The 60,686-nt window shown below is 38.5% G+C and overlaps 7 protein-coding genes across 15 annotated transcripts; 4 read left to right on the forward strand and 3 right to left on the reverse strand.

Moving 5' to 3' along the window:
• Positions 1-7,397: 7,397 nt before the first annotated feature.
• Positions 7,398-10,805, reverse strand: LOC141595337 (laccase-4-like). The gene is made up of 6 exons (XM_074415301.1): positions 10,622-10,805; positions 10,363-10,514; positions 9,218-9,462; positions 8,966-9,094; positions 7,938-8,873; positions 7,398-7,784 (listed from the first exon to the last, which is right to left on the reverse strand). The coding sequence occupies exons 1-6, from the start codon at positions 10,709-10,711 to the stop codon at positions 7,654-7,656; spliced, it is 1,683 nt and encodes a 560-aa protein (XP_074271402.1). The 5' UTR covers positions 10,712-10,805; the 3' UTR covers positions 7,398-7,653.
• A 675-nt stretch (positions 10,806-11,480) lies between these two features.
• Positions 11,481-14,606, forward strand: LOC141595401 (protein NRT1/ PTR FAMILY 8.1-like). Of its 2 annotated transcripts, XM_074415372.1 has the most exons (5): positions 11,481-11,567; positions 11,729-11,891; positions 11,978-12,195; positions 12,717-13,267; positions 13,576-14,606. In XM_074415372.1, exons 2-5 carry the CDS (start codon positions 11,771-11,773, stop codon positions 14,405-14,407), a joined length of 1,722 nt encoding a protein of 573 aa, XP_074271473.1. In that variant the 5' UTR covers positions 11,481-11,567; positions 11,729-11,770; the 3' UTR covers positions 14,408-14,606. The 2 variants fall into 2 exon arrangements, with proteins under 2 accessions (XP_074271473.1, XP_074271468.1); XM_074415367.1 differs by lacking the exon at positions 11,481-11,567 and having other exon boundaries at positions 11,609-11,891.
• A 2,461-nt stretch (positions 14,607-17,067) lies between these two features.
• Positions 17,068-22,230, forward strand: LOC141595413 (protein NRT1/ PTR FAMILY 8.1-like). 2 transcript variants are annotated; one of them, XM_074415383.1, is made up of 5 exons: positions 17,068-17,400; positions 19,607-19,746; positions 19,987-20,204; positions 20,285-20,835; positions 21,031-22,230. In XM_074415383.1, the coding sequence occupies exons 2-5, from the start codon at positions 19,629-19,631 to the stop codon at positions 21,860-21,862; spliced, it is 1,719 nt and encodes a 572-aa protein (XP_074271484.1). In that variant the 5' UTR covers positions 17,068-17,400; positions 19,607-19,628; the 3' UTR covers positions 21,863-22,230. The 2 variants fall into 2 exon arrangements, with proteins under 2 accessions (XP_074271484.1, XP_074271481.1); XM_074415380.1 differs by having other exon boundaries at positions 17,172-17,400; positions 19,587-19,746.
• Positions 22,231-22,928: 698 nt separating this feature from the next.
• On the reverse strand, positions 22,929-30,485 carry LOC141595422 (uncharacterized). 7 transcript variants are annotated; one of them, XM_074415412.1, is made up of 7 exons: positions 27,934-30,485; positions 27,747-27,821; positions 27,276-27,342; positions 26,171-26,242; positions 25,241-25,669; positions 23,922-24,040; positions 22,929-23,469 (listed from the first exon to the last, which is right to left on the reverse strand). In XM_074415412.1, exon 1 carries the CDS (start codon positions 30,372-30,374, stop codon positions 28,299-28,301), a length of 2,076 nt encoding a protein of 691 aa, XP_074271513.1. In that variant the 5' UTR covers positions 30,375-30,485; the 3' UTR covers positions 22,929-23,469; positions 23,922-24,040; positions 25,241-25,669; positions 26,171-26,242; positions 27,276-27,342; positions 27,747-27,821; positions 27,934-28,298. The 7 variants fall into 7 exon arrangements, with proteins under 7 accessions (XP_074271513.1, XP_074271507.1, XP_074271505.1 ...); XM_074415406.1 differs by having other exon boundaries at positions 27,276-27,351; XM_074415404.1 differs by lacking the exon at positions 26,171-26,242.
• LOC141595447 (uncharacterized) lies at positions 23,126-24,330 on the forward strand. The gene is made up of 2 exons (XM_074415417.1): positions 23,126-23,467; positions 23,664-24,330. Exons 1-2 carry the CDS (start codon positions 23,126-23,128, stop codon positions 24,105-24,107), a joined length of 786 nt encoding a protein of 261 aa, XP_074271518.1. The 3' UTR covers positions 24,108-24,330.
• Positions 30,486-35,292: 4,807 nt separating the features above from the next.
• Positions 35,293-37,673, forward strand: LOC141595453 (protein OCTOPUS-like). Its single transcript, XM_074415422.1, has one exon. The coding sequence runs from the start codon at positions 35,519-35,521 to the stop codon at positions 37,559-37,561; it is 2,043 nt and encodes a 680-aa protein (XP_074271523.1). The 5' UTR covers positions 35,293-35,518; the 3' UTR covers positions 37,562-37,673.
• Positions 37,674-42,216: 4,543 nt separating this feature from the next.
• Positions 42,217-52,008, reverse strand: LOC141595459 (protein DEFECTIVE IN EXINE FORMATION 1). Its single transcript, XM_074415429.1, has 13 exons — positions 51,560-52,008; positions 51,367-51,477; positions 50,239-50,321; positions 49,852-49,969; positions 49,171-49,331; positions 48,005-48,651; positions 47,846-47,916; positions 46,847-47,103; positions 44,806-44,987; positions 43,960-44,243; positions 43,757-43,874; positions 43,480-43,662; positions 42,217-43,028 (listed from the first exon to the last, which is right to left on the reverse strand). Exons 1-13 carry the CDS (start codon positions 51,709-51,711, stop codon positions 42,711-42,713), a joined length of 2,685 nt encoding a protein of 894 aa, XP_074271530.1. The 5' UTR covers positions 51,712-52,008; the 3' UTR covers positions 42,217-42,710.
• Positions 52,009-60,686: the final 8,678 nt, after the last annotated feature.

Below are 60,686 nucleotides of genomic sequence, written 5' to 3' on the forward strand. Positions count from 1 at the left end.
CCGGCCAAGCCGAGGCGGAAACAAAAGGGGCGCTCAATTAGGAATACAGGAAGACAACTCTGGCAAAGATGAGATAAAGACCTCGGCCAGGCCGAAGGCGAAAGAAACGAACTATTATTAGAAGATAAGTTACAAGTAAGATTACAAGTGAAAAGAATACAGACGACGGCCGTCCCCACAGGGATAAGCCGAAACACAACCTACCAGAGTTGTACAAAAAAAAAAAGCAAAAGCTACAATTATGTTCATGTACCAAGAGATAGCGGGGAGGAAGGGCTGAGTAATTGGCCTCCGAACAGTGAAGGGATCTCGTGTAAACTTGTTCTCATCAAAAGACATGGTAGTATGTGAGGAGCTGAAAAGATCTGTCAAACTTGCTCTCCTAAGCCTGTTCTGTCTTTGCCATCGATGTCGGTAGCCGCATCTTCTTCGATGGGCGACCCAAAGAAACTTTTCTAGCAACCTCGGCCTTGGCCTCGGCCTCGGCGCCTCACCGCCCTCATCCTTCGGCTTCTTCCTTAGCCACCCTAGCCTTCTCGGCCAGAAGAGCGCTTTCTCCACGGCCGCCTCCCTCTCCATCTTCGCCTTCACCGCCTCCTTGGCCTTCTCCACCGCGGCTTTCTCCTTAGCCTCGAGCTTGTCATCAAGCGAGACGTCGAACCCGCCCCACACGGAAGGAACCATCAAGAGGGAAAAGCTCCCGATAACTTCCCTAGCAGCGTCTTGGCCAAATCCCTAACTCGGCGCACGTTTGGGAGCATGACGGTTTGGAGCATCTCGATGTCCACCTCCTTTTGCTTGATGATGGCCTCTTTGCCCCGAACCACCTCCGCCCGAGCCTTAAACAGGCCCTCGGACTCGTTCCTCTGCTGGAGATAGAGGTCGGCACGCCCCCTCGAACAAGGTCACATTTCCTCGGCGGCTTCGCGGCTTCACCGCCGCACCCTCGGCCTTAGCCCTCTCGTGAAGGACCTCCTTTTCAGCGTCCTCCCTAAGTTTTCTCTCGGCCAAGAGCGCCTTCTCGGCTTCTCCCCTAAGCCTCTGCTCATTGAGGAGATCCAGACCGCCGACCGACGCACCACTGCTTGGTGGCGTTACGCTCATGAACAGCCCGAGCCACGGCCTTCTCTTGCTCCATGAGACGAGCACCGGTAACCACGTTCCACCTCGCCAGCTCCCTAATTAGCTTCGTGCCCTCCTCTATAAGCTCGGAGACGGAAGCCTTCTGGGATGAAGGGACGGTGGTGACAATTTGACCACTAGCCCGCGGCTGAGGGACGAAAGCCTTCTGGGATGAAGGGTTGACGGTGGCACCTTGACCACCAACCTGCGCAGAGGACCCCACCGCCTGCTGCCCAACGTGAGCAATAGCCGACTGCGGCTGGTCTGCAGAAATTCAATTAAAACATCAGTATCAACATTGACTTATCAGAAACACCTAATGGCACGGCTAAATTTAAGCCACAAGCTAGATAGGTACCATGTTTGGCCTTTTTGACCGGAGGAGGCACTTCCTTGCCAGCGGTAGAAGCTGTCCCTTTCCTCTTACGGATAAGGGGAGATCCCTCTGCGTCAGAGTCCCCCTCATCGGGAATATCAACAATCTCCACCTTCTTAGGGGAGGGGATGGGAGTTGGAACCGGTGTCGACGCCGATGCCGCTGAAAGCTTTGTTTTCCGCGTCCGACGCACTACGCCGCTAACAACCCTCGCCTGCGCCTCCTCCTTGCTCAAGACCTTCAGCCGCTGTTCCATAAGATCATTCGGCGACGTCCTCCGGTCATGGGTTAGAGCCTGGGGATGCAAGTTAGCAACGGTTTTATCTTTGTGCAGCCCCATTCTCCGAAGAAGATCCTCAGATAGGTCCGGTCCAAAGTGGTCTGCAAAAGAAACAAAGCAAGAGTCAAGTAGAGGAAATAAATCGAAGTTCGAAAAGCAGGAACATTGAGAGCGGCGATGGGCCTCACACCGACCCCACTCACCCCGTGCTAGGGCCGGTATGAGGCCGACATAGCAAAGCGGCTCATCCTGAAGAATGATCTGCGTCGGGGGAATCCATTTTTTCGGCATCCCACTCTTGTCCACCTCAAAGAGCCTCATTGTCAGCCTCTCATCCTCCTTGAGAACGACCCTGCTGGCATCCATTTTAAGATGTTTCCGAGTGACCCATCTGTCATGCTCCGCCCTAGTCTCACACCGCAAATTAACCTGGTGCTGGAAGGAGGGCAGCGGATAGTCATCCAACACTTTAACGTACACCCACCGACCTTGCCAGTCCTTGCAAGAAGAAAGTTTGTCAACAGAGATATAACCCTGCTCCGTTTGCACACTGTACCATCCAACGCGGCCAGGGATTGACGGTTTAAGATGATGAAGTCGGCGGAATAAATTCACCGTCGGAGCCTCTCCCTTAAAGAGACAAAGCCAGACAAAACCGATTATGGTTCTCATAGCTAGCGGGTGCAGTTGGGCAACGGCAACGTTCATGGCTCTAATTATGGCCATAACGTAGCCATTCAGCGGAAACCGGAGCCCGTACTCCAAATGCCGCATGTATACGCCAGTATAGCCCGGCGGAGGACAACATACGGCCTGACCCTCCTCAGGGATAACAATTTCGTATCCCCTACCAAAGAAAAAATGATCCTCGAAAAGTTTCCCGCCGGAACAACGGGCAAGCTTACGGGACCAAGCACGGTCAAGACGGATCTTACAGACATAGCCGTGATCCATGACGTACTGTCTCCCCTCACTAGGACGAGACCTTTCCGCATCATCACCAAAATCATCACCAAGATCACCAAAAGAGTCAGAATCCTCCCATTCCTCCAGAATTTGAGGATCAACTTCAGGAGAAGGGGACCTAGGGCCCCCCGACGCAGGTTTACTAGGTCCAGCATCAGCAGAAGACATGGTTCACAACAAATCACTAGCAAGAAAAATAAAGAGTTTGCTTGTTTACCTTAAAGAAAAAACACTCGCCGGATCAAATACTCCAAAGATTAAGAAGATGAAGACAACCCTTGAAAGTTTGGAAAGATGAAGATTTTGGAGAAAATTTTCGAAAATAAAATGGAGGCCAAAATCACGGAATAACTGCCCTATTTATAGAGAGAAGCCCATGAAGAAAGACCAATCAGGGCACAGCCCATGAAGCGTCAACCAATCAGCAAACATACACGTGTCAGACATGCAACCGCGGGATGTCAATCGTTGCAACAGTTGAATGTCAATCAATGCAAACAGTGACCAAGCGTCTTCAACACGCCCATTCACATCTCTTCGACTGTTCATCTCCCTCAAACAAATTCCTAGGTATCTAGTCTCCGCCGGCCACCCGATCAACCAAGCTAGGAAGCACCGGCCGGGGGCAATCAAAATCAACCGGCACTCTCAGCCCTGGTCTCGGCCAGCGTCATGTTCTTTTCCACATCGGATACCCTTTACGCATCCATGTGGAGGGGGGATATGATATATGGTACGGCCTAACAAGAGCCACGCCGATACAGAAGAATTTGCGAAATTTACTTAGTGCAGAATATATGCTCAGCATACATCGGAGCCCATACCACGGCATAGACTACGCTGGGGGCAAATTGATGGGGCATATTCTGCACCGCTGACCAAGTCAACACACTGAGCAAGGTCAAAGATATCCACAAAGAAAGTCAACGACTCGAGACAACCTAGCCGATCTGACCCGTCGGTAGGTTAGCCAGGTCTCGGCGCGACAACCCGCCAAAAATGGACACATACCCGCGTACTCATATCCAAGACCCGTCGTAGGCCCGCCATAGGTCCATCGGCCGAGGGTAGAACGGTATTTCCACCGATAGCCACTTGGCCACTTGGCCACTACGTGACAAAAGGTGAAAGCCTATAAATACTCCTCAACCTTCTTTGAGGAAAGGATCCCACAACTTAACCTAAATACACTATTCATCTGGTAATATCTCCCTTATCTCTCTACAATACATATCTAGCCAAGTAACACAGCTTAATCCTTTAAGTTTACTGACTTGAGCGTCGGAGTGAGTACGCTTGGCACAAAGCCAAGCCCTCAGTTCGTTCATTGTTGCAGGAGAGGCCGAGAGGGACGATAGAAGCACGAAGGGTTCAACTCAAGACATTATTCTACAAGCCACGGGTGGTAACGATACTTGTTCTGAAATTACACCCGGAACAATTGTGAATCGAGCATGAATTAGATCACCTATGATTAGACCTGTTAAAACCTAATCCGACCGTAACTTGACTCGTAAATAACCCACAAATAACCTGGTTTTTTCAACCCATACCCAGAAAATACCTGAACCAATTTTGACCTGTAAATAGGGGGTCGGAACCCGACCCGTAAGGGGTTGACCGTTGCTTAAAATTGATAATGTCAAATGGTATTAACTTGTAAAATTTTAAGGAAAAATATTTATATATGGGGTATGCCACGTCATCACCCTGGTCTATATGCCACATCAACACATCAAGTGTGTGCCATGCCGTCACTTTCACATATTACGTCAATCCGTATTCCAAATCAGCATTGCCACGTCATCACTTCGGGCCACATGCCACATCATCACGTTAAAGTGTGAGTCACGTCATTACTTTCACCGTATTACATCGAATCGCATTCCACGTCGGCACTGCCACATCATCACCTCGACACATGTCACGTCATCACCTCGAAATGTGTGCCACACCGTCACTTTCATCGTATTATGTGGAATCGCACTCCACGTCAGCACTGCCACCTTATCACCTCGGATCGCATGCCGCGTCATTATTGTTATCTTATTTGAGTCCCACTGTCGTACTTAGCGAGTTAGTGAGGGTAATGATAATGGTGATGAGGTGATGATGGCGAGAATGATGACAATTAAGTTGACTAATACAAGTAAGAGGAGACAAAACATATAAATGGTAGGAATTACGATATAAAAGAAGTTTTAAAAAATGCAGGAAAAAGTTATTGATCGACCTGTTTATTTATCCTAACCCGACCCGAAAACCGTATCGACTTGACATGTATTTTACGCGACCCGAAATACACTCGACCCATGTTTTTCCCGAAACTACCCGGCCCATAACCCGCTTGTTCGACCCATTTGACAGGTCTACGTGTGATTAGGAAGAGGTATAATGGATCGAGGTATAAAATCCAAAGTTTTGGATATGAACTCGATTTTGATGATAGGTCCAATAAGTAATTGGATAGATTGATCTCGCAAAACTTGATCAATTCCTAACCCTGAGCACGGATGGCAATTTGGGCCGAAAACCAAAACAAAATTGACTTGAAAGAAAAAATCCGATCTAAACGACCTTTTAAAATCCATACCCAATACATTATTTTACGGGGTTTTAAAACCATATCCAAATCACTACGGAGTATTTGAAAACCCAAACAAAATTCGAACTAAACCAATCAATTTCTTTTTATTTAACTTGAAATTTCGATTTTTGTCATAAGATGATTTTTTTATATAGTCAAATCAAATTTCGATTCGAGTTTTGTATTATATTGTGTATCGCCATTAATTTAGATGGATATGGTTTTAGAAAAAGTATAATGGTCGGGTATGAATATTAATGTTTCGGATATGGACTGGTTATCCAATTAGGGGGCGATTGGTTCGAAGGGAAGGAATGAAATGGATTGGAATTTCATACCATTGTGGTATGGATTCTAAACCCAATACTTGGTTTATATTGTTTGGTTGAACCTTGGAATGGAATGAAATGTTAAACATTATGAAATGGAGTTGGAATCTTGGGTTAAAGGTTGGGTATGAGATTAGAGGGGGTTGGAATGGATTTAGAATCCATTCGGATTCCTAACTCCATTCCAAAATGACTCAACCAAACACTAAAATTGTTATGAAAAATTATTATTATATGGATGTCCATATCTTATAGGATTATAAAATATATTATCTTATGGAAACTCTACCATTGTAAGTGTATATATACCCCTCATAATGGAATAAAAATACAGTTTTGTCTCTCTTTTCTCCTCTCTACAGTTCTCTCTTCTCTTTATTTCACAAAAAAGAATGGATTAAATATTTAGGGTGCTGATTTTCGCAGTACACATTTTACTCATATCAGTACACTATTGACAATTATACCCCTCACATTTCCCCCTTTATTTTCTCTCTCTAGTTTATTTATAATTTTACACATCCATTTTCCTACAATTTTACGCATCCATTGTCCTTTTACCAGCCTAGTATGTTCGTCAATCGTCGCCCTAGTGATTTGCCGACAATACTACACATCTATTTTCCTGTAATTGGTTTACTTATTTTTTATTTTTTTTAAAATGTATAGTACATGAACTGATGAACAATAGTCAACGTAGTACACACAGTACTTGTTGAGTTGTTAAATTGCCGCTAGCGCCGTATGTATAACAAACACCATCCCACAGTACCACTGCCACAATGATGATCTCATGTCGATGGCAGATCACCGTCGAACCGCACCGACACCATTGTCGTCATATGCTGCACCACCACCAACCGTATAATCCACCATACCCCATTAATGATTAGCCCTTAATTAATTTAGACATAAATTCCAATTAAAAATAATATGTAGTCAATTTAATTATTAATATGGGATTATCGAGTTAAATACCTCATCTTCATTCGAATAATCGGTTATAGTTGAAGAATTTTGAGGAGGTTATGATTAAGGTTTTAATAAGAGAGAAGGTAGAGAAAATTAGGTTTGATTTTTGAGTAAGGGTAGATAAATGGAAAATTTAGTGTAAAAAGTACTGTAATGAGTAAAAATCGTACTGCGAAAATAAATTACGAATATTTAAATCCATTCCATTCCAACCTCCCCAACCAAACACCCCTTAGTAGTGAAATGAGTTTGGGCCTCCCCTTAGTAGTAAAATGAGTTTGGGCCTTGCAACACCCAATGCAATTCGATCCATTGTCATCAACTCACCCGTAGCTCCTTTCTAGCATTTTTTTTTTTTTTTTTTTTTTGAGAAACCCAAAGCGGGTTAAATCATATCAGTCCGTCTTCCAAGTTTCCCTGCTCTTATTTCCTTTGTTCTAGTTATCTTTAGTGCTTTCAGTTTAAGTTTTAAAACGTAATACCCTTTATTAGTCCGAAATGGTTGCACTCGAACCCTTCTTCCAAACTTTTCAACTAGTACATTTCAAAATTATATATTAGGAGTAATTGAGTATTCTTATGCGCACTAAAAAAAGTAATTGAGTATTCATGTAAATCATAATGGTTGAGCTTTTCTTATAATTTACATTTTTTTGTTATTATAAACAAAAAAAATTAATTGCAGAAATTTTTTTCCACGAAAAAGATCCAAAAAAAAAAAAAAAAGTATTCTCAGTATTAGTGAACCGATATATTATGTAAATATTCGGTGAATAGTAGATATTGTATTTATTATATATTTTGTATTATGTTCACATTGTAACGGACACCGTATATATCGGTTCACTAATACTCAGCTCTTGTTGCCCTGTCCCATTTGCTTACTCAAACAACATAGCACACTCAACCTTGATCTTAATTTTCCATTTTATTCACCTTTTCGGGTATCCTCCGTCGTCTCGCGACTCTTGTATATAAAACCTTCATGTTTACCAGCATCCATTTGACGGACTAAAACGTATTAGCATTTGGGAAGATCCTTCGGCGGAGGTAATATCGACTCGTTCGGACCTTTTCCATTGTCTACTAGAAATGCCATCTTTAGTCCCCATGTTGTGTGCACTTCTAAATGACAATGCATGAACCAAACACCTAAAATATCATTCCAAAAATTAGCAAGATTATACCCAGGCATGCGCACCACGTCTCATGATTTTACCAGCTACGCTATTTAACATCTGCATCACTTCATTCATATAAATCTGTACGAAAGTACTTATAAATATTAAAATTAAATTAATTTACCTGGATTATCAGCTCGGAATCTAATTGCAATCCAACCACCAGAAGGGACACCAATTGTATTCCTCTCGACGGGATCAACAAGATTAAACTTCTTAGGGTCCTTATTCGGGTTATAATTCCCTAGACCTCTACCAACCGCGAAGAAATTAAACCCGTGAAGATGGATAGGATGGTTTTCAGGAGATATTATTCCAGTATCTTGCAAAACCAGTTGTACAGTTGCATTGTATGTTAACCTATAAACCTTAGTACCATTATTTGTTTGCAAGTTTTTCGGTCCTGACCCCGTGAAATTATAAACATGTGGCGGGTTCTTTGGGAAATCGTCAGTATAAACTCCGCTAATGTTGAAATAATGTGCTTGAAGTAACGCGATTTTAGGCATAACAAAGGTGACATTGTTAATACTAGCCACAACCCGACTCCCATTTCCTTGTTTACAACTCGGACAAGGATTAACCCCTAGACCAACGGTAAAAAGTAAATGATGGTCGATTTTCAAAGGGACCCTAGCAGGGTAATTTTCCGAGTTAAGTGCACGAAGCGAGTCAAGGAAAGTATTAGCAACAGGGGTGGCATTTTTAGGAGGAATGCTAGTGAAAGTCGTTGAAATAGAGTTAGACTCTTCAAGGGTATTATTGTAATTTATTGTCGCTGTGGCGGTATTATTATCGACTGCAATTGGTGCGTCCATGAACGGTGATGCAGCGACTAAGTATTTTCCAATGTTTTTGTTAGCTTTAACTAGAACATTTGTAGTTTGACCCGGTGCAACGACAATGGTGTTTGTTTGAAACGGTTTGACGTATGTAGCGTCTACTTCGACGACTGTTAGATTGTGTCCTGCTACTTTGAAGAAGAGTTCTTCGTTGAGTGCAGCGTTGATGATTCGTAACATGTATGTCTTCCCACATTCGACTTTTAGGTTGAATCCCCCTGCAGTGATTAATAATGTTTGTGTAAAATGGTTTTATTTATATTTATTGTCGAAACAGTTCACTTACTAGACGACATAAGTCATCGCGTACCTTTACCAGGGCAATTGGAGAGGGGACCGGGGTGGCCATTTATAGTATGTGAATCCGAGACATTTGGTGCTAAACCCGACTTCAAGGCTTCGTTAATTACGGCTTCTACATCCGATTTCCACCATTCAGCTGCCAGGACAAACATTAGACGTCTCAAAACATAACTTTTCATAATAGTATTATTTCTAACGCGCTTATGCAAAAAAAAAAAAAAAAAAAAAAAAAAAAAAGGGACAGAGTGACGTTGCTTACCTAGTATGACGACGGCCTCTTTGTGGGGTTTCGGAAAAGGGTAGGGGACGCCGAGTTTGGGCAAGATGACAATGGCACCATGGGCAGTAGCCCTTAGCCATAAAATGTGTGCATGGTAGAAAAGGGTACCTCTTTGCCCTGTTATGGTAAAATTGTACAAGTAACTTTGTCCAGGCTGAATTGGACATTGTGTTACAAATGCTGGCCCATCAGCCCATCCTGTTCTTAGCTGTCTTATTCCGTGCCTGTATAAATATCGCAGTTCAGTTTAGTTTAGTTCAGATTAAGGCGTTGTTTTGTAAACGACATATTGACCAATTTTTAGCATATTAAAGGGTTTTAGTATGTTTGATCAATCAATATGCTAATTTTAGTGTTTGTAAACATCATATTGAAACAACGTATTTGGGGTCAATATCTTGCTTACCCTAGCATATTGATTAGCATATTGTAAAATAAGAAATTTTTCTCCATTTTACAAAGAAAACTAAGGCCTTGTTTGGTTGCTCTTTCAATTCATGGGAAAATAAAAATCCCATGAATTGTAAAAAAGGGAAGATGTTTGGTTGCCAATATTTTGGCAAAATGTAGGCATTCAATTTTCCAAAGAGTTTTGAATGCCTACATAATGGTGGAATTGAACGACCTAGCCCCCCTTAGGTAGTTCACAACTCCTGTGGAATTCAACTCCCGCATGCGTAACCAAACGACTTTTCCGAATTCATGTGAATTCGTATACAGGAAAATAATTCACATGAATTGGATATTCCGGTGTCAATTAAATTCTAACAATCTACTAATCGTATTCTGCCAATTACTAAACACTCAAATTAATTCTGCTAATTATAATATGCTAGTCAAACCTTCTGATAAAATCTGTCATTTATAATCTATTTTTACAATCTGTTTGTGTTGAAATTAATCCGTTGTTTACCAAACAGGGCCTAAGACTTTTATTTAACCGACAGAATAATACAGGAGCTATACACTTGTAATTGATATGACTAACAAATGGACTAGTCACAATAAATTGGGATATTATCTTATCACGTAATTTTAAGGTATTACCATGACATTATTGCTAATTTAACTAGGACAGATATCATACCAGTCAGCTGCCAAAAAAAAAAAAAAAGATATCATACCAGTGGATAGAGACATTGTACTTGACATGGTTGACGACCCGCACCAAGACGTTATCACCTTCCCTCGCATAGAGAGTGGGGCCCGGAAATCGACCATTCACGGTAACTATAGGCTTGCTATGGCACAACCGGGTGTAGTTCTTCGTTACAATCTGTTTTCGATAAATTATTTATTAAGATACTTAACCCGTTTTAAACTTAAATATAATAAATTCAAAAACCTAATTAACAAGCAACTAATTTTGATGCATGAACTTACATCAAATTTGTAATGGCGAACCCGTGATTCCACTAAAGTTACACCAACACATGCAAAGAAGACCAAAATCATTAAACCCTTTAATCCCATTTTTTCTAAGCTTAATTTCTCTCTAATTAATTTTCTTAACAATGTATTTGAGCTAATTATGGCTCTTAAGTAAGGTAAATGTTATAGTAATTACTAAGGTGACATGCGAACGCAAGCTTATAAAGGGTATGTTAATGGCGGATTGAATGTCATTGCTGGACAGTCGTTTTACCTTATTAGGTGATTGAAAGGGGAGCGTTCATGTCTTAGTTTTTAAGATAATATTACCAACGGAAAATGTACACCAACTTTGTTCAGGAATGTTTCATTTTTGAAGTTGACTTCAAGATTTTGGTTTATCCAACAACAATATTGTAAATTATTTGTATTATTTTGTAAAGATCAAGCTCTCCAACCAAATAATAATAATAATCCGTAACTGATAAGATAGTTGATTATATTAAAAGACTGACAAATTCACAAATTCTCATTTAAAACGGAAGTAACTGTGACATGTCGAATAACATACCACTTGTATGGATAAGAGAAACACAAGATGCTTAGATATTAGCAAAAAAACTTGTTTTATCTATACAAGTGGTATGCTATTTGACCTGTTTTATAGGTGTTGGACACGCCTAAATAAAAGAAGAAAGTTAGGCACAACTTTATAGATGTCGGACATATTTAAGGTGATATCTTTCCTCCATACAAGTGAGAACTTTCGCGTTTGAGTCCGTTTAAGTTGGGCTAATATCTTTCCTCCATTAAATCAAGTTCATGTCGGGACTATTATCGGGTCAGTCAATATCGCGAGAGTAGTACTTCCATTATATGGAACATACTTGTCCAAAGTGTGTGTTTGTGTTTGTGTGAGGACTGAGGACCACATAACCTTTGGAGCCTAGTCAACCAAGTAAGATTATATTTTTCTTTTTTTGTAACTTTGGAGCGTACTAGTCCAAAAGTGTGTTTGTGTGATCACAATTCACGAATGTCTAATCCCCCATGAGTCTTATTATTACCGTATAAGCGTGTTTGTGTGATCACGAATATATGTTTTATGAATGGCCTAAGGTTTCGACTCTAAGTGGTGGAACTGGAGAAAAGCATTGCAGAATGGAAACGACTCAAATATCAGATGACGCTGTCGCTGTGATGTACGGAACTGTGGATATTCATGGGAATCCGGCTGACAGGAAAAAAACCGGAAACTGGAAGGCTTGCCTATTTATCCTTGGTATGCCTTATGCCTTTGTTGTTGTTGTTGGTTGATTGTTTGTTTGTTAGGTAAATTCTTGAGTGTGACATGCATTGTTGTATCAGGAAGTGAATTATTTGAGAGCTTGGCAAACTGTGGAATGAGTACGAATCTGGTGAACTATTTTGTTGATCGTCTGCATGAAGGCAATGCTACTGCATCTACCAACATAAACAACTGGTCAGGGACATGCTTTATCTTGCCTTTACTTGGAGCCTTTTTAGCTGATGCTTATTGGGGTAAATTCCGGGTTATTGCCATTTTCTCAATGCTTTATCTCCTCGTGAGTTTCCTAATCACTTTTTCAACTTCATGTTTCCTGATTTGTTAATGTTAAATAAATCACAGTTTTATATAATACTCCCTCTGTCCCGGTCATTTGTTGTCCTTTTCCATATTGGGTGTCTCACTGAGTTGTTGTCCTTTCTATTTTAAGAATGAACTTGATGAACAATTTGATCATTCACGTTTAATTTGTTCCACTTGCATTTAGTAATTGACTCTTTCCTTTTTCCTTGGTCTTTGTGCCAAAACCAAAGGACAACAATTGACCGGGACAGAGTGAGTAATAGTTGGCCTCAATTATCACCTTAAGCATGGTATCGAAGCCAATGTGACCAAGAGGTCACGTCACGGGTCCAAATTCTAGCAGCCTCCAATAACTCACGAAAAGTAGAAATTCAGCACATGGTATGAGGGGGAGCCCAATGGGCACTCGAGTGAGGGGGCAAAGGGCGTAATAGGAATAAATATAATAGTTAGGAGGCTGGTTTTGGTTGAGATGGTTCATCTATCATATTGCAGGGAATGGTTGTGTTTACACTGAGTGCTTCAGTGAATGGGCTAAAGCCATCATGCAGCGCAGACGGTTGTCACCCAACAACACCGCAGATTGGAGTCGCATTTATTTCTCTCTACTTGGTTGCCCTTGGATTTGGTGCATATGAGCCTTGTTTCTCATCATTTGGAGCTGACCAATTCGATGAAACAGACGACAAAGAAAGGAATAAGAAAAGCTCTTTCTTTAATTGGTTGTACTTTACGAGCAACGTGGGTGCTCTTCTTGGTTCTTCACTGTTGGTGTGGATCCAGAACAATGTTGGTTGGGGATGGGGCTTCGGCATTCCAACTATAGCCATGGCTATTGCTGTAGTGCTCTTCTTCTGTGGGTTCCGTTTGTATCGCTTCCAGAAGCCTGGAGGGAGTCCCTTGACTCGTATTGCTCAGGTGCTGGTTGCAACGTTTACAAAAATTAAGATCAAAGTTCCCCATGAGAAAAGCCTTCTGTATGAGACAGCTGATGCGGAATCAAGCATTAAAGGAAGTCGCAAGCTGGAGTATACACACGAATTAAGGTGTGCCAATTCAAAATAATTTCATCTCTTATACTCGGTATTTTCTAAATCACTAACTCAACCAAGTGGTGTTAGTCCAGTGGTAGCCGGGTTAAACCTTGAAGCTTGCAGAAGTGCAGGAGTTGAGAGGTCCTGGGTTCGACTACCAGCTGGGGCGATGATCACTTGGCCACTGTAGCCCCCGAAGGGGGTGGCTTACATGGTCCATGTGATGGTGCGGGAATGCATGGGCCCAGGGGGGATTCAACCCACTGGTCATCAAAAAAATAAAATAAATCACTAACTCTGAATGCTTTTCCGATTCTCAGATGTTTCGACAAAGCTGCAGTACCAATCGACAGTGATAACATCAGGGGAACGCCAAACCCATGGAGGCTCTGTACCGTAACTCAGGTTGAAGAATTCAAAGCCGTAGTCAGATTGCTTCCCATTTGGGCAACTGGGATCGTTTTCTCAGCCATCTATAGTCAGATGAGCACCATGTTTGTTTTGCAAGGAAACACTTTAGACCAACACATAGGACCAAATTTCAAAATCCCATCAGCAACGCTCTTAACTTTCGACATTCTAAGTGTTATGTTCTGGGTCCCAGTCTATGACCTTATCATCATCCCGGCCTTTTCAAGACTAACAGGTCATGAGCGCGGTTTTAGTCTGCTTCAAAGGATGGGAATCGGGCTGCTCATTTCAATCTTTTCCATGGTTACAGCCGGTATATTAGAAGTCGTAAGGCTAGACATGGTAAAGAAACACAATTACTACGACTTAAAAACCATCCCCATCTCGATATTCTGGCAAATTCCACAGTATTTTCTGGTTGGGTGTGCAGAAGTGTTTATATGTATCGGGCAGTTGGAGTTCTTCTATGACCAGGCGCCCGATGCAATGAGAAGCCTGTGCTCGGCTCTATCACTCACAGCCATGGCTCTAGGAAACTACCTTAGCTCATTGCTTGTGACGATAGTCACTGACGTGACCACAAGGGACGGGAAACTAGGTTGGATCCCGGATAACTTAAATAGAGGCCACCTTGATTACTTCTTTTGGCTTTTGACTGTCCTCAGCGTAGCCAACTTCCTCGCGTATCTCTGGATTGCTAAGTGGTACACGTACAAGAAGGTCACAGCCTCGCAGGCGTAGTTGACTGAGGTTTTAATGTGTTTAGAATTGTGTATTCAGTAAACATAGTATAGAATTAGTGTGTCTGTGTGATGCACATTGCTGATGAAAACATCAAGTGTTCATTCTGGTTTTAATGTGTAACTGGTAGTATTTGTTAAACCATCATTCAAAGTTCTCCAACAGCCCAATGTTCAAAGGTGTGAAAAGTTTGGGCCTTGTAGTTTGTTGTGGTGTGGGTCTGGTTTTGCGTTTGAGCCCTTTTAAATTTAAACACGACTCTGTGTCGACTAGAGGTTTCTATTTGGTAACTAACTTGGTTATATCGAGTTTGGGTTATATCAATAAATATCATTTTTTGAGTCGGGTCGAGATGATTCGATTTCACGCTCTCATCATCTATATGTTGGATCGAGTTGGATTTAGTTAAACCCAATTAAAGTAACTTTTTTTTTAAAACAAATACTCCCTCCAATTCGCTATAATCGCTATAATGTTCTCTATTTTCCGAAACGGATTATTCAAGTGATGTTCCCCTTTCTTTTTTTGGTAACTTTTACTCTTATTTTATTCATCCCTCTCTCCTGTTACCAAACCCCACACAACTCTTTTACTCTTATTTTATTACTTTCTTTAATGTTTTGGCCCCACAACTCCTTATTTAACTCCTAATAATTCATCTATCTCTCCTATCAACAAACCCACATTTGTCCTTTATTCATTTTTCTTAAGTATTGTGCCCATCTCAAAGGGGATCATTATGATGAATTGGAGGGAGTACTACCTTTTATTTATTTCATTTTGTTAACGTCTACTTTTATTTTATTTTCCATCTGTTTTGTTTTTTCCTAATATTTTGTTATTCACCAAAACTTGGGAGGAAATGGTCTCTCACTGAGTTATTGAGAGACCAATCTTTTATACGTATTTATTTGTTTTTCGTGACCCTTTTATTATTGATTGTAACATAGTAATTCCGTAACTATTTACTTAATAAATTTACTCATTTTATCTTTAAACATAATTTATACCTATTTATTGCATGCGGCACTATTTTTTCTTGAAATTGTAAAATAGTCTTACTAAACATCTTTAGAGACTGTCTCTTTTACTCTTTGTTATTTGTTATCTACCTAACTATGGATTCTGACCGATCTCATCAAGGTTGTTGGAATATTGGATGACCAAGGATTAACTTACGATTCATCTAAGCTAATTTTAGCTCTGCTTAAGTTAGAACAAATAGAGTTGTTATTAATTATCAGTTTAACCTTAAGTTAGAACAAATAGGATCCAAAAGTAAAGATCCCTCGCACAAAATTTTAGGTTTTGTAAAGTTATACTCCGTACTAATAGACGTCTAATACCAATCGAGGAAGCAGCCGTGGTTTCAGTATTCCACATTGTTAAACCCAATTAAAGTAACCTTTTTTTTTAAAAAAAAAAAAGACTACATTTTATTTACTTTATTTTGTTAATGATTAGGGATGTCGGGCGGGTCGGATGGGTGGTCTGCAGATCGCCGCACCCCATTGGGGTGGGGATGGGTAGAGCTTTGGCGGGTGGTGGGGCGGGTGCGGGTACGAAAATTATACCCGCCATGGGTCATGGGGCGGGGATGGTTTTTGTATCTTACCCACCTAATACCCGCCTACCCGTCAATCATTAAAAACACTAGTAGGATTATGATAATTTTATAAATCTTATTTAGTTATAATTAAGATATAATGTTAATAATAACAACTATTTTATAAAGTTTTTTACTAACTTATTTGGTGGAAAATTAAAATTATAAAGATAAATTAAAAAAAATAGAAATTAATAATGATTAAACCAACTTTTACGAAAAAATTTATAGAATAAAATTATGGTGTAACGGGTTAATGGGTAAGCGGGGCGGGTACGGTTTTATATTTCCACCCGTTGGGGAGGGGATAGTTTTGGAAAATTGTACCCGCCACGGGTGGTGGGGCGGGGATGGGTACGAGTTTTTCTTGGTGGGTACGGGTACGGGGGAACCTATATCCACTACCGCCCCGCCCCAATGACATCCCTATTAATGACTACTTTTATTTTATTTTCCAGCTCTTTTGTTTTTTCCTAATATTTTGTTATTCACCAAAACTTGGGAGGAGACGGTCTCACTGAGTTATTGAGAGAACAATTTTTGTACCCATTTATTTGTTTTTCTTGACCCTTTTATTATCGATTGTAACATAGTAATAAATGTACTCATTTTATCTTTAATCATGATTGATACCTATTTTATTATCCGCGACACCATTTTTTCTAAAAATTGTAAAATAGTCTTTCCGTAAACATCTTGAGAGACTATCTCTCATAAGACTAACTCTATGTTATTTGTTATCTACCAAACTATGGATTCTGACCGATCTCATCAAGGTTGTTGGAATATTGGATGACCAAGGATTAACTTACGATTCATCTAAACTAATTTTAGCTCTGCTCAGGTTAGAACAAATAGAGTTGTTATTAATTATCATTTAACCTTAAATTGAATCAATTCAATTTCAATTCACCCAAATTCAGTACTTCCCCAAACCGACTTCAAAACAATTGAAATAGAATTTTCGGATCAAGACAACTTTTGCCAGCCGTTAATTCCTACATAGGCAAGTGAGAGTGACATGTAACTAGAATCGAAAATTATTTTGATTTAGAAAAGTAGGTCATCCATTAGAATGATGATAATTCCTGGGATTACCATCACCAAGAAAACAACACTCCTCCACTACAACAACAATCGTCAAGTTGTGGGCACACATTTTCACAATTCATAAATTCATAATCCTCCATTTGTGAAATAATAAATACTCTTCTCCTCGTATACCCTTCTACACCTTATTATTATTCTAGTCAAAACAATACTTCAAAATTGGCAAATTGCGTCCATACCATATATACCGGCCACACTTTCTGCTTCAATTTTGCATTTCTTAACCCAACCTCGATTTTGACACCGGAGCATTCACCATCCTTTCCCAAGCTACCAGGTACTATATTACTCCCTCCGTCTCATTTACTTGTTTATTTTTAGTGTCGTTCTCGAAAAACCATTAAAGAATAAAACACTTGTTCTTATTAGTAAGTTTCACCCTGGTATGAGTACTTTTTTTGCTCTACTATTTTGAGTTTTTGTTAATTTTGATTCCTTACGACCTTACCTATGCTTGAGTTGGACTCTCAACTTTTCAATGATACCCGTATTTTATATTCTTATCTAATGAGAATCCAGAAAAGAGGTTAAAAAGCACGTGTAAAGAGGGAAAAAAATAGGTGGGGTATGTAATTGTGGGTTAATAGGTGGAGTATGTAGTGACATTTTGTGTAAATATTAAAAAGGTATAAGGATAACTTGGTAATGTTGTGAGCTAAATAAGGAATTTTACCATTAGTGTGGTATCGCTGTATTAGGTAAGTGTTACCATTGGTCTGCTATGGAGGTAGTATAAGTCAATTATTAAGTCATGTGTATTATTACTCTCCTTGTCATTTGTTTAGATATTCTATTCATTTTTATTTTTATTTTTTTTTGACAGCAAGGTATTCGATTTATTGGTGTCTCATATATTTCGTATTTATTTACGTTTTACTTGTCATTGCGGGTCGGAAGGGGTATAATGTATAATGGAATATTTTCTTACACATAGACTAATTTCACTTTAGTGTTTTAAAATTTCGATAATTCTATTTTGGTGAATCTAATAGTCACAAATATCGGCTCGAAACTCATATACCAAAAATAAAATTAAGGAAAATGATTTGGCACTACTACTAGTGAATAGTGTGATACTAAGTCCTCGTGATCTCTCACACATGTAGGGTCTATTAAAATGATGGATCGCACATAAAGGCATGTCATTGTCCTAAAATCAATACTCCATAATCAAGTTCCAGTGATTTACTGTCTTAGCTAATGAGATTCCATTGCATTCTTTTCTAAGTCAATTATTAATCTTTGTATTATCGGTTTTTCTAATTCCACTTTAGTGCTCTAAAGTTTCGGTAATTCTATTTTGGTGACGTGGGATTGAGTTATTATCCATTTTAGTGATACATTCTCTCCGTCCTAATCATTTGTTTAGCTTCATTTAATATAACCCCTTACAAAGAAAACAAATACTCACAACCGACCTCTTATTCTGGTCACAAATTCTCATTTGTGACTGACATATCCGTCGCAAGCTTATGACGGCTCAAGTATTACCCATGTGGGGTAGATAAGACAAAAGCCGAATGCCTAGGGAGTAGCAATCTGTTTTGTCTTATCTAACTACATGGGTATTACAAGAGAGACTTGATGTATTCTGTTATACGTATGTCTCTTAAGGCACCGGGTTAAGGTCGTTGTGACGAACACATCATTATTGGATTTAGTTGGGTGACCAATTTGGTCAACTTACGCAAACCGTGGGAAACTAATTTGTGTTCACATGGACTTGTATTGTATGGAAGACTCATCAAGTGTTGACTCTAACAAACAGCACACAAATGTGTAGCAAGTAGCATCATTGCTTTTTCTAAGAAAACTCTACTATCATTGTTACAGACTTACATTTGAATTGAATCCCAATTATTTGTTTAGATTCCCTTAGATATCATCTATGGAAAATAACATTAATCTATTAAGGAATCAGGATTTATCTAATCTTCTATATTAAAAGTAACCCATGTGAACGACTCGACTCAACAAGTGTTCGCTTTTCATTGGGTACTTCTCATGTATGTTTAATGCTGATGATGCTCTTCGGCCAATGCGTAGAAGATACGGAATAGTATAGTATATAGTTTTTCCGGGTTTTGATTACCTCACCGTATTAAGAAAAATAAACAATCATGTACAACATTGTGGGACTTAAATAGCAGACTGTCTTATGTCTGTTTGTTATCATTCAACATCAGAAAGTTAGACATTCTTTTCCTGCAAGTATTAAGGAATACTACTATTTCAGCTTAATTTCAGTACAATTAGGTAAAGATGTTTTGTTTTTGGCTTTTCGCGGTTCTTGTGTTTCACCTTTTTAGATTTCTAGTCCGTGATCAGCTTTGTGATACAGATGAATCTCATTATAAACTTAGCTGTAGACACTGATAAGTTATTTTCTTTGGTTCAGAACCGAGTATTTCCATATAACTGTGTTTGTGTGATCACGAACGTCTGATTTATGAATTGCTGAAGGTTTCCTGTCTAAACGGTAGAGCCAGAGAAAAGCACTGCAGAATGGAAACAGCTCAAAAAGCAGATGACTCGGTTGTGATGGATGGAACAGTGGATTTCCGAGGGAATCCTGCTGACAAGAAAAAAACTGGAAACTGGAGGGCTTGCGCATTTATTCTTGGTATACCTCTTTTCTTCATTACATTAGTATTTAGTAGCATTAAGTTATATTATCGGAGAAGTACCTTACGCTCTGCCCTCAGCCTCATTTTAAGCATTAGCCCTAAACAGACATGTCAGTTATGGTAATGATGAACATATATAGACATGTCAGTTGTGAAGCTCATTATATCACAATTGCAGTTCATGGCTGTGTGTTTCTTTGTTACCTAAATTCTTGAGTGTGTTATTGTTTTATCAGGAAATGAATGTTGCGAGAGGTTGGCCTACTATGGAATGAGTACAAATCTCGTGAACTATTTCATTACTCGTCTGCATCAAGGCAATGCTACCGCGGCTAAGAACGTAAACAACTGGTCAGGGACCTGTTATATCTTGCCTTTACTTGGAGCCTTTTTAGCTGATGCCTATTGGGGTAGATTTTGGGTTATTGCCATTTTCTCGATGATTTATGTTGTCGTGAGTTTCCACCTGATCCTTTCAACTTCACTTTTCCTGATTTTTTTGACGTAATTATTCAAGGTTGATGTATGTTGCAGGGAATGGTTCTATTAACACTGAGTGCCTCAGTGAATGGACTAAAGCCATCATGCAGTGCAGACGGATGTCACCCAACAACACCACAAATTGCAGTCACATTTCTCTCTCTCTACTTGGTTGCGCTTGGAACTGGCGGAATTAAGCCATGTGTCTCATCATTTGGAGCTGATCAATTTGATGAAACTGATGACAAAGAAAGGAAAAAGAAAAGCTCCTTCTTTAATTGGTTTTACTTTTCGATCAATGTGGGTGCTCTAGTTGCTTCTACAGTGCTGGTGTGGGTCCAAACAAATGTAAGTTGGGGATTGGGATTTGGCATCCCAGCTGCAGCCATGGCTTTTGCTGTCGTGTCCTTCTTTTCTGGATCCCGGTTGTATAGGTTCCAGAAGCCGGGAGGGAGTCCTTTGACCCGGATTGCTCAGGTGCTGGTTGCAATGTTTAGAAAAATTAAGGTAAGAGTTCCCGAGGACAAAAGCCTTCTGTACGAGACAGCTGACGAGGAATCAAGCATTGAAGGAAGTCGCAAGATGGAGCATACGCGTAATATGAGGTTTGTCTATACTGCTAATTAATCGCATTTCTTGAGAGCTCCAGTGCTCCGCTATTATGACACTTTATACCAGTAGTAGAAAATATCAGGAAAAGATTAATTAATCAGAGCATTCTGCACTTTATACCAGTAGTAGACTAGTAGCAAGTTAAAAACCATAAAGTTCACTAATTCTGAATTTTTTTCAATTCCCAGATGTTTCGACAAAGCTGCTGTGCCAATTGACACTGACGACATCAAGGGAACGCCAAACCCATGGAGGCTTTGCACCATAACACAAGTCGAAGAGCTCAAAGCCCTAGTCAGGTTGCTTCCTGTTTGGGCAACTGGGATCATTTTTGCGACCGTCTATAGTCAAATGAGCACCATGTTTGTTTTGCAAGGGAACACTTTAGACCAACACATAGGGCCAAAGTTCACAATCCCGTCAGCCTCACTCTCACTTTTCGACACTCTTAGTGTCATCTTCTGGACCCCAGTATATGACCTTATGATCATTCCGGTCTTTTCAAAACTAACTGGCCATGAGCGTGGTTTTAGTCAGCTTCAAAGAATGGGAATCGGGCTGGTCATTTCAATCTTTTCCATGGTTACAGCCGGTATCTTAGAAGTCGTAAGGCTAGACATGGTAAAGAAGCACAATTACTACGACTTAAAAACAATCCCCCTGTCGATATTCTGGCAAGTCCCTCAGTATTTCCTCATTGGGTGTGCTGAAGTGTTCACATTTATCGGACAACTTGAATTCTTCTATGCGCAGGCTCCTGATGCAATGAGAAGCCTGTGCTCGGCTCTATCGCTCACAACTGTAGCTTTGGGAAACTACCTGAGCTCATTACTTGTGACAATAGTCACAGACATAAGCACAAGAGACGGAAAACTAGGTTGGATCCCAGATAACCTCAATAGAGGCCACCTCGATTACTTCTTTTGGCTTTTGGCTATTCTCAGTGTGGCCAACTTTCTTGTGTATCTCTGGATTTCTAAGTGGTACACATACAAGAAGGTTACAGGAGTAGCTAAGTGAGGTTCCCCATGTTATGTTGTGTGCTTAATAAACATACTCTCTTTCCGTCTCGATTATTTGTTTACTTTTTTATTCTCTGTGATTAGAATACCTCTCACAATGGATAAGAACACGTAAACAAATGATCGTGACAGAGGTAGTAGTATGGAGTAAGTGTTGATTGTGTGAGGCACCTTGGTAAAAACATCAAGTGTTAGTTCTTCTGCAGTGTTAGGTTATACTCAGTAACAGGCAAGGAAGAGATCAAATTTCTTTATTTACCGCCTTCAGGAAAACTGTCTAAAAGGTGTAGTCTGTGGTAGTAAATTTTTTACTGTATTATGGGAAATGAAAATGTACCTAAATATATTGTGTAAGTGGTTCCGGGTATTATAGTTTGTATGTAGGAATTTCTTTTGGTGATAATGTGGTTGCAGCATCGGCATGCATAACACAACCCTAAAAACCCTTATCCGTTGAGACGGTGGCCAAGGATGGGAGAAAAAGGAATATACATCAGATGTACTATCTCCAATTAAAATGTTGTGATACCATCGTGGTCGACACTTGTGTGTCATCTACGGCTCTATGTCGAGGTGGTTTAGATTTTAAAGAGAGATGGATAGAGGCCATGAATGAACTCAAATCTCAATAAGGATAAATAAAGCCATTAAGGGTAAAATTTGATACTAACCTCTGTCAATAAGGTGGAAAACATACACGTGATGAATAAGTTTTGTACCAAAAAAAAAACTGAATAAGTTCAAACAAAATTCAGGAAAGTAAAATTTCGGGTTGAAAGTGATATTTGAACTATTCACACTTTTACGGCGGAAAACATGTCGGTCAAAACTCGAACCCCCATTATTAGAATCCTAAAATCGTCCCTGGAAGGAGGTAGTAGGTATATATGGTAGTAGGGCTTCGGATGGGTTAAAAGTAAATGTGGCTTTCACTCTCCCCCCTCATCCGAAAAAATGAAACCAATTATCCTATTTTAAGAAATTAACTTAATTTTCTTTCCTAAAAATGTGTCATTTGCCACTTGCCAGTTTGTAAATGCAAACAAAGCAAAACAAAATTAACAAACAAATGACTTTGTTTACGATAAGAAACTAGAAAAAGACATTCTTGTCCCTAAGACCTTAACAGGATAACATTGAAGCACCCAAGTGAGAGGTCCAAAGACCCCCAATTGTAAATACATGCTTTTAACTTACTCCACTGTTGCATCTTCTCCTCTTTGTTCAAGAAAACTAAGAAAAGCCTCATAAGTTCCACAATATGATCACTATAAAGATTATCCAAACCGGGTTCAAGTTGAACGCCACCGGAAGTCCTCAGTACTCGACATTCGACACGAGAAGTTCAGGAAAGCTTTGCACTCTGTCTGTCTGTAGGTCCACATCGAATGATTCGAACTCAGAGACTTCCCCTCCTGAAGGGGACCGCGAAAAGCAGGAGTTACTGGCCAAAATAGCAATGCTTCAAACTCAGAAGTACCGGCTAACTGATTACTTGGACGAGCGTTCTGCTTATTTGACCCAGTTTGCTGAGGAAGCCAGTGCTGAGATAGATGCTATTGGTGAAAATGCGCTTAAAGATCTTGATGAAGCCAGTGCTCGGGTCTGCCCATCAACTTAATTCTTCATTATGTTTTCAAAATTCGCAAATTCTCATATGAGACTGTTTCATGATATAATATTATGATGAGACTGCTCAATATTGTTTTTTAAAGTTAATGGGTTGATGGGTTAACGGGTAAACGGGTATGGACTATAGTTTATACTTAGATGGTATTTGTTCATCATGTGATAAGCAGATAATGGAGAATATGGAAGCCAGGATGCAGGAATTAGAAGAATTGTCAGATATGAGCAAAGAAGAGATTGAAAAGACAGACAAAGAATTGTCAGATTTTGAAGGTGAAGTCGAAAGTGGCCGAAATGAAGGTCTTTTCTTTCAAAGTCTAGGAGATAATAAACCAGCTGTTGAAATGGCAAAAGCAAAGGAGGAGGCTAAAAAGATAATGGATGTTACTAAACAAAGTGCAGGGTCTAAAACCAGGAGAAACGTTTACCTTGCGTTGACTGGCATTGTCTTTGTTGGTCTTGCTGATTCGTATCTCTCTCCTTCAGTAGACTGGCGGAAGGTAGGTGTTCTCGCTGCCATATTTGTAGGACTGATAACTCAGCTGATCTACGAGCAGAAGATGTTGACTGAGAGTGAGGGTCAAGGTGAAGGAAAGGAAGATAGAAAAGAGTGAAAACAAGTACAGCATTTACGTAAGACTGCAACGCAAATAGATTAATATAGAAACATGGAATTCAGTAAATGTGGAATGTAGCATGATTAATAGACCTAAGTGTAGCTCATCCCTTAGGCTTGATATGTCATGCTAGCTTGTTTTTGCATCGTTTTTCAGTTTTGGTGATATTTCTTGAACCAACAAAACCATGAATTCAAGACACGTGATCGATGCTTCAAAATATGCAATGACGCTATGAATCTCGTATATATGAGCAAACTATTCAGACAATGCACTTACATCGCAGTATAAGGCAACGTATTACGTAACAAATGACCAGCAATTAACATCACAAACACTGTTTGGGGAACAGGTTCAAATTGTAGGGCACTTCTGGGTTCTAATACAAAGCACTATGGTGGTCTAGTTTGCTAACTAACTCCATTCCAGTATGGACAATTAATCCAGAACCACAGGACCGTGATCAAGGTGAAAGAAAGTAAGATGTAAAAGAGTGAAAACAAGTGCAGCAGATTAGATAAGATTTCTTAGCTGCACATAGCAGTGTAGAAATCAGTAAATGAAATGTAGCATGATTAATAGACCCAAGTGTTCCTCATCCCTTAGGCTTGATAGCTCATGCTACCTTGCTTTTGCATCGTTTCAGTTTTGTTGATATTTCTGGAACCAACAAAACCATGAACGTTTAATCGATGCTTGAGTATACGCAGGGACGCTATGAAACTCGTACAAATGACTAAAATATTCTAAGAGAGTGGGCTCACAAGTCATATCTATATAGAAGAGCATTAAGGAGCAATTAGCATGAAGGATTTACAACTACTCCTTTTGTATTATCTTCTTGATGTAATGCCCCCATAACACGTCTTTCAACAACTGAGGAACTAACTTCCATCTTAAAGCAAAAACTAACAGGGAAAAAATTCACACAAAAAGTTGTATTCAACACACAGATAAAAGTGCAAGCGTGTCCGATACTTGCTCGAAACCAAAAGAATAAAAAGATTAGGATCTGTTGCCAAAAAACAAAGCTCAATAGAGAAAGTCTACAAGGGTAAGTTAGGCAGGATCTGAAAGCTGAGGGGGGAAAAATGAAAAACGATGTGAAACAGTTAACTTTTGTGTAATACCTTTAACTCAATTCTGTGATAAAGTGAAATTCAAGTGATTACCAACAACAACAACAACAACATTACCCCAGTGCCTCAAAGGCTCCCGCAAATTGCGGGGTAAGGGGGGGTCGGATGTACGCAGCCTTACCCTTGTGTTAGCAACACAAAGAGGCTGTTTCCGAATGACCCAAGATGGAAATTGCGTCGAGAACTGCATCGAAGGACCACTACTTCACAAGAGAAAGAAGAGCAGCCACCTTAGTGAGCCATTTTGCTTTATTCCGATTAAATTTATTATGTAGCATGATTAATAGACCCAAGTATTGCTCATCCCTTAGGCTTGATATGTCACGCTAGTTACTTTTCCATCATTTTTCAATTTGGTGGTATGCCGGAACCACCAAACCTTCTCATAATGGATGCTTCAGGTTATGTAGTGCAGTACCACTGTGAAACACACATGGTTTGAATGAGCGAATCCCGACCCACACAATTGTGACAATGTGAGGGAAAGGTTGAACCGTTGAAGTAAGAAAATGAAAACAAGTGCGGCATTTAAGTAAGATTTCAACTCAAATAGCTGCATACAGCAATGTAGAAATCAGTATATAGAATGTAGCATGATTAATAAACCTAAGTGTTCTTCATCCCTTAGGCATAATACTCATGCTCTTTCTTTTGCATCGTTTCAGTTTTGTAGATATTTCTGAAACCAACAAAACCATGATTTCAAGAAACATGATCGATGCTTGAGAGTATGCAGGAATGTGATGAAACACCTAGAAATTAACAAAATATTTAAATAGAGCACTCGCAAGTCACATCTCAATAGAAGAGTAACGACCGGCAATTAGCATCAATCAAGGATTCACAACTACTCCCTCTATCCCACTATTATCTTCTTAATTTCAATTTTGTGTTGTGTAAGTCAAAGTATAATCTTCTTACTTGCTTTTTTACTATTATCTTGTCTAAACTTTTCCCCTTCTCTCTAGTTTCATTATTCTATGTATTGGTTTCCTGCAAACAAAGATAGGAATATCAGTGTGTCAGAAGAAGGATGTTACTTCAACACTCAAGTTTGGTCATGTGTGGCATCTTGAAATGACATTTTTTCGAATCTTCAATGGGATAGGACTCAACTATACCTCTTATTAGAACCCAGAACATCAAAAAAATTCACAAAAAATGTTGTATCCAAAGCACTGACAAGAGTGCATGTGTCCAACACGTGCTCCAAACCAAAAGATTGAACAAAACAGGATACTTTGCTAAAACCTAAAGCTAAACAGAGAAAATACCGTGGCAAATTACGCAAGATCTGAAGGGAAAGGACAACTGGATTGGGGAAAAAAACGTGAAAAGTGCAATTTTCATGTAATATTTTAACCCGACACTGAAGCAATGTGGCATTCAGTGCTGATTAGATTAGATTATGTAGCAAGATTAATAGACCCAAGTATTGCTCATCCCTTAGGCTTGATATCTCATGCTAGCTTACTATTGCATCGCTCCATAATTTGGTGATATATTTGGAACCACCAACCTATACATAATCGATGCTTCAGGTTACACAGAGCAGTATCTTTGTGAAACACGCATGGAAGAATGAGAGCAGTCTTACAACTTTCTGCTCCGCAATCTCTCAAACTAGTCATCACAATGGTGAGTAGCTAATCTTGAGGGGTATGAAGATGTGGTATGCATGGATATAGAGAGTGGAATTCAATAAGAAAGACCATTTAGGTGTCCGAATGTAAGTTACAAGATATTAATGTCAGAGAAAATTCTGATAATGGTAATTTGTTTGCAGTATTGAATACCAACCACAATTTATAGATTAACAATAAAACCAGACAATCTTTACTTGCCCTGAATTCATTTTCAGAAATTGGTTCTCCACTGCCAGGAACTCCAATTTCAACAGCAAACTTTTCAGATTATCTCATAAAATAACAGAGGCGTGCATATGAGAACAGCATAACAAATACTTATTAACACCTGTTCAAACTTAATAAAAAAAAAATTTAAAAAAAAAAAAGCCCAGGCTTACCACAGAGCCAGATGTTGATGCTAAAGCTCATCAAAGATAGTGGACAGCCGTCTGTTGTACAATTTACCTGCAGACCCTTCAATGAAATGTAATGTTGTAAGTAACAGACTAAAGTCAAAACGTACAAATTTCAATGTTTCAGATACTAAGAAATGATGCAAAAGATGGAAGTCGCAAAAAATGTTACGTTGATGCTATTATTTTGGTTAGTCTTAGTGACAGTAGGACATAATCTAGCTTAACTTGGGTATCAGAACATAATCCCTCTAAGCAGATCAAATGATGAATACAAAATTTGTTTTAATATTGAAAGTGTTCTTCATGTGAAGTGTGACAAATAATTATTGTAACAAACTAACAATATACTTCTGAAGCGTTTTACAATGCAGAATCAGGCACTGAGCCACTGACAGTCACAACCGAGTGAACGACTTTAGGAAAAATAAGTAGATAATCTTCTCCATAGCTCACCTTCAATTTAAGGCAAGTCTTTCAGTGCAAGGAATGCTCATATCAGTGGTAAGAAATTCAAGTAGTGTACTCCATCTACGGACAGTACAACGGAGAAGAGCAAAATATCATGAAATTAGCATCACGGAGATGGATAACTAACAACTGCACATAAAAAAGAAAAGGAAAAACTAGAACTGCCACATGCCTGAAAAGAGAACTTCTCAAACGCAAAGCTCCCTTGGAAGGTGAAAATTCATATTAAGGTTAACTCAAAATGAATGACAAAATATTATGCTGATCATTTTATAAATATCATCTGCAAAACTGAATCATGATCAACTTATCAAGGTTTTGAAGGTTATTGAAACTGCATTTTTAAGGCAGTATAGGTCGCACAACCACCGATATTACGCACAGCGTCCAATTCACAGATATCTCGCATAAAGATTGGATAGCAAACCGCTGGTAATGACACATTCAGTCGGGGAATTTGATTATCCCACAGATATTTATAAACCAGACCCTCCCACAGAAACCATGAACCAGCAAGACCGGTTTTATAGCCTACATTCAAAACACTGGGATCCCATTACAAGTAACAGCTCTCACAAGAATATTCCACGTAGCAACAGATGGTATCACTCCTCTACTAATGGCATTATGTAAAAAACCCATGGAATCTGCAATTTTATTCCGAGAACATAATGCATGCAACACTATGTTATATGAGATAATATCAGGATGGAACCCCCTTTTCAAAATGCAGCCCCAGATGGCTTCTGCCGTTTCAAACGCTCCAACTTTAAAAAGCCCTTCCATAAGTGTATTGTGAGTTACAAGATTTGGCAGGCAACCTATATGCCTCATATTTGAGAATAACTTCATTGCTTCGTCAACTCTACAGGCAGAGCAAAGTCCGTGAATTATGATATTATGCATGATAACATCAGGCTTGAGACCATTTTCAAGAACATGGCACCACAACTGAAGTGCCTTTTTCATCTTTCCGCTTCGACAAAGGCCGTCTATCAACAAGCTGTATGTAATTACATCTGGCTTAAGACCTTTTTCTAGCATTTCCTTTATATATACATAAGCAACTTCAAATTTTTCTGCTTTGCATAAACCATTTATCAGGGTGTTATACGTTACAAGAGTAGGCAGACAACCCTTATCGACCATTGATCTAAAAGTTCCAGTGGCCTTCTCAATTTTAGATGCTCCTACATACCCACTTATTACGGCATTGAAAACATATGAATTTAAACTATTTTCGACATTACTCACTGTATCTAGGATACTAACAGCATCATCCAGCAGTCCATTCTTACATAATCCATTAACTAATGAAGAATATACGTAATTATCTACTTTACCTCCATCCACTGCAGTTCTGAAGATCGCTAATGCTTTGTTCAGGTGTCCAAATCTACACAATCCGTGCATCAGCACCCCAAAAGTAGTGGAATCAGCATTACAGCTGCTCTCAGACAGTGAATCCCAAATGGACACTGCTTCATTCACCTTTTTGCTTTCAAACAAACCCCTGATAAATATATTGAAACTAACAGTATTACAGCGGTCCTCTTTCCTCATAAACTGCCATAACTTGTAAGCATCATCAATCATCCCCGCTTTGCAATATCCATCAAGCATTACATTACACGTAACAGCATCTGGTAAAATACCATTCTCCATCATCGATGCATAAACCTTTGAACCCTCACAAACATTCCCAGCTTTACACAATCCATTAATCAAACTACTATAAGTAAACACATCCAACTTTTGATCATTCAAGTTCATGCGCCGCCAAAACTCCAAACTTTCGCTAACATTCCCGCATTTAAGCAACCCATTAATCATAACATTATAAGTAACCACATTAGGATAAACAGCCGGATCCCTCACCAACATATCAAAAACCTCTTTACCCTTCTCAACATCTCCTAATTTAAAATACCCATCAATCAAAACATTATAACAAACGACATCAGGCGCAACACCTCTCTCAGACATTTCAACAAACACCTTATATGCATCCCCCAATTTCCCACATTTCACATACCCACTAATCAAAGTACCATAACTATAAACATCAGGACACAACCCTTCATTCCACATACAATCCAACACCTTCCTCGCCTTCGTAAACTGCCCTTTACGACACGAAACCTTAATCAATATATTATAAGTCTCCAAATCAGGCATAACACCCAATGTCTGAAAATACTTTAAAAAAGATTCAGCCTTTTCCCACTGATTCACCTGCACATAACAATTAAACATAGAATTATAAGACCGTATACCGGGTTCACACCCGAAAATGACCGGCATTCGCTTAAAAACATCTAAAGCTTGCTCAACCATATAATTCTTAGTATAAGCCTTGAGTACAGTCAATGCAACATCTTCTGAACAGATACATTTCTGGGTTTGTATCAAATTTACGATACGATGAACTTGCTTGACAAGATTAGGATCGGAAAGACGGCGAAGAATGTGGTGGTAAACGTTCTCATTGTGGGTGTAATTGGGAAGATTGGTTGCGGAATCGAAGAGCGAAAGTGCGAGTTTTATGTTGGGTTGTGATTTGAGAAGCTTGAGAAGCTTTCTGGGTGAAAGATTTGGAGGAAGTTGTGTCATTTGATATTTTGATTGATGAATTTGTGTGAATTTTTGAAGGATGACATTGAACAACCATGGATGAATGTGTTGGAGGGAATGTGTTTAGTACCGTTGTGATTTGTTGGGTTATGAAAAATGTTTGTTGGGCATAGAAGCCCAGCAAAAAAAATTGAGTCCACGAGACTAATGACCTAGTTCGATAAGACTGGTTCGAGACATGGATCGATCCGACTTGCCTAATTTGAAATGCGTCCGGAGTTTGTATGTGGCTCTGTTCTTTTCGGCTTAGTTTCAACTTTTATTCACCTCATTTCAGGCCACTTCAGTTTAATTTAAATCATTTCAGTTCAGTTCAACTTATTTCAGCTTCATTTATATCAGCAAATTTCGCAATTAGTAGATTATACAACTGGTTGTATGTAGTTTATGTACAACATTTTCAATGTTGTCGAGTTTTGTTATAAAGTTGTCGAGCTTTACTAACAAAATTGTCGAGTTACAATACAAAGTTATTGAGCTTAAGAGGAATAATTATTAAACTCAATAACTTTTTAAATTAGCTCAATAACTTATAAAATAGCTCGACAACTTTGTGTAAAGAACTCAACAACTTTGAGGCGGTTGTACAATGCTAATATACAACTGGTTGTAGGATAGTATTTGTGCAAATTTCGATTCAGTTCAACTTCATTCAGCTTATTTAAGTTCAGTTGACCTCAGCTTCATTCAACCAAAAAGAACAGGTCATAACTTGAATAATCAGCCTAGAGCTGGCCACGGGTCGGGCACACTACACTGACCCATAATCGGCCTGTGAATAAGACGGTATGTTGGGTTAGGCTGGGGTACAACGGGATGTGACCCGGACCCACCCCGTGACGGGCCTTTGGTAGTTGGGGCGGAGCGGGCTAGCTAGTCTGTGTTAATTTCTTTTTTGCCCAAAAGGCGACTCGGTTTGAAATTTGAAGCCCCTACTCGGCTTCTGCATGGGGCAGACCTAGCGGATTTTAGGGCGGACTACACGGATCAAGCAAATGTGACCCGTGATGTAATACTCCACTGAACCGAAGACGTTATTCGGGTGGGGTAGCCCCTTTAAAAGGTCCATTGATAGGCTTAAATGACTAATGCTTAAATGGATTGAGTGTACTACTCATATCAACAAAGTGCGTGCTTGGTTATGAGTAGTCTTGGATAAGTGACCTCCTAGGAAAGTTCTCGGAATGCGCATGAGTGACGATAAAATGCGCTGGAAATTACTCGGGGTCATGTACACACCCTGGCGAGCTACTATGGTGAGTGACCGCTCCGAACCCTAGGTTTGGGCCGGGGTGTTACATGTGAGCTGGGTCGGGCTGGGTTGGCTTGTTGCTACCGCTAAATCTATCACCGCCTAGATCGCTAGTTTCAACAAAACAAGATCAATTGTTATGACGTGGATAGCTAATTTTATGTTATACTTAGGCATCTTTTGAACTTAAGTTCTATTCACTTCATTTCAATTCAATTCAGTTTAAATCAGTTCGGTTCAAATCATTTACCTCAACGTTGTTGTTGTTGTTAACCAACTCTATCTTTTGTTCACGATCGGTTACCAACAAGATTTAAAGTAGCAAAATCCGGAAGCTTGAGAAAAACATACATTGTAATAAATAAGATTAAATAAATTTCTAACTAGTACGGTAATATATAAAACAGTTAACCGATAAAGTGAGCTATTTGACATTTAAAGCACACAAAATCGAGATAAATAACTTTTTGTTGTGTTATCATTTTTTGTTGCTACCTTGACCTTATTTTTTTACTTGTTTTATTTTTGTTTTTATCCCTCTGATTGGTAAGTTATCTCTCATTTAGGGATGTCATCGGGACAGGTATATGCGGGTATCGTCCTGCACCGGCCCAACTGGGGCGGATGTGGGTAGAACTTTCGTGGGTGGTGAGGCAACTTCAAGTACAAAATTTCCACGTGTCATGAGTGGTTGGACGGAGGTGGGTTTTACGTTATACCCGTTTAATACCCGCCTAACCACCAATTATTAAAAAAAAAAAAGACATGTGATTATGACTTTCTATAATGTTCTTTACTAACTTTTATTGAAAATCTTATACTAGAAATATAAAAATGAAAATTTGCGGTAATTCATAGTGATTAAAATACATTTGATTCAAAAAAGTATCGACAAAAACTATAACATAAGTGGTTGGTGGATAAATGGCGAGTATGGGTCTAGATTTTCACCCAGTATTACCGATACGGGTATGAAAACTTGTACCCACCATGGGCGTGGTGAGGTGTGTATAACCGTATGCGTATGAAAAATGCTTAATGGTAGAGCCTATATCCACCACCGTCCCACCCCAATGAGATTTCTGCGCACATTCTTTTTGCGCTAATAGAATTGAATTACATTACTTAGTTGTTTTTTATGCACAATAAGCTATGAATTCATTACACAACAATAGTACAAGTTACGAAAATCATTAATAGTTTCTTGTAATATTTTGTTCCTAACTTATCATTCGACTCTACAAAGTACAAACCCCATACTCGAAGAAAAAAACCGTGTTGTCAACATTAATCATTAAAAACAATAAATTTTTTTTGCAATGAGTTATTTAAAAAAATGTATGACTTTTTATATTTTGAAAACAATGGTGTTTTTTTAGGAGGGCTAGCAGAGGCGCTCGTCCCCGCTGGGAGCCTGGACCGCTGATCAAGGAAAATTCGAAAATTTTAGTTAAATTTCCGGAATATTTTCAAGTTTACGTTATGCTAGTACTTGTTCGATCGCCCCTACTAGCTAAAGAAAAATTCAAAAGTTTTAGTTAAATTTCCGAATTGTTTTCAAATTTACGTTATGTTATTACTTGTTTATCTCTCTAAAATTTTTTATCCCCTAACTGTAAGTCCTAGCTCAGCCACTGTTTGAAAAATATTTACGAAATGAAGAAAGTACTTTTCAAGGAAATAGAAAGATGATTTATCAAACATATTTTCCATGTATAATTAAGGAGTACAAATTTGTGTTTGTTGTAAATCTATGATAATTGAGGAACATGATATTCGAATACAAAAAGTAAAAAACTAAAGAAAGACAAATGTGAGTAACAGAAACAGTAAAAGGGTCCGTTGTAGAGAGGAGAGTAGGCACCAAACCCCAAGAAAAGAGAGAATCCGTCCTTTTCAAGCTGTTTAATGTGAATGGTGTTGTCCCATAATATTAAATTAACACAATTCTTATTTATCTTAAGTTTGAGACGAGTCAGGTATTAGTGTATTACACATAAAACAAAAGCATAATGTATTAGAATTAGCAAGCGATTTGTTTCATCTATACAATAATACAAATGACTAAAATGAGATTTATTTAACTCATTTTATCTTTAAGACGGATATATCTATCTTAAAGAAGACTAATTAAAATTAGGAGTCGTTTGGTTCGCTATAGGAAGATAGAATTCCCGGGAAGATTAAATTCATATGAACTTGAAAATCACATGAATTGTGTAAATGTTGTTTGGTTGAATGTGGGAACTCCAATTCATGTGGGAACTCCCACTTACCTAGGGGGGCTAGGTAAGTGACTTCCTCCATTATGTAGGAATTGGAGTTCCATAGGAAGTTCTACTTCCCATGAATTGAGCAACCAAACAAGACTCCATTTAGCCACTTCCCATGATTTTCCAATTCCCATGATTTTAAAAGGCAACCAAACAACCCTTTAATTACTCAATTTAAAGCACTTCTAACCCAAAAGCAATCCTCTCTTCTAGACATCCTACGCACACCCTGCTCCCTGTTCCCAATAAAATCGTAGTCACAATTAAAAACGAGTTGATGAATTATTCTTATTCAATAATATAAAACGGTTTTTCTAACATATGTCTACTATGCACATGTTTTTTTTTAAAAAATAGGAAAATTAATTAGTGTAAACCATTTTAAAGATAAATATACCTCTAAGAATAAGAGTTAGTTCAAGTGATAGAAGCTTACTTACCTTAACTATGAGGTCAGGGTTCGATTCTTACCCACATAGTGCGCTCAAGTCACTTGAATAAAAAAAAAGATAAGTATACCCTTCACAAAACATGAGTTCTTAGTAAAAGAATTTACGAGGAGGGTGTTTATAGGTAAAATGTAGTGTAAAAGTAAGTAAAAGGGTAAAACTGTTTCACATAATAATTATTATAAAAAGTTTGGCTTAGACCTACCTCTTATTAGGCCTTAAGAATTTTCAATAATCAGGCCAACCTAACGAATAGAAAGTGTTATTTCAAAAAAAGAAAACGAATAGAAAGTGACCAATATGGCCCGATCCGGTCTCAAGGAGTCCAGACATCTCCCAGAATTCGGTACGAGCTGCTCCGCTCATGTCGAAACACACCCTTTACTTTGTAAAAACGTTTGGAGAACCCATGAATCGGATTAGAGTAGTAGATCGATCAGCGATCGTATAAGCTCCTCTCCGACCTGGTCTACGATTTCAGATGTTTTGTAGTTTCGTTCTCCAAATTACCGATTTGGTCCAATCCAGATCAATCAACACCCCTAAGACCCTGTTCTTCTGGACTTAATTTCAGCACTATTCAGTTCAATTCAGCTCTATTTAGTTGTTAAGTTCAGTTCAGCTCTTCTTTTCACAAATTAGCTATTAAATCCGTTTAGTTCAGCTCCATTAAATTCAGTTCAGTTCAATTCAATCAGTTTCAGTTCAAAGGAACTGCGCCTAAGCCTAATTAAGTTATTAAACCCATGTCACCCTTAAAAATTCCCAATAAAAAAAGTTACTACTACTCACCTCATTTTTTTTGTCCTAAAGCAAAAGAAAAAAATAAAGCAAAAAAAATCTGAAAAAGAAAAAAGAAAAAAGAAAAAAAGAGACACATCACAAACACAAAACCCTCTTTTTCCCTTTTTCTTCATTATCACAAATAAAAACAAAATCTTTTTCCCAAAATCCAACACTCAATTTCCCCATCCTTTTCACACAACTCTCTTCTCCTTCTCTCTTTCCCTTTCATTTTTCCTCCATTAATTCACACTCCATTCTCCCTTCACATAAACAAACAATGCTACCATCTCTCCACCTCTTTTACCAATTCCTAACCTTTCAAGTTTAATTAATTACCCGTTTTGTTGTTTGGATAATCCGGTAATGAATCAAATAACAACGGAAGAGCAACAATTACCGCCTCCGCCGCAACCACCGCAACCAAATCGTAATTCAACGAGTTGTGACCGTCACCCGGATGAAGTTTTTACTGGGTTTTGTCCCTCTTGTTTGTGTGAACGTCTTGTTGTGTTGGATAGTCAGTGTGCCGGGTCAAGTGGGACGAATCCGGGTCGGAAATCGGCTTCGGCTGCTTTGAAGTCGTTGTTTCGACATGGAAACGGGAATGAAAGGGGTAGGGTTAGTACGACGTCGTTTTTGCCAGAGTTACGCCGGACTAAATCCTTTTCCGGCGACGGCGGTGGTTTTTTAGGGTTTCATGGTGGTGTTGAACCGCAACGAAAATCGTGTGATGTTCGTGGACGAAGCACGCTTTTCTCGTTGTTTAATCAAGAAATTACTGGGAATATTGTTAATAATAATAATAAATATGGTGAAGGGAATTCTGGAATTGGAAATGCAATTGAATTCGATTGCGAAACCGGAGATCACGTGACTGAGGTTGATGCTGAACCGGCTAATATTGATGTTTCAACCGTTGATGAGGTTGAAGAAGAAGAAGAAGAAGAAAGCGAGATACAAGTGGTAAAAGACGAGGAAATTAGGGTTGAAAATGTGGCAAGTGACCGATGTATCGACTTCAAAACGATGAAAGATTACATCGAAATCGATACAACCGAAAAAAAGAGCAATGGTGGTGGTACAGGAAAAGATCTGAAGGAAAAAACTGGAAGTTTTTGGTCAGCTGCCTCTGTTTTCAGTAAGAAATTAAAAGCATGGACGAAGAAGAATCATAAAAGCAAGAAAGGAAATCGAAATCGGGTTGAATTGATGACTGTGAACGGTAAAAAAGGCAATGCAGGTAGAAATTGTCGGGATACGCAGTCGGAAATTGCTGATTACGGGTTTGGAAGGCGGTCATGTGATACGGATCCTAGGTTTTCTCTTGATGCTGGTAGGTTTTCTGTTGATGTTGTGGGTCCCGGTAGGTATTCTGTTGATGCAGGTAGAATGTCGTTTGACGATCCTAGAGGTTCGTTTGACGAACCTAGAGCTTCTTGGGATGGGTATTTGATTGGTGGTGGTAGGGCCGGGTTAGGGGTTTCGAGAATGGTTCCGCCTTTGGTGTCTTTGGTTGAGGATGCTCCTGTTGTTGGGGTTGGGGTTTTGAGGAATGATATGCAGATTCCGGTTGACGAGCCTAGGAGGAGCTCCGTGTCGACGATTGGTGGCGGAGATGAGTGTGTTGGTGGTGGTGTTCCTGGTGGAGCTGCACAGACTAAGGATTATTACTCGGATTCCTCGTCTAAAAGGAGGAAGAGTCTAGATAGATCTAGCTCAATTAGGAAGACCGCGGCTGCTGTTGTGGCGGAAATGGATAATGTTAAAGTAGTACAACCAATGACACAGCCATTACCATTACCTAGTTGTGTAGATTACTTGAATGGTGGTGGTGGTGGTGGGGGTGGTGGCGGGATTAGGGATAATTATTCGGAGAGTTTTGATTTGGGATTGGGTTATAGAGAGAATGGTAATGGTGGTGGTGGTGGTGGGGATAGAAAAGGGTGTAAGAAAGCGAGGAAATGGAGGGCATGGAATATATGGAGTTTGTTGTATCGGCGTAGTGGGACGTCAAAGGATGAGGATGATGATAAGTATAGTAGATCAAATGGAGTAGGGAGATCATTGTCGGAATCTTGGAGTTATGGTTATGGTGGTGGTCGGAGTGTGGGTCGAAGTAATAGTAGTGTGAGTTGGAGGAACTCGTATAATATTGGTAGTAGTAGTATTAGACAAGGTGGTAGTATTGAAGTGAATGGTAGAAAGAAAAGAGATGAGTTTGTATTGGAGAGAAATCGAAGTGCAAGATACTCTCCGAAACATGGTGGTGGTGGTGGTGGTGATAATAATAATGGAATGCTGCGATTCTACTTGACGCCTATGAGAGGTAGTCGTAGAGGCGGTTCAGGGAAACCTAAGCCTGCTTACTCTCATTCCTTTGCTAGGAATATGCTTAGATTGTATTGAATCAAAGGAATTTGTTCGTCTGTCACCTCGTTTCTTAATTCGCAATTAGTGTGTATCAAAGAAAACAAAATCATTTGTGTCCTGCACCTTGCAATGAAGGTTTTTTTCGATCTATCAATCACTTTAATAACTACCCATCTTTGCTTTCTTTCCATTTCTAGTCTTGTTTATGTTTTTTCTGCTAATATTTGCCTGGTTAAGCATAGTCGAAAACTCGACATGTTTGGAAGTGCTTATACTAAAGAGGCTAACTAATCCTGTCAAGTAAAACATTGCCTGGTTAAGCATAGTCGGAAACTTGAATTATGTGGAACTGTATATACTAAAGAGAAAACATTGCCTGGTTAAGCATAGTCGAAAACTCGAAATGTTTGGAAATGCATATACTAAAGAGGCTAATCGTGTCAACTTGTCAAGTATTCCCTTTCAGATGTACAGTTAGCGGGTTTAGTTGTTCAAAGAACGATACAGGTTAGCCGAACCCAAATCATGTCGATACTTCCATGATTGTTTTGTTACACAAGCATAAATGCATCATAACATCATTCCTTTTTGCTGTCTTACAGATTGAAATAATTGTGTTTTTTTGCAAAGTGGGTGGAATTTGTGATGTTGTGGGTTACAGACTTACAGATTGGATTGTCTCTACATGATAAGGTCCTACAATATGCTTAAACATACCGTCTCACGATATCAGACCGTCTTATTCTATACTTTACTTTATGATAATTTATATAGTTACTAGATATTCTAAGCATTACAGAACTTTAACTTTATCAGGACTGTTTACTTGATTTAGGTAGATATTGCACACAAACTAAATTGCAGCCTTAATTATATGATTAAACAATTACAGTTGTACTATAAAAAAAAATGAAAAAACCACGCGTGTTATTGACAGTTAAATTAGTTCAGCAATCTGTCTGTATGTGTATGACAGTATACTCATGGTCCTATAATTTGGAGAATTTTTTTGACAGCATTCTGATATTGGCGTCAGTGTACTGGTATCTCAGGATATGTCATCTGATTGCTGTTTTCCGGTCATGTTTTTTGTGTTTTGTTGAATGCATGTTAAAATACGGTAACTGTACACAGGTTCAGTCTTTGGATTGGTCTCGGTGATGCGTCGTGATCGTTTTGTACAGGGTTTTCAAGTTGTCTGTCTGCTTAAACCAGATTAAGTTTCAATTAGACATGGTTCAAAATCTCGGGATCGGGTGATTTCTCGGGCGATATCTCGTATCGGCAAAGTGAAAATCCGATACAACTCGGGCGAATATTTTGAACCATGCAATTAAATCTCATAAAATCGGCGTGACCCGAATGAATCGACTGTAGCTTTATTTAAAACCACCTAACCTGGAATAACCCAATCCGGACGACTCGTTTGATAAATTTATCTGCGATAAACGAAGTCGATCTGCAGTAAATGCATCATAGTAGGCTCATTTTGGGGTCTGATCTGATCATACATTTTATTTTATTAGATAAGCAAAGGCTGAAGCAAAGCAGCATGATGATGATGCTGTTTTAAGGAATTGAATTGAATGATTGAGCTGTTTATTCTATTCTATCTTGTCTTGCAGAAATATTCAGTACAAAGTTGCCTGATGACGTAAACCACAGTAAATTTACATTCTTACAGGGCAGTAAAAACTAAAAGGTGTTCTTTATTGCATCTTATCAAATTAAAGATCATCCAAGTACAATTTTTTTTAATCGGGATAACGGTGGAACTTGCAGCTGCTATCTTATTACCAGATACACAGAGGTAAATTCCCGTATATTGGACATACATAATTAACTAATAACCATGATTTTTTTTTTGTGCTGTTATAGTCTTGTGCTTTTCTCAAATATTCATGTTAGAAATCTTGTATGTACAAAATCGGAGAGACAAAAGTTGTATGTGCATGACCACACACAAGTGGTATCATATTTTTGATTATTTGCAGCACTTTTTTTTTTTGGTTTAACTCAAGCATGAAAACGAGCGACACAGTATAATTCTGAGTAGCGTTGTAGCCACATGTAGTGTAACCCTTTCCATTGCAATTTCGTTGGTAGAATAGATGGAAACGAGTAACTCGGGTATTTGTATCAACAATTTCACCATTAGAGTGACTAAACAGTTTTGTATTGTTCTAAAGCTTGATGTATGAAAAAATTAGAAAAACTTTTATGAAACGTTCTCATGTGTGACCATTGATATAAATTTTATTAAGAAAAAGTTTATGCGACAATATAATGCCTTGTTTTTTTTTTTTGGTTAGCTAACGGAATACCCGAACACCCTGCAAACCCGAGGACCAGATAAGTCATCAAGGTTGCCCTTGATGGCAGCCTGATAGGCACTACAACACTCCCGTTTAGGGAGTCGAATTCGAGACCTCTCAATTCATTGCCATTTTGCAACGCTTTAAGGCACTCCCGCACTCCACTACACTCAAGCCACTTTGGTTGCCTTGTTTGCTCTTTAAAATTTTAGTTTTTTATTGGACCGTTTTCCCACAAACTAGAAAACATGTGTAATCAAGTAATGACATATTTAAGTAACTTAGGATAGATTATATCCATTTTGATTGCTTGAGAAATGAGACTTTGAGCATGAAATGTTGTACTAATAAGTAGATAATAGTGTGCTACTTTAGAGTCTATAAATCAAAAATAGACTGCAAGAAAATGGAAATAATGTTCACACGAGAACAAGTTAAGTTTGATAATACAAGTGTATAGCCCAAATCCCCGTGAGATCAAATAAAGCTAATTTTGTAATGATTAACATCCCAAATGAGTGCTCTTTTTTATGCTTTAGAGGAGCAAATGGGAAATCTCACGAATCCTAATATAATCAATTTGTCTTACGGTAATTATCGTGTAAGGTTATTGTATAGTGTACAACGGTTCTTTTATGTGTTACATATCTTGTTTTAAACTTTCTCCGTTTTAATAAATTCTCTATGTAGACCTGACAAAACCGACTCGGTTTAAATGATCCGACTTGCACCTTCCCGAGCTTGACACTAGCAACCCGAAATGACCCGATTAAATATGACTGACTTGAATGTATATTGTTGCACACAGTCCATTATTCCTAAATAACTTGTATATAGCTGTTTCGAACTTTAAATGAATCGACCCCACCCGACCTGAACTCCTTGCAAACCCCAAGTAACTCGTTCCAAATTTTATACTGTAAGATGTTTTTTTTTTTTTGGTAATTTATGTTTTCAAAGCATCTTGTTTGTGACAGGCTAATCCCGTCACAAGCTGAAGACCTCTCGCAAAAAGAGAGAGGGGAGAAGGTGGGGCACCTCCTATATGCTCTCCCACTCACCTCTCATGGGTATTTTGTGAGAGGAAATGGTATCCGTCACAAGCCTGTGACGGATATCGCCGTCTTCAATGAGATTTTGTGTTATGTTTTTGTCTTAAGCTAAAATATGTTTTTTGAGATGATATTAATAGTGGAGTTTATTCAAAGTAAGTGTGTGGTTAAAAAGGGATAAGTTGATCGGACACAAAAGTCAAAAAAGGAAACAAAGGGGACAACTCAAGAACACGCTCTTTCATGGTACTGTGATGAAAAAGAAGATTAAAGAGAGAATAGAGGTGGCAAAAGAAAAAGAACAAAAGAAACTAAAGATTAATAAAGAAATAAAGCAAACAATGGCTCATTCTCCAACGGGCATCTCTACACTTCACTACTTCACTTCACTATCAACCTTGCACAACCTCGGGAACATTTCTCTTTCTTTTACTTTTTTTTTTGTTCGGGACGAGTAAGTCTCGTGAAAGACGGTTTCATAATTATTCCCTATGTTTCAATCAATTTTATACGTTCAACTAAAATACAATTCACACATATTCAACAAATGTATAGAAATGATTGGAATGAGAGAAGGAAACAATTACGGAGTATATCTTTTTCGTAATTTTTTGTGAGGAATGGTTTCTCTCTAAGTTGTTGATGACTACTTTTCTTGCGACCCATTATCTGTTTTTCGTAACTATTTTATCATTGATCATGGAACAAACACTCTTCCTACGAGTACTTGTTTTCAAAATGAGCATATCTAACGAATCGTTCATTGCAATCAATTTTAAAAGTGAACAATTAGCTTAAAATTATCACAAAATATCATTGAAGACGGGGATATCCGTCACAAGTTTGTGACGGATACCATTTCCTCTCACAAAATACCCATTGAGAGGTGAGTGGGAAGCACACGGGGAGTGCCCCACCTTGTCCCCTCTCCCTTTTTGTGAGAGGTCTTCAGCTTGTGACGGGATTAGCCCGTCATAAGCAAGACGCTTTGTAAAATTATTTGGATTGATTATATTAGCTGAACATAAAATTATTTGGATTGTAAAATTATTTGGATTGATTATATTAGCTGAACATAAAATTGACGCTTAATTTGTTCCTCAAAAACATTTTCTACGCGAGGAAATCAAAATAGAGCCAAGTAAATCGGAGATGGCAAGTCTCTTCACTCACTAATATAGTTATATATCTAACGATAATTATGACCGGAATAAGCTGTTTTAATGTTAACAAAATTTAAACCGGTAATTAATAATGCTGCTCATAACTCTACCAACTAACCAAACTAAGTGTTAGTAATACCACAAGACAAATTCACACAAGGTTGAAAGCTAATTGTCATGATTCTCACAATCAATTGTGCTATACCCAAATCGTATACTTCGTCCATTGCAAGTTTGTGACGTGATTTTAAAGCACTTCGGAAAAAAAAAAAGAAAAAAAACAAGAGAACAGAACTGCACCCCTAAAAGATTATCAGTCTCTGAAAAGAATTACAATCTACAATGTTCAGGCTACAAATTCCATAAATACCTTGAACCCTGAAGGATGAACATACAATTTCTTTCGAGGTTTTTCTTCTTCGAGTACACGTCCATCATCCGAAGGCCCCTTCAAGGGTACTAATTGGGCCCAAAATCAGAATTATGGCCACCATCAACTTCTATACCGCTGTAAACTCTCAAAAGAACTATTGGTAACCCAGATAAAAGATCTCGTGCTGTATAAGGGTGGCATAATGTTCATGCATTTCTCGCTAAGATGTGTATATGAGGCAATTTCAGGCCATTGGGGTGTATAATTCAGTAGAAGTCAACACTACAAGTCAGTATTCCTCGAAAAGGAAGGCAACGGCATGCCTTCTTGAGGTTGAAGGATTACAAGGATGCCAAACATCCCAAGCATAGGGAGTACTACAAGCCACTTTAGTAGCTTGTAGTAATACATGTGGAATGTCAATGAGAATTCATCGGAGAAATAGAGACCATTAGTGTCCAACATTTCGATCAACACTGTGCCAGTGGTCCTCACCGCAACTGTTGGGAGCTTCACACGATACTTACCTGGTTTATCGTAGATCTGAGTTTGTTTGATACTTCGCTCGCCTTGATAATTACCGGGAACCAACAAGGTTATCTGCATAAAAGAGAGAAAAATGTGAAACTTGCTGAAATAATGCACCACCAACTACGCATGTTCCTTAGATCTTCCTAATTCCTTTTTTAAATACTCCGTATTTATTCGACATCTTCCAGCATTCATATTGGCTCATTTGGAAGCAATATCTCTGTTTTGTTAACACAAGGATACGGTTGTGTACATCCGACCACCAATGCCACTTTTGGGATCCCTAAGGCCTTTGGAAATTTTGTTGATATCTTTCAATCGTCTTGCTGGGAAACTACTTCATCATCCACCAGCAGAGAGGGATAAGGAGCAGTAGAAGTAAAAGGGATATTGTTGATTTGTTGTAGCCAAATAACGTTTTCAGTTGTGTTTTCTTACATCTTGCGCCTCTTTTTTTGTAGGATACCAAAGTAAAGGATGGAATATAATAATTATGAAAGAAATGAAAAGAACAAAATACCGTGACATTGTACGGCGCTTGTGTTCCTGAAGGACGTCTATATGAATCTACTATCTCGAATTCAACCCAAAAGTTTTTCCCTTCTTCATCACGGAAGTTCCGATGAGAAGGCAAGACATAAATTCCCTGCCGGTTTAACCGGCTGGCAACATTGTTTCTTCCTTGATTGGTTGATCCCCATGCCTGTATATACAGTAATTCAGAGGGACAATATACAAGAGACCAAGATGAACAAACAATAACGAAAACCATAAATATTGACATAAAGTACACACACCTTGAGTGGATGATGAGGAGATGGAGTTGAAAAGCAAAACACATTTCCATTCATAGTCGTTACAATAAGATCAAGATCATCACCACCGTCGACATTGTCTGCTAACGCCATACTGTATCTGTTACCAGAACATTTGACAAATAAGAATCTGGATATTTGTGAGAAACTATTCAACCTGAACGAACAGAAGCAGCAAGTCTTACGATGTTTCTCCAATATCCACAACATCAGCACAAGATGTCGGTCCATCTATAAGATACAAATAACCATCAAAAGATGTTGTGACAATGGTTAGTCCCTTCTTTTTCTCCCCCCTTTTGTTCAAATCAACAAGCAGAACTTGATTCATCACTCTTCCATGAGTTCTATAAGGGTACGGGCGAACAATTTTGCCATCCCTTCCGCTGAGAACATATATATTTCCAGACAAAGTTGGAACCACAATATCTGTATGGCCATCCCCATCAACATCACCAACAGTGGGGCCCTTGAAACCAAATGCACCAGAATACAAGCGTGAGATAGTTATCATGGACTAAGTATATTCTGATATTGGGTGCTACAAAAAAGGCGGTAAACGGGTAAAGCAGCAGCAGGCAACGAAACAGTACACAAATCAAAACGTGTAATCGTTACGTTACAGAACCCCATTTACACAATTCCTCTGCAGCTTAAAACCATGCACCAGACAACGCAATTCTCCCCTATCGCTCTATTAAAGAACCACAAACAAGGGTATGTTTAACAAACGATAGAACTAATTGCAGTTCCTTTTACCAAGTGTCGGCCAAAGAATTGAATCACAAACAGTTTACAGAAATAACTTGAACAGAACCAGTAAAAAAGCCATATTCAGCATCCAAGAGAAAACGTTCAGTGACTTAACCCACACAAACTAGGCATACAAAAGCATCTCTTGAGTATCTTGTGACTCGCTAAAGATTGGTCTCTAACAGGATAACTCCAACAACCCATCAAATGAAGCAGGAAAAATCTTGTAACCTACATACAAATAACCTGAAATGACTGAAGTCAAAATTACATTTTACCTGAGGAACACGACTTTTGACGTGTGTTTCCCATATCTCCTTCCCCTGAGCAGTCCAGGCTGCAATATTTCCGTGTACATCAGCAGTCACTAGTTCAATTTTACCATCATCATTGATATCTGCTGCCACCACGGCTCCTTGAATTTCAGCCATTTCAAGAGGAAACTTCTCTCTCACCTTACCTGTAGCAGGAGCAAAAAAAAAATAACTAATTGCGAAAAAAAGGATATTCAACGTTTAAAACCACCACGATAAACTATGACAATCAATAATTATTATAATAGCGTGAGTGCGGCACGCGCGGGTGTCTTATTTTTTTATGTAATTTTCAACTGTTGTGAGGGGGCAACTTTTTCAGATTACACGCATATAAACCAACTATAGAGCAGTAAATCACGTTTGCCACTTAAGATTATATCTCAGTGTCAGTCATAATCAGAGTAGCAACCGTCATGGCCTAAATGCAATTAACGCGGCCTAATCGCGACCTATATACAACCTAACATCATGATCGAAGTGATTCATAAACCGTTTTAACATGATAGCATGTTCACTCTAGAAGTGGGCCTTTCCAGCCTTCGGGATGATAAAAACTATTGCCTAAAGGGTCTGGGCTCTGATGCGCCAAAGCCTACTCGCTTTATTCGCTTACCCACCTTTTTCTAGAGGCCGGGTTACCCACAGGATTGCTGGCAAATTATTTATTTTCATGAGGGTTTTTTGTCAAAAACTACCTTATATTTAGGGGTATTTGTAAAAAGACTACCTTACATTATTTTTTTTGTTTTTAAGTACCTTTGTTTTCTTTATTTTTGTTCAACAACTACCTATGCCAAGAGTATAGCCATATTTGGTCAATTTTCTGGCATTAAACTATCTTATAAGACTCTTTTATTGATTTAATCTTATGTAGGCCCGATTTCGGGGAAGTCAAGATGTACTTATACTTTACTTTAGTGAATGTTTGTAATTATTATTGGAGTATATAAACATAAGTTTTGCTTGTCTGAAGTTAAATTGGAAGTTGGTCGCAGTTGATAATTGTTTTCTGATGTTAACAAAGTCATGTGGGTTACACTAATGTCGTTAAACAGGCCAAATCTCTTCAGATTTTCAACATAGGTAGTTATTGAACAAAAATAAAGAAAACAAAGGTAGTTGAAAACAAAAAAAATAATATAAGGTAGTCTTTTTACAAATACCCTAAATATAAGGTAGTTTTTGACAAAAAACCCTTTTCATGAAGATAAATAAAGATTTACATATCTTAATATCAAGTTAACATTAATTGAAAGCAGATATTTTAATTTATCAATACAATTATAATAAATTTTATCACCGAAAAATGTCCCTTAGTTAATATATATATAATATGTCAAAAAGAAAAACTCCTGTGTAAGTTGACAACAATTCATGAAGCAAAAACCTTCAAAGTATTTAAAAAACTAATAACAACCCAGCCAATTGGCTTTTCTTGGTGTACAATTTGTGATGTAGGCAGACAAGCAGACGACTTTTAACATCACAAAAGGACCTCGGGCAAAAACAGGAGGTAGAAGAATAAAATCAGAAATTGCACATCCACTATTTCTGTCAGAGCTCAAAAATTTAAATGCCCCACGGCAAAGTGATGAAAACACAACTATGTTAAAACCACGGAAACATTAAAACGCTAAATACTACTTCCTCCATTCAACTCCACTCTACCATATTTCCTTTTTCATCCATTCAACCCCACTCTACCTATTTCCTAAAAAGGAACGCCAAATGACCATTTTATCCTCATATCCCATTACTTATTTACAATATTTGCCACTCATACCCCACTACTTCTACATCAAACTCCACCCTTTTCCACTCATACCCCACTTATTTACATCATACCCCATTATTTACTTACAATATTTTCCACCCAACCCCACCCCTCTTAATATTTGTGCAAAACACAAATAGGTAGAGTAGAGTTGAATGGAGTAGTAGAATATTAAAAAAAACATGACAAATAAATATAGGACCTGTAAAGGAAGAAAGAAGGCATTACCATGATGATCAAGGACATAAAACAAGCCGAATGAAGTCCCGACAAGAATGTCTAGATTCCCATCATTATCCAAATCAGCCACAGTTGGTGTAGAGTATATGTAAGCACGGTATGTTGCGGAATCTGTGCTCAAATCCAGGGGAGCAGTCCACTTAACTTGCTTTGTATCAAGATTGAAGACAACAACCCCACCGGCAACGTATTTTCCAATATCAATATCACCCAACTCTTTTCCATGCTCTGGTTTGTCGTAGTAACTGTCAGCTTGCAACAAAGCAAAGAGCTCCAACATAAGCAGCCAATCAAAAATTAAGTTTATACAAGAAGAAAAATACCCAGTGCCTCGAAGGCTCCTGCCAATGGCAGGGTAAATTGGTAAGGTAAGAGAGTTAAAAACTCGATGTACACAATTTTACGTCTGTTTAAAATAAAAATTTAAATAGGAGAGTCAAATTTCTCTTGAACAAATACTCCAGTAACTCAAATTTAAAATAAAAAGGCAATATACAAATATCAAACATTCCACAGATAACAGATAGTTCCAATTGTTCCTACACTAGAAACTGAATCCTCAAAACACATTTCTCCATGTAAAAATAGACTACAATGAGTTAATTAACGTTATATATAGTATTTCAAGACTCCCCTCCAATAGTTTGGACTTTGGAATTGCTCCATTTGCTTTTGTCGCAAAGATATAGGAGAACAAGTGGAGTAGGCAATTGTTCAGTGTAAAAGAAAAATATTGAAGGTTGATTTGGCGGGCTGTAGGATAAATCTGCTACTTTAATTCAAATTTTAAGGATAGACCTTAAATGAGGACTCCTAGATCCAGAAAATAGTGAAGCGGGATAATGTGGCAATAGAAGGAGCTGCCTGAAAGTTGGGTAGGATGACCCTTACGGAAGGAGTACTTACAATTGTGTATTCCCTAAGTCACATAAATGTTTCACTCACTATGGCTAAAATTAACGAAAATGACTCCGAAAAAGAACTTACTCGCGATCAAAGAAATAAGACACAGCAACCACCATCTCTGATACCCCATCATTATCGATGTCAGCAATGACCTGATAAAGATGAAAAAGTAACACTTTCATCTCTAGTATCTCACCAAAAATATGCAGTTAATTCTGTCTGCACAACAAATGCACTTACAGGAGTCCCCAAAATATGAGCATCAATATCAACGTAGTCTTCCACTTTCTCATGTTCAGATTCAATCCAATCTTCATCTCCCCACATGTTCTCGTCCACATAATCATCATAGTCGTAGCTATATTCATCTGCCAGTTCTTCACTATCACGAAATAACTCGAAAGAAGAGTCTGCTTCTGCTTCAAGAGCATCATTATTCTCCACAGTTGCAGTATGAGTACTTCCATTACCATCTACTCCTTTTGCGCCAGTATCTTCCAGTAGCCGTCTTCCGGGTTTTGTTCCGTTCTCGGCAGTTGTGACACTATCTAACCCAGTAGTTACAGAAGCATTACTTTTTTCATCCCCCAAATTAACAGTGCCCTCTGACCTAGTACTTGTAGAATTATTAGCTGTTACATTTGCAGTTGCTTCTACTTGGCTATCATTCATTTTTCCCTCATTCAATGAAGTTGATATATTCTCAACATGCAGACTTGATCCAGAATCTACAGATAAATTCACACTCTTAGGCATTTGCAGATTGGCTTCTCCCTGACTATCATTTTTACTCTGTGTGTCAGAAACAGATGAGTTTGCCGTCATGGGCTGCTCTTGATGTGACTGATTCACAGGTAAATTTGACCCCATATTGGCATCTTTTAGATCTGCGACAGCACCAATGGGAGTGTTGGGAGTTGCTCAGTGTCAGAAGTTGATTAAATAAGCAAGAGTATCAACAATGCTTGATTTAGACAACTCATGTTTAGCTTCACCGCAATTAGATCCACAGATACATCCATCAAATATCATGGCAGAGGGAATAAATACAAATAAAAAATCTTCTATCATGTCAAACCTTTATCTTCATTTGACCTATTTGTATGCAACACTTCTCTGTGCATACTTGAATATCATGAAGTATTGACGTTGATTGAGTCAACTACATGTCCTATGTCGTGATGTTATGTCGAATAGTAGTAAGCAACTTTTGAACGAAAAAAAATAAAAGAGCGCAATAATAAAGAGTGATCAGCAAAAACATTTGTAACTCAGACGCAAGGACCTCCAAATAAGAACAGGATTTGCTGTATAACTTGTCCACCATGGCACCATGAATCACGATATATAAATAAAACAATGCAATATCAGCATTATACTACTAAGGTAAGGTCAGAATAGCTCACGAGACACCAAGTCCGTTTCAGCAGCTTCCCGCACGAGCTCCTCATCATGAACATCAGGATGAGAGCGATCAACCGGATCTGGTTTTAATCCAACATGCCAATTTTTAAGAACTCTCCTTCGAGGTACAACCAGTTTATCTTGCATCATATAGCCTGAAGCTCTGAGATACGGGGAAAAATTATTCAAAGAAATATCCATCAATTACACAATATACAATGCCATATGCTCATACTGTGATGCTCGGACTCGGATACGAGGATCCGACACGGACACGGATCCGAGGGTCCGATCCTTGAAATCTCAAAAACATGGACTCGGATACGAGGATCCTAATTTGAATTTGGACTCGGCTAATGTTTTTTTTTTTTGAAAATAAATTGATTATTAGTTAAAAAAGTCAAAGAAAAGAAAGGAAAAGTAGTTTTTTCATGTTCAACATGAATGAAGACTTTATTAGAGCATTAAAATTCATGTCAAGATCACTCTTGATATAGGGCTGCTGTACAAAACAGAGGTTAAAAACAACACTCTCACACCGATTTCTCATAAAAGGATCCGTCAAGGATCCATGTCCGGATCCTGTCCACCGGATCCTCAGGGTCAGGTGAAGAGTCCGAGCATCACAGTGCTCATATAGTCATAATCTGAAGATACTCAACACATTAGAGATGGCAACTGACCTAAAAAAGAGAACTTCACCATTATATGTAGCCAAGGCTATCTCTCTAACGCCGTCTTTGTCAATATCAAATAGAAGAGGGCTAGAATGAACATTTGATTGGTGATAAGCAGGCCACCCTGGCAAATTCAAAAATCAAGAAGGATGATTGCATTAAAAATCAAGGAATCGTAATGAAGAAACCATATGTACTTCTACCAAGTCAAACTGCCACCGAAGTTTCTATTCAACCAAAAGCTAGGGGTCTCAAAAGAAAACCAGAGTATAGTAAAACCAGTTTAAAAGCCACAACACTAGGCAAAAATATCTTTCAGCACCTACAAAAACTGCAGAAGAATAGTAGTTGCCAACTGCACACAAAAAAGAGAGCAAAATGAGCAAAAATAACCTGGCATTTTATCTCCATCTGACCCTTCTAGTACTTCCAGGTAATGAACAAACGAAGGAACAACAACTTCTAGTTTCCCATCACTGTACACAACATCAGTGACAATATTAATATCCAATTATAAGAAGACTCACACTACATGATTATCTCAATAAGAGAAGAACATAATAGCGTACACCTCATCCATGTACAAAAATGTAGAGTCGACAACAGTTTTGGTTACAAAATTGCGGTATGAGGTGTCATGGATGAAACGTCAAGGGTGAAAATTCAGCTATAATTTCAAAATTGTTTACCAAAAGTGCTAACAACATTATGTAGATATTCAACGTTATTCGTCTATGTTGTCACTTTTATGTCTTTTTTACACACACCCACCGCATTTTGGTGGTATGTATTTTGAGTCTTTGAGCGATATTTTTACTCGAAAATTAATGGATAACAAAGATTTAATCATAAAGTAAGGAATGGAGTCATATATATCAGTAAGGAATGGAGTCATATATATCAGTAAGGAATGGGGTCATATTATAAAGAATTGGTTGGCACAGATTGTTATGTAAAAGGTAATACTGTGAAGGCAGCTGCAAATTCCAGAACATAACAGCCAAGTTTTTATACCATGATCTAAAAAATATGGATTGCCTACAGTTTTGAGCCCGTGATACCTCAGATTGAAAAGAAGTTTATTTATGGCAAAGAGATTTGCACCGGTGAAATAGCATCATTTCAAAAGATAAACGTGGCAAAGAGGCGTATGCTAATGGAGTCAGATACTTCCAATGCCGTCTGATACTTGAAATCGAGTCTGAGTTACACAAGGTATGACCTACTAATGTCGTACTCAATTCAACACCAAAGAAGAGTTGGACCAAGTTCACAGCAAATAAAAACTGATTCTAGTAGCATATACGGTTACAACAAAGCACTTCCTGGACGATAAAAATCAAAGTACTCTCGTACCAGTCACTTGTTTACTTCGATTAAAATACTCGTCACAAAGAATAGAAAAGCTAAACAATTGACAGGGACGGAGGGAGTAACAACTAAAAAGAGCAGGAAGCAACACAGAAACCGGTAAAATGCCGCAATGCAATTGAAATCACAACGAAATCATCAACAACTAACCTGTTAATATCCGCAATCAAAGGTGATGCATAAATACTAGAGCTGACTTCAGTTTGCCATCGCAGCTCCAAATTCTGAGGACATTGCGTATTCAACAAATCATTCTCATCCCTAAAACATCAAATTCGCCCAATTTTAATCAAACAAATCAAAACTAATATCAATTAAAACACACAAATTGCACAAAACTTACAAATTAGGGTATGCAGCTTCATCATCCGTAGCAGTTCGATTTCGAAACTTGTTAGTACTCGAATCCTGCTGCGTAACGACATCGCTTCGATTGATAATCAAGAAAATGAGAGCGAAGATCAATAAGTTCTTCTTAATCGCCGAAAATGTCATGTCATGTGATTTGATTTGATTTTGCGCAAATTGAGCTCCGAGATTTGCAGATTGAGGATGAAATTGCGAAGTGTGCGATTAAATTAATGAATGTGTATCTGCATTTGATTTGAATTGAGGGATGAAATTGGGGATTTTTTAAACCCTAATTCTTTGAAGGAAAAAGGGTTCTAAGTTTTAACGACGAAGGATCTAGGTTTGACTCCCGTGATTCAACTCGGAGAATTGTGTCAAAGTGTCAACTTTGTTTTAGCTGTTGTAGTAACTATAACTAGTAACTGCAGAGAAAACTCCAACACGTTTCCGTCTGTTACCCGTACAAAATATATGAAGTAAAAATCCGTTTTACGATATAGACGGTTCATTGATTCGTTACCCATTATTCGGATCGTGCTTTTTCAAATACAAATTCTACTCTTTTCACAATATATAAAAGAATTGTTATACAGTATATAAAAGTCTTACACAAAAATTACTGGCTAGTTTTAGATTATGAATCGCAATTTTTTACAAAAGTATTCTTAGAAGAAAACATAATTACTCGTAGAAAGTAGAATCATAATTTGTATATTTATGCCTATGTGGCTATGTCGTAAAATGATACGTATATAGTTGCCTATGTCGTAACTCGTAAAATGGTACGTATATAGTTGTTAGTTACATACTTAGAATATTTATGAATTAAATGGTATTATACGGCCAAAGAAACCGTCTATTACATTTATCACAGACAAACTAGTTCTATTACCCGTGAAATTCACGGGTTTAGCTGTATTGTCACGTTGATAGTGTGTTATACAATCCCAGATTTGCGGTCGCATTGAGTCCTGTTGACAAAAAAGATTCGTAAGAATTTTCCGTAGCCCGGTCGAAGCCGGGCACCAATACTTTTAATCTAATACGGAGTACTTCGTATAAGTGAAGTACAAAGGATAAATAATGTAACAAAATTACGAATATTCTAAAACGGGCTAACGGGCTAATGTAGGTTTGATTTTTAAAATCCCCTATTTTTTTACTAAAAGAATAGGTGGATCTCCAAATTTTCCCGCCTAAAATTTCAGCATCTAGAATTGGACTTATTATTATAATGTACTAGTTTGAATGCCCGTGCGTTGCAACGGGGTAATTAACTTATTTATAATGCAAAAAAAAACTTTATATGGGTTTAATATTTACATTCTATGTCTTATGACTTGTTTACATATTATTAAAATATCTCTTTTTAAAAAAATAAAAGATTAATATATACGTGGTTAACTCTTATTTATAATCATATAATCACCCCACCTTATACTAATCTTTCGATGTGGGACAATTCTGCTATTTATAAATAATATATTTATAAAACTTGGATTTTTTTCTGATGTGGGACAATTCTACTATTTATACGTAATATATATTTATCAAACCTGCATTGTTTTTCAATGTGGGACAAATAACATATTCAGAATTACACCATCTTTTTTGCACTTAGTTCGACATCCAACCAGATCTCGAATACCGAATACAGACAATTGCTACTCATTATATCTAATAGTTATATTTAAATTTAATAATATGATCAAGTACTCTCCATTAATATTTGTACGTTGTTTTTCTTCAAAAAAAAAATTAACATAATTGAGATATGGAAATTTCCCGTGATACCCCTTAATTTTGTCAGATTTTTCATGTTACCCCTACTTTTAAGAATCTGCCTATGGTACTCTTGAGGTCCATTTTTTTGCCCATGGTACCCCCTAATGTAAAGGCTGTTAAATGGACGTTATGTTTGATGTCGTGGAAATAAAATAACAATTAAAAAATAATACCCATTTATTATTTTATTGGTACGGATATCTCTCTCTTTTAAATGAAAATTTAATTAACTATATCATTATAATATTGAAAATTTCTCATGGTAACCTTGAATTTCGATAGATTACACATGCTACCATGGACGTTTATTTTCTATTTTTTTATCATAATTAAAATATGTGCAAATGATAGGAACCTATACTCTAATTATAGAAATTTTTTTAACACAATTCTAATTATATTATTTAAAAGTAGTATATTTACCACACCTACATTATTTTTCAATATGGGACATATAAAATCTATAGGTAGAAAATATAATGATATAATCTTTTAAGAGCTTTCTAAGACAATACTTAAGAGACTCAAAAGATTTTGGGTTGATGCCTAAGTTCCAAGGATGCCTACTATTTATAATCATAGAATCACCCACCTTATGCTATATTTCGATGTGAGAAAATTCTATTTTTTATATGTAGTATATTTATCACACCTATATTATTTTTCAATGTGAGACATATAACATACTATGAAATACACCATCTTTAATATGTGCAAATTATATGAAATCTATATATACTCTAATGATAGCATTTCTTACCATGAATCTAATAATATTATTTTCATAATTTTTTTACTGACATTATTTTGCCAAATGAAATGTAAAAGTTTTTATATAAAAATTAGAAACATCACTTGAATATAAAATAAGAAATACAGAGTATATATTATAATAACTAAAAGATTTTCCAAAGATTAGCTTAGGTTAGAAATCATTATTGTAGAGACAGTAATACAAACTCTTTTAAGAGCTCTCTCTGACAATACTTAAGAGAATCAAAAGATTTTGGGTTATGACTTCTATTTATAATCATAAGATCACCCTGCCTTATGGTAATCTTCCGATGTGGGTCAATTCTAATATTTATACATAGTATATTCACCACACTTACATTACTTTTCAATGTAGGACAAATAACATAATAAGTACACCATTTTTTATGCACCTACTTTGACATCAACCCGATTTAATAATGAGAAAATACAATACAATACAATCTACACTCTAATGATAACATTTTTTTATAACAATCTAATTATATAATTTTCATAGATACTTATTTGTCAAATGAAATATAAAGTTTTTATATCAAAATTATAAACATCACTTTTATATAATATAGAAAATGTATATATATGGGACAGTTCTATTATTTATACATAATATATTCACCACACCTACATTATTTTTCAATGTGGGAAATATAACATACTAAAAAGTACATATCTTTTATATTTATATAATGGACTTATGGGGTGAGAGGGGACGAACAGATGCCAGCCTATTGTATTTTGTATACTTTGCTTGCCCTAGAATTTTTGTATCTTTAGGTTATTGTATTGCCTCTCCTATATACGTACATTATGGTTAATTAATGAAATACACACCAATTACACAACTTCTACATATTTAACTAACTCGTGGTCTCGTGGACGGGTTATCTAGCTCACTTCTACACAACTTCTACATATTGTATTACTCGTAATATTTTGTAATAGTTTAATGATGAACAATTGTATGTGTAATTCTAAATAATTAGTATTGCTCCTTATTGTTATAGTGTAATGAGAACATGATTGAATGAAATGTTCTTCTATTTTACCTTAAAATTTTGGGTTAATACTTAAGTTTCAAGGATGCCTCCTATTTATATTTATAGAATCACCTTACCGTATGCTATTATTTGAATGTGAGATGCATAATTTAATTATTTAGACGTATTATGTTCATCATGCCTACATTATTTTTCAATGTGAAAGATATAACATACCAAGAAATACATGTCTCTTCTTAAACAAACCACTATTGTATACATATTATTTTTCTTTAAAGGTAAAACCACTTAATCTCGATCATTAGATAGAAATCTCTACATCGTACATATAACGACTTATTAACGCTCTATTACTGCATTCAGAAGACAACTATTAGTAAATTTTTAATCTTAAGAGCTCTTTAAAACAATATTTATGAGACTCAAAAAATTTTGGGTGAATACATAAGTTCCAAATATGCCTCCTATTTATAATCATAGGATCACATCAACTTATACTAATTTTTCGATGTGGGACAATTCTACTATTTATATGTAGTATATTCACCACACCTACTTACTTTCCAATGTGACAAAACGTACTAAAAAGTACACAATTTTACGTATTAAGAAGTACACAATCTTTAATATGTGCAAATAATATGAAATCTATACTCTAATGATAACATTTTTTACCACAAAGCTAATTATATTATTTTCATAATTTTTTTAACGATATTTTTTTGCCAAATAAAATGTAAAAGTTTGATATAAAAATTGGGAATATCACTTGAATATAATTTAGGAAATATACATATTATAATAATTAAAAGATTTTCCACTTTATTTTTACATCAAAAATTATACTTTCCTAAATTAATTTTTGATGATGTGGACGCTCTAATATCGCTCGAAAAAACTCTCTTTTATATATATATATATATAGATTAACATCTCTATACATCTAATAAACTATAATGTTTAGTAAAATTGCATAGATTTTAAATTTAATATATAATTTTATGATGATAATAATTAATACCATAAGTGTGCATGTTTATACTAATTAATTATTTTATTTGAAGAAAATTGACCATCTTCTAGTCTTCTATAAATATTTAGGAAAATTACCAAGCATCTTCTTTCTTCTAGTCTCCTTGAAATTGACCATCTTAATTAATTATTTTATTTTAAGGGAAATTGATTATCTTAATTAATTAATTTATTTATTTTAAGGAAATTGACTATGTTTTATTCTCTTACAAATGTTTAGGAAAATTATCAAGCTTCTATATAATTTAATTTTAACCCAAACTATATAATATTTGCATTGGGATCCCTTAATCGGGTCCATCACACAGTGCTAGTGATTTAAAACTATATAGTATAACTAATTTGTATAACTTTCTTTAATTAAATTGAAGTCCACTGGTTTCTGGAATTAATATATAGTAGCCATCAAGGTAGAGGACTACCACAAAACCTGGGTAGACCACAGCGAGACTGGGCACTCAGGGAAGAGGAGCCACCGGGAGGACAACCCGGATGAAAGGCGCCGTGACGACAATAGGTCACGGTCCGACAGGTCCGCCAGGAAACAGAACTCGGCGGGCGCCGGGGGGAGTTCGGCACCATATTACCGAAAGCAGTACAATGGTCACACCCCCCTGGTCGTATCCGCCGCAGAAGTCTTCGCCCTGAGCAGAAGCGAAGGTCAGAAGTGGGAAAGGCCCCCTAAGCCGAGGGGCGACGGTGACACAAGCCAGTTCTGCGAATACCACGGCTACACCGGCCACTTAACGAACGATTGCCGACATCTGAAAAATGCCAATGAGGAACTGATCCGGAAGGGAAGCCTAGGAAAATACATTGCCGGAGGCCGAAAAGAAGACGCCGGCGGATCAAATAAGAAATCCATCTCAGAACGGGTAGGAGTAATCAATGTTGTCATCGGGGGCAACGAGAACGGTGAGTCCACTCGTAGGTACAAACGGCACCTGAATGAGCTATATCAGGCCATCAACTTTGTGCCCAACACAGTAACCCCCGCTTCCAACGTCCCCGATATGACCATTGGGAGGAAGGACTACGATGGAGTCGTCGCTCCTCACAGCGATCCACTTACAGTCCACCTGGACATAGCCAACCACTTGGTGAAAAGGTGCCTAATTGACACAGGGGCCTACACGAATATTATGTACGGAGAATGCTTTCTTAGCCTCGGTCTGAAGGTTGAAGACTTGACCCCCTGCACCAGCCCGTTGTACAACTTCTCTGGGGCCGGCATGGCACCCCTGGGGTCAATCAGGCTGCCAGTAATGTTCGGAGAGCGAGGTGCAGCCAAGAACGTTATGTCGGAATTCGTGGTCATTGACGGTTCATCCGCCTACAACGTCCTCATAGGCCGAGACACCCTGAGTGAGGCTGATGCGGTGATGTCCATCCGGGCTCTGACATTGATGTATGTCTCGGACCGGGGGGAAGCGCATAAACTCGTCTCGAAGAACGAGAACGATGAGGTGGTGAATATCCAAGTATCCGCCAGAGGGTGCAACCTGCAATCCTTCAAAGCGGCGAAGAAATCAGAAAAGGGGAAGAGCCCATCCTTACGACAGGATGGCGAACACACGGATACCACCGTCGGCATGGTAGAGGGAGCGGAGACCGAGGAGGTAGAGATTGACCCAGGTCGCACCGTGACTATCGGTGTCGACCTGGAACCAAAGTTCAGAGTCGCTCTCCTAGATCTGCTGAGGGAAAACAAAGACGTCTTCGCCTACTCAGCGGCCGAGATGCCAGGCGTGAGCCGGGAGGTAATCATTCACAAGCTAAACGTACTCCCCACCGCTCGCCCTGTCAAGAAAAGGATGAGAAACTCCTCAGCCGAGAAAGATGACGCCATCAAAGCCGAGGTAGATAAATTACTAACGGCGGGCTTTATTATGCCTTGTACTTATCCTGAGTGGTTAGCCAACGTCGTGATGGTGAAGAAATCATCGGGGGCATGGAGAATGTGCGTAGATTTTACCAACCTTAATAAAGCATGCCCCAAGGATTGTTACCCTTTGCCTCGAATAGATAGCTTAATCGACGCCACGGCAGGCTACACCATGCTGAGCCTGCTAGACGCCTTCTCGGGATATCACCAGGTATTCATGGATGAGGAGGACATGCCTAAATGCGCATTCATCACCGCGAACGGCACATACATGTACAAAATGATGCCGTTTGGTTTGAAAAACGCCGGTGCAACGTACACCAGACTGGTGGACAAAGTATTCCAAAATAAAAAAGGGCGAAACATTGAGGCTTACGTCGACGACGCTATTGTGAAAAGCAAGTCTGACAGCGAGCACCTGGCCGATTTACGGGAAACATTTTGTTCACTAAGGAAATACAAGATGAAGCTCAACCCAATGAAGTGCAACTTCGGTGTCCGGGCAGGTAAATTCCTCGGTGTACTCGTCGGTGCGGGCATTGATGCCAATCCGATAAAGTCCAAGCAATCCTAAATCTGCAGGAACCAAGGAATCGAAAAGAGGTTATGATGTTTGGCGACAGGAGAATGGCGGCTCTAGCCCGTTTCATCTCTCGGTCGGCCGACAAGAGCACCCCATTCTTCAAAGTGTTGAAGGGAATAAAGACTTCAGGTGGGGGAGGAACAGAGCACGACTTTCAAGCAACTAAAAGATCATCTTGGACTCTCCCAACTCTGTCCAGCCGATCATGGGGAGACGCTATACCTATACATAGCAGTTACCTCGGCCACGGTCAGTGCCGTGATCATCAGGGAAGAAGACAAACAGCAACACCCAATCTACTTTGTCAGCCATACACTGTTGCCGGCCGAGAGGAATTACCCGCTAATTGAAAAAGCAGCTTTCGCCGTCGTCGTTGCCGCAAGGAAGTTAAAACCCTACTTCGACGCACACCCCGTGACGGTCCTGACCGACCAACCATTGGAAAAAGCTTTGGAGAAATTCGAACAATCCGGTAGGCTTATCAAATGGGCAGTGGAACTCTCTGGCTTCGGCATTCAGTACAAACCAAGGCCTTTGATAAAGGGGCAAGCACTTGCAGATTTCCTGGTCGAATGCACATATCAAGAAGAGCCAAACCCAGGTGTATGGGAGGTTTACACCGACGGCTCCTCCACGACGAACAGCTCGGGAGCCGGCATCCTTATCATCAGCCCAAACGGAGACGAGTTTGAGTACGCCTTGAAATTTACCTTCTCGGCCTCGAACAACGAGTCCGAATACGAAGCGGTGATAACCGGAGTCGAGATGGCCAGAGCCGCCGGAGCAGAACACATTGTGTTGAAGACAGACTCACTTTTGGTTACTAACCAAATCAGAGGAGAGTTTGAGGCTCGGGATGACGGGATGGTAAGATACCTGGAAACGGTAAAAGCTGACATAGCAAAATTGAAATCTTTCCAAATCCAATGCATTCCCAGATCTGAGAACAACCGGGCCGACGCTCTCTCCAAACTTGCCAGCTCAACCATCAAGAATGTCAGCCGAACCGTGCTGGTAGATATCAGGAATACGAAGAGCATCACCGAGGATGTCGGCATGATAGGCAACGTAGAGGCCGAGACAACGTGGATGACTCCAATAATAAAATTCAAAGTCACAAGTGAGTTGCCGGAGGACCGCAATCTCTCGGCCAAGATAAAAAGGATCGCCGCCAGATACTTGGTGTTCGAAGGAGAGCTGTACAGAAGGTCCGTAATAAGACCACTCTTGAAATGTGTCGGACCAGCCGACGCAGAGCTAATACTAACAGAGATTCACGAAGGCATATGCGGACACCACATGGGGGCAAGAACACTAGCCCACAAAGCTCTCCGAGCCGGCTACTTCTGGCCCACCATGCTTCAAGACTCCAGAACGAAGACCAAGAGGTGCACGAACTGCCAGATGCATGCCCCGGTGATACATGCTCCTTCCCGAGACCTACAACCGGTGCTTAGCCCCCTTCCTTTCGCACAGTGGGGGATGGATATGCTAGGGCCGTTTCCAACGGCCTCCGGAGGAATGAAGTTCTTGATCGTCGCCGTTGATTACTTCACCAAATGGGTTGAAGCTGTAGCAGTACCGGCCAAGACCACAGCGGCCGTCAGAAAGGTAATCTGGGAGAATGTTATAACCCGTTTTGGATTGCCCCAAGTCATGGTATTTGACCACGGCCGAGAATTTTGGAGTGACCTGATAATGAACTGGTTAGAAGAGCTTGGCATCAAGTATGCGTACTCCTCCGTCTGCCACCCACAGAGCAACGGACAGGCGGAGGCAGCCAATAAGACAATCCTCAACGGTTTGAAGAAGACAGTGGAAGACCTTAAAGGAAGATGGGCCGATGAGCTACCCGTCGTCCTGTGGTCCCTACGTGTTAGGTTCATATACCTATTATTAGACTCCTCTAATAGTGAACTAATTAACTTGTTAATTATTTGTTCTTTAGATCTAGTGCATGCATAACAAAATGAAAGATTTATAAGAAAAACAATGTTCCTTACATTGTTGTATGGTTCGAAATTATGGGCACAAGTAAGGTCACCTTCCTTCACTTGTT

The sequence above is a fragment of the Silene latifolia genome, chromosome 1, assembly GCF_048544455.1.
Source record: "Silene latifolia isolate original U9 population chromosome 1, ASM4854445v1, whole genome shotgun sequence".
In the NCBI taxonomy this organism is placed as follows: domain Eukaryota; kingdom Viridiplantae; phylum Streptophyta; class Magnoliopsida; order Caryophyllales; family Caryophyllaceae; genus Silene; species Silene latifolia.

Bases quoted from the DNA above. Each gene is read 5' to 3' on its own strand.
- LOC141595422 (XM_074415396.1), bottom strand. From the start codon at position 30,374: ATGACACAACTTCCTCCAAATCTTTCACCCAGAAAGCTTCTCAAGCTT.
- LOC141595401 (XM_074415367.1), top strand. From the start codon at position 11,708: ATGTTTTATGAATGGCCTAAGGTTTCGACTCTAAGTGGTGGAACTGGA. The intron at 12,196-12,716 runs GTGAGTTTCCTA...ATCATATTGCAG, and splicing joins TCTCAATGCTTTATCTCCTC to GGAATGGTTGTGTTTACACT. The intron at 13,268-13,575 runs GTGTGCCAATTC...TCCGATTCTCAG, and splicing joins GAGTATACACACGAATTAAG to ATGTTTCGACAAAGCTGCAG.
- LOC141595447 (XM_074415417.1), top strand. From the start codon at position 23,126: ATGATCACTATAAAGATTATCCAAACCGGGTTCAAGTTGAACGCCACC. The intron at 23,468-23,663 runs GTCTGCCCATCA...TGTGATAAGCAG, and splicing joins TTGATGAAGCCAGTGCTCGG to ATAATGGAGAATATGGAAGC.
- LOC141595413 (XM_074415383.1), top strand. From the start codon at position 19,629: ATGGAAACAGCTCAAAAAGCAGATGACTCGGTTGTGATGGATGGAACA. The intron at 20,205-20,284 runs GTGAGTTTCCAC...TGTATGTTGCAG, and splicing joins TCTCGATGATTTATGTTGTC to GGAATGGTTCTATTAACACT. The intron at 20,836-21,030 runs GTTTGTCTATAC...TTCAATTCCCAG, and splicing joins GAGCATACGCGTAATATGAG to ATGTTTCGACAAAGCTGCTG.
- LOC141595459 (XM_074415429.1), bottom strand. From the start codon at position 51,711: ATGACATTTTCGGCGATTAAGAAGAACTTATTGATCTTCGCTCTCATT. The intron at 43,663-43,756 runs GTGTGTGTACTT...CTGTATATACAG, and splicing joins CTCCTCATCATCCACTCAAG to GCATGGGGATCAACCAATCA. The intron at 43,029-43,479 runs GTATTTTGTTCT...TCTTTTATGCAG, and splicing joins AAGCGCCGTACAATGTCACG to ATAACCTTGTTGGTTCCCGG.
- LOC141595337 (XM_074415301.1), bottom strand. From the start codon at position 10,711: ATGGGATTAAAGGGTTTAATGATTTTGGTCTTCTTTGCATGTGTTGGT. The intron at 8,874-8,965 runs GTACGCGATGAC...TAATCACTGCAG, and splicing joins CTCCAATTGCCCTGGTAAAG to GGGGATTCAACCTAAAAGTC. The intron at 7,785-7,937 runs GTAAATTAATTT...ATGATATTTTAG, and splicing joins ATTCCGAGCTGATAATCCAG to GTGTTTGGTTCATGCATTGT.
- LOC141595453 (XM_074415422.1), top strand. From the start codon at position 35,519: ATGAATCAAATAACAACGGAAGAGCAACAATTACCGCCTCCGCCGCAA.